This window comes from Lichtheimia ornata (assembly GCF_029851405.1).
Source record: "Lichtheimia ornata isolate CBS 291.66 chromosome Unknown scaffold00089, whole genome shotgun sequence".
In the NCBI taxonomy this organism is placed as follows: Eukaryota; Fungi; Mucoromycota; class Mucoromycetes; order Mucorales; family Lichtheimiaceae; genus Lichtheimia; species Lichtheimia ornata.
The window spans coordinates 1-69302 of NW_026695409.1; the positions used below are offsets into that span (position 1 = coordinate 1).

The 69302-nt window shown below is 43.9% G+C and overlaps 20 protein-coding genes across 20 annotated transcripts in view; 7 read left to right on the plus strand and 13 right to left on the minus strand.

The window, feature by feature from the left end:
- Positions 1-22: 22 nt before the first annotated feature.
- O0I10_011388 (uncharacterized protein) lies at positions 23-1620 on the minus strand (the record flags this gene model as incomplete). Its single annotated transcript, XM_058491356.1, has 10 exons — positions 23-114; positions 177-271; positions 327-516; positions 571-753; positions 815-843; positions 896-952; positions 1016-1189; positions 1255-1322; positions 1400-1499; positions 1564-1620. Coding segments are annotated over 10 exons (1045 nt in total), but the record flags the coding sequence as incomplete, so codon positions are not given.
- A 603-nt stretch (positions 1621-2223) lies between these two features.
- Positions 2224-5514, minus strand: O0I10_011389 (uncharacterized protein; the record flags this gene model as incomplete). The annotated part of the gene is made up of 7 exons (XM_058491357.1): positions 2224-3083; positions 3152-3618; positions 3675-4275; positions 4335-4535; positions 4595-4826; positions 4924-5270; positions 5343-5514. 7 exons carry the CDS (start codon positions 5512-5514, stop codon positions 2224-2226), a joined length of 2880 nt encoding a protein of 959 aa, XP_058337841.1.
- Positions 5515-7960: 2446 nt separating this feature from the next.
- O0I10_011390 (uncharacterized protein) lies at positions 7961-9385 on the minus strand (the record flags this gene model as incomplete). The annotated part of the gene is made up of 9 exons (XM_058491358.1): positions 7961-8083; positions 8152-8247; positions 8314-8432; positions 8503-8641; positions 8702-8832; positions 8895-8934; positions 9109-9132; positions 9191-9220; positions 9293-9385. The coding sequence occupies 9 exons, from the start codon at positions 9383-9385 to the stop codon at positions 7961-7963; spliced, it is 795 nt and encodes a 264-aa protein (XP_058337842.1).
- Positions 9386-10437: 1052 nt separating this feature from the next.
- On the plus strand, positions 10438-11011 carry O0I10_011391 (uncharacterized protein; the record flags this gene model as incomplete). The annotated part of the gene is made up of 4 exons (XM_058491359.1): positions 10438-10548; positions 10627-10758; positions 10821-10882; positions 10945-11011. 4 exons carry the CDS (start codon positions 10438-10440, stop codon positions 11009-11011), a joined length of 372 nt encoding a protein of 123 aa, XP_058337843.1.
- Positions 11012-11120: 109 nt separating this feature from the next.
- Positions 11121-13551, minus strand: O0I10_011392 (uncharacterized protein; the record flags this gene model as incomplete). The annotated part of the gene is made up of 10 exons (XM_058491360.1): positions 11121-11234; positions 11291-11842; positions 11896-12003; positions 12061-12197; positions 12252-12399; positions 12460-12609; positions 12665-12868; positions 12928-13070; positions 13133-13163; positions 13222-13551. The coding sequence occupies 10 exons, from the start codon at positions 13549-13551 to the stop codon at positions 11121-11123; spliced, it is 1917 nt and encodes a 638-aa protein (XP_058337844.1).
- Positions 13552-15410: 1859 nt separating this feature from the next.
- On the plus strand, positions 15411-16602 carry O0I10_011393 (uncharacterized protein; the record flags this gene model as incomplete). Its single annotated transcript, XM_058491361.1, has 4 exons — positions 15411-15762; positions 15821-16013; positions 16086-16233; positions 16297-16602. 4 exons carry the CDS (start codon positions 15411-15413, stop codon positions 16600-16602), a joined length of 999 nt encoding a protein of 332 aa, XP_058337845.1.
- Positions 16603-16752: 150 nt separating this feature from the next.
- On the minus strand, positions 16753-18449 carry O0I10_011394 (uncharacterized protein; the record flags this gene model as incomplete). Its single annotated transcript, XM_058491362.1, has 5 exons — positions 16753-17353; positions 17414-17655; positions 17716-17892; positions 17971-18111; positions 18174-18449. 5 exons carry the CDS (start codon positions 18447-18449, stop codon positions 16753-16755), a joined length of 1437 nt encoding a protein of 478 aa, XP_058337846.1.
- A 2067-nt stretch (positions 18450-20516) lies between these two features.
- Positions 20517-23234, plus strand: O0I10_011395 (uncharacterized protein; the record flags this gene model as incomplete). Its single annotated transcript, XM_058491363.1, has 4 exons — positions 20517-20988; positions 21077-22731; positions 22789-23012; positions 23066-23234. The coding sequence occupies 4 exons, from the start codon at positions 20517-20519 to the stop codon at positions 23232-23234; spliced, it is 2520 nt and encodes an 839-aa protein (XP_058337847.1).
- A 466-nt stretch (positions 23235-23700) lies between these two features.
- On the minus strand, positions 23701-27765 carry O0I10_011396 (valine-tRNA ligase; the record flags this gene model as incomplete). The annotated part of the gene is made up of 18 exons (XM_058491364.1): positions 23701-23961; positions 24040-24222; positions 24276-24404; positions 24464-24544; positions 24605-24955; positions 25011-25104; positions 25164-25303; positions 25374-25502; positions 25555-25644; positions 25703-25809; positions 25868-25960; positions 26025-26131; positions 26182-26330; positions 26394-26513; positions 26579-26683; positions 26740-26890; positions 26950-27008; positions 27064-27765. The coding sequence occupies 18 exons, from the start codon at positions 27763-27765 to the stop codon at positions 23701-23703; spliced, it is 3051 nt and encodes a 1016-aa protein (XP_058337848.1).
- Positions 27766-28213: 448 nt separating this feature from the next.
- On the minus strand, positions 28214-29988 carry O0I10_011397 (uncharacterized protein; the record flags this gene model as incomplete). The annotated part of the gene is made up of 3 exons (XM_058491365.1): positions 28214-28680; positions 28747-29587; positions 29848-29988. 3 exons carry the CDS (start codon positions 29986-29988, stop codon positions 28214-28216), a joined length of 1449 nt encoding a protein of 482 aa, XP_058337849.1.
- Positions 29989-38163: 8175 nt separating this feature from the next.
- Positions 38164-39245, plus strand: O0I10_011398 (uncharacterized protein; the record flags this gene model as incomplete). The annotated part of the gene is made up of 3 exons (XM_058491366.1): positions 38164-38378; positions 38445-38586; positions 38691-39245. The coding sequence occupies 3 exons, from the start codon at positions 38164-38166 to the stop codon at positions 39243-39245; spliced, it is 912 nt and encodes a 303-aa protein (XP_058337850.1).
- A 382-nt stretch (positions 39246-39627) lies between these two features.
- On the minus strand, positions 39628-40482 carry O0I10_011399 (uncharacterized protein; the record flags this gene model as incomplete). The annotated part of the gene is made up of 3 exons (XM_058491367.1): positions 39628-40213; positions 40286-40381; positions 40442-40482. 3 exons carry the CDS (start codon positions 40480-40482, stop codon positions 39628-39630), a joined length of 723 nt encoding a protein of 240 aa, XP_058337851.1.
- A 768-nt stretch (positions 40483-41250) lies between these two features.
- Positions 41251-44738, plus strand: O0I10_011400 (uncharacterized protein; the record flags this gene model as incomplete). The annotated part of the gene is made up of 5 exons (XM_058491368.1): positions 41251-41757; positions 41816-41857; positions 41923-42003; positions 42068-44413; positions 44481-44738. The coding sequence occupies 5 exons, from the start codon at positions 41251-41253 to the stop codon at positions 44736-44738; spliced, it is 3234 nt and encodes a 1077-aa protein (XP_058337852.1).
- Positions 44739-44946: 208 nt separating this feature from the next.
- Positions 44947-45936, minus strand: O0I10_011401 (uncharacterized protein; the record flags this gene model as incomplete). Its single annotated transcript, XM_058491369.1, has 4 exons — positions 44947-45267; positions 45334-45456; positions 45522-45686; positions 45763-45936. The coding sequence occupies 4 exons, from the start codon at positions 45934-45936 to the stop codon at positions 44947-44949; spliced, it is 783 nt and encodes a 260-aa protein (XP_058337853.1).
- Positions 45937-48117: 2181 nt separating this feature from the next.
- O0I10_011402 (uncharacterized protein) lies at positions 48118-49356 on the plus strand (the record flags this gene model as incomplete). Its single annotated transcript, XM_058491370.1, has 3 exons — positions 48118-48374; positions 48455-48477; positions 48575-49356. 3 exons carry the CDS (start codon positions 48118-48120, stop codon positions 49354-49356), a joined length of 1062 nt encoding a protein of 353 aa, XP_058337854.1.
- Positions 49357-49652: 296 nt separating this feature from the next.
- On the minus strand, positions 49653-51080 carry O0I10_011403 (uncharacterized protein; the record flags this gene model as incomplete). The annotated part of the gene is made up of 4 exons (XM_058491371.1): positions 49653-50353; positions 50420-50595; positions 50659-50732; positions 50781-51080. 4 exons carry the CDS (start codon positions 51078-51080, stop codon positions 49653-49655), a joined length of 1251 nt encoding a protein of 416 aa, XP_058337855.1.
- A 3686-nt stretch (positions 51081-54766) lies between these two features.
- O0I10_011404 (uncharacterized protein) lies at positions 54767-55426 on the minus strand (the record flags this gene model as incomplete). The annotated part of the gene is made up of 4 exons (XM_058491372.1): positions 54767-54880; positions 54953-55080; positions 55177-55239; positions 55312-55426. 4 exons carry the CDS (start codon positions 55424-55426, stop codon positions 54767-54769), a joined length of 420 nt encoding a protein of 139 aa, XP_058337856.1.
- Positions 55427-56840: 1414 nt separating this feature from the next.
- On the minus strand, positions 56841-63895 carry O0I10_011405 (uncharacterized protein; the record flags this gene model as incomplete). Its single annotated transcript, XM_058491373.1, has 19 exons — positions 56841-57226; positions 57296-57812; positions 57876-58001; positions 58056-58529; positions 58591-58970; positions 59038-59207; positions 59271-59639; positions 59703-60075; positions 60157-60288; positions 60345-60630; positions 60688-61614; positions 61674-61868; positions 61928-62167; positions 62224-62371; positions 62431-62579; positions 62639-63387; positions 63440-63587; positions 63645-63828; positions 63888-63895. The coding sequence occupies 19 exons, from the start codon at positions 63893-63895 to the stop codon at positions 56841-56843; spliced, it is 5961 nt and encodes a 1986-aa protein (XP_058337857.1).
- A 1903-nt stretch (positions 63896-65798) lies between these two features.
- On the minus strand, positions 65799-66566 carry O0I10_011406 (uncharacterized protein; the record flags this gene model as incomplete). Its single annotated transcript, XM_058491374.1, has 1 exon — positions 65799-66566. One exon carries the CDS (start codon positions 66564-66566, stop codon positions 65799-65801), a length of 768 nt encoding a protein of 255 aa, XP_058337858.1.
- Positions 66567-67922: 1356 nt separating this feature from the next.
- Positions 67923-69302, plus strand: part of O0I10_011407 (uncharacterized protein) — a gene marked incomplete at both ends in the record, with an annotated part of 2541 nt that continues 1161 nt past the window's right edge. The window contains one exon of the mRNA XM_058491375.1: positions 67923-69302. This exon is cut by the window's right edge and continues 1161 nt beyond it. Coding sequence (XP_058337859.1) covers positions 67923-69302 — 1380 coding nt within the window.

Sequence of the window (69302 nt, forward strand, 5' to 3'; positions counted from 1 at the left end):
GTGGGTGGGTGGGTGAACTTACTAGCAGGAACACCAGCTGCTCGTGCTTTCTCATAGTTTGCAGCACCCAAAATGGCACCAATTTGATTACCGGTAAGAAGTGTCCATTCGCCACTAATATTCATGGGTTAGGAATGTGAAAGTCGATGCATCCAATACCAAAGTTGAAGACTCACTTGACTTTTTCAGCAATTGCTAAGCGATCGGCATCGGGATCATTGGCCAAAATCAAATCTGCGTTGGCTTTGTCAGCTGTCTCAATAGCCAATTTCTGAAAAAGACATGGTTAGGATCGATGCCATCTCATCATCATCACTTTTACTTACCAAGGAACCTTTGCCTTCTTCAGGATTAGGGAATTCAACGGTAGAAAATTCAGGATCGGGGTGGATTTGCTCTGCAACAGGAACGAATTTTGGAAGGTGGAAGCAATCAAAGGCACGCTCTGCAAAGGGAGCACCAATACCATGCATGGCAGTGTATACGAACTTGAGAGATGTAGCTTCATTATCCGCTCTGTATGCATTGTAAGCTGTTTGAAAATAAGATCCTCATATCACGTTTACTTGCCTGTATTGTGACAAGGCTTCCACTTCCTCAAAGTAGCTGTCAATCACGCCAACAGGCTCTTGGCATAGATCACTGGTATCCACAAGCTTGTAATCCCAAACCCAAGGTTCCAAGTTTTCTTGAATGCTGTCAGCGATACCCTTGTCATGAGGAGGGATGATCTGGCATGCATTTTCCCAATACCTATGCATTGTATCAAATCAGCTTTGTCGTTCGAGAAGATGATGATCCACCACAATCTTACACTTTGTAGCCATTATCCTGCTTGGGGTTCTATAACCATTGTTAATGCATACTCCGATCCCAATTATCTTTGCACACTTACATGCGATGCTGTAATCATGACACCAGCTGCTGCATTCTTTTTCTTGACAGTGTAGGGCTACATCAAATGGCATGCATGATCAATTGAAATGTCAAGGAGAGTTTTGTAACCTATACATACCACCATGGGAGTATGAACGTAATCATGATAATACCAAACACGGATACCAAGAGAAATGAAAGCTGCAGCAGTCAATCGAGCAAAGTCCTCCGAGTGATGACGATGATCATGACCAACGACAACACCACGTGATTTGGCATCTTGAACGTTATTGAGCACGTACTTGGCGAGGCCCTGAAAAGACGATACTACTCAATGATCCCACTCATTGTATGATCCATGCTTCTTCATCTTTTTACCTGAGATGCTTGCAATACTGTCAAATCATTCATTCTTGAGAAGCCAGCTTCCATTTTGGCACGAAGACCTATATACAAACATACATCACGTCAAACGCTGCTGGTGTGTGTGTGTGTAGGTGTGGATTCTGATAGAGTTGCTTACCAGCAGTGCCAAACTCGATACGAGAGCCAAGTCGTTTCTGTAATTCGTCATAGTTGCCAGATTCATGAAGCGACGAGATTTCTTGACGGGTCTCTTCGTTCTACAGGGTAGTAAAGCGGATCAATGGCGGTGTCCCATGTTGGGTAATTGACCACACAAGGTACCTTGTCAAGACGAAGCCATTCTTGGACGAGGGTGTTAAGGTTGTTGTTGTCGGTCATATTTGCAGGACGAAAAGGAAGAAAATGGGAAAGAACAAAGACCAAGACATCCGACGTTTTTGTACCCTGCGATGCGTTGGGTCTGTGGGTGTTGTGTAACACAGCTTGAGTATGTGGATGTACTGTCTATTACCGCATGTCGCTGTTTCCACTGTACTCAGCCATGGAACCATTGTTTAGGAGCTTGTACTACTCTATACGCAGGATATAGATATGATATATACCATCACCCTTTATCTTTGATATGGATTAACGATCATATCGTGGGAATCAATCGATCTTGCATAGAAAGAAAGTACTTGGTGATGAGGCAATTGATAGTAACATTTCCTTGTTCAATACGTACTAAGAAAGGACGTCCTACTTCATCGTCTCAAAACACATGATTCTTCATCAAAGGCCTACACTATGTAGCATAATGATCCACGTGCATAAAGACATGGCCAAATTAGGGTAGTGTGTATCAACCAACTATCATCATTCCAATGGCCTCCATGTAGTAATTTGTGCAAATAAATAAGCAATCTTTGTTTACAAGTGTATGTGCTGAAGAGAATGTACATTTACAATAGCAAAAGAAACAAAGAAAAGACAACATCAAAATTAATCGGTAGTAGCAACCTTGGCCATCATAGAAGGAGAACAGAAAGAGGCGGCAGAGGAAGTGAGGGAAGGAGAAGAGGGAGCAGTAGAAGAAGCCGTCGATGAGGGACTTGTCGACAATGAAGGCTTTTCAACAGCAAATGGAGCAAGAGCATCCAATGCATGATAAAGACGCTTGGTGAGACGAGCTACACACTTGTCGGCAAGAATGATTTCCCAAGCAAATTCAACACCAAACATGAGCTTGATTGTGTAGGCAACGTGCTTGGCTTCCTTTTCACCCATGCCAATGTATTCATCCACAGGCGTCACTGGCATTCGCTCGTGATCATTACCAAGTACGTGTTGTATCAATTTGAGCAAGCATCGCTGTACAGCTTCCTTATCTTGTAACGCTGGTCGCTCGGGAGCAGTGATCTCAAAAGGCACTGATCGTGACATGACGCTGTGTTTGCCATCATGGTGATATCGGAACTCATAGGTGCCTGTTTGCCATGGCAACTTGCAACCCTTGAACACCACGGTGCCTTCAGTAACCACCTTGGGCTCTTCACCAGCAGGAGTAGCAGCCACCCAATCCCAAAGACCACGAGAACTAATATTGGTAATATGACGATCCTTGTTGGCTGTAATCTTGTATACACCAATCCAGTCACGTGCACTATGGTTCTCAGGGGCGGTCCATCGTACGGGAATAGCATCACCAAGCTTGAATGTCTTATCGGTATCAATAGTAACGCTGTAACGGCTGAGATCGAGTGTGTCAATGTCATTGGCAACGAGTGGATGAATCAAACGGGAACGGGAAGTCTCAAGCATGGACTTGGTTTCTGAAAGTACTTCTTGGAGTCTGGGGCGTGCTGTTTTAAAAAAAGACCACCGTTAATATACATACATGCCATTTACGCTTTTCAAGAATGGTACATACCAGCATCCATCATATCACCAACAGCATCAGCAGTCTCCTCAGCAGTCTTTTCAACCTTTTCAACCAATTCCTTAATAATGCGCTCGACATTCTTGGTGGTGTTGACAGCTGTTTGAAGTTCGGATGTTTCACGGATAAGCTTGGTAACTTCTTTTTGCAATTTGTCGGGGATAGCATGGGGCAAGGCGACTGCTGCTGATTTGAGGGTCTTGGTGAGACCTGCTTCCTTGCGAATTTGGTTGCCATAGAGTTTTCGCATATGAGGTGCTTCAACATGGTGCAAGAACATGAAGCTTGAAATATGAGAAAACAAGGCAAGACCAAAGATCGTCCAGCTGTTGGCCATCATTGTCATGCCCCAGAAAGCAGCATGGCCGACAATCTTTTCGGGGTTGTTGAGGAAGCGGTAGATGCCAGTGTACAAGAGTTGACCAGGATGCTCATCCAAGAAAAAGTCACCATAAAACCTTTTTCATCAATGTTAGCTTTACCTATAGCGCATAGGAAAAACACACACACTTACCATCCATAATCACCCAACACCTCGTAAATTGATACAGCAGTCCAAATGTGCAAAAAGATGAATCCAAAGCCAAGAGTGTGTCTCAATAGCGTGGTGCCATAGGTCCAATTGGTAGGCAAGGAATACATTTCCCAGCAGGCCACCGAAAAGGTAATGTAGGTCATAGAAAGTGACAAGTTGTAGATGCTCTTCCAATTCTGGAACGCTTGATCAACTCCGCCGCCCCATTTCACAAAGTGTCTTGTGAACCACTTGCTTTCGGATTGAGCATGAAGCAAAGCACCAAGACCATACGTGTGGAAGAGACGCCAAAAGATAGCCTGTGCAACAGCAAAGGCAGTTCCCATTTTGCCACCAATGATCAAAGGAGTGATAACCGAATAAATCATAAGGACTGCAGATGCCAAATCAGTCGAACGGCAAAGGTCAAAGTTCTTGAATACAATCAAATCACGGCGGAAGTAGGACGAATAAAAGTCGCGGGTAGCTTGTTGATCCAATGCGTTGCTGACAACGGGCACATCCATATCAGAGCTGACAGGCACGTTGGTTGAAGGTTGGCGCTTGGGGAGTGTGGGTGGATTGTACGTCTTTTCAATGTCTACAAACCATTGAGTGATGAGTAATCGTGATCCATGTATGTATATACAAATTACTTACGAGGCGTTTCAACATAGGCCAAGAACACAAATTGAAGAGCATGAGCTGCAATGCTGACAAAGAGCACGGCATAGCTTGCACTGATAAGCGACAAGCCATAGTAACCAATATAGCCAACCGAGTACATGGGATGGGGTGCCATCTCGAATACACCATCAAAAGTAAGGGATTGCTCGATCAAGAAGAAAAAGTCGCCCCAATCTAAGCACACAGCATGTGAGCTTATCATTGTAACCATGCGTTCCATTTCCATTACTTACACCATGCAAAGTCCTTGACCACACGTTGAGCATCGAGTTTGACCCAAATGTTGAATAAGATCATAAAGATACCTCCACACCAACGAAGCATATCACCCAAAAAGAAGCTTGATTCATGGGATGTGTTGAACCAAGCAATGACGACGCAAATGTAGGATGTAAAGTCGTTCATGAGGATGAGGTCCACCAATTGACGATACAAGAGCCAGGTGTTGTACTCAATGGGAGCGGTCTGTCAAGGTGTAACATGCATTAGGGAGTTACTCAAAAGATTCTTCCCATGTCTTGGATGATGATGATCGGCCTTTACCCAATCCGGAAACACTTACAGCAAAGTCATAATCGTCACCCATCTTCATGCTCAACTGGTTGTTTAGCCATCGATACACCTTGGGATTCGCTTCTTGGTCAAAGATCTTGTACTTTTTGGCGAGACGAACGAGACCACGGCTATCACTTTGGTACTTGAGCAAGGCACCCAATCCAGCATTGTATCCCAAGCGCCAAAAGAAAAAGACCATGATGAAGAACACTTGACTCGCCCATCGAGGCAACAAGAACAAGAGACTGATTTCAAATATCATTGTACCCAATGTCAAGAGGTCGAAAAAGGACTTTTTCTCTCGAGGATTGACGAGCCCTGTCACCATGTCACGCGTTGCAGGTACACGAAACACTATATGCACAACAACAACACGGTAAGCAACTTCCTTCTACCACTATTCCACACCTCCATGCGCTCATTTACCTTTGCCATCAGGTGTTTTGCCATAAGAAAAGTGGGACGTCTTGTTCATATCGACATTGCAGCCGTCAACGGTGGAAGTGTCAGACATGTCGGACAAGCGACGAGCCGCCTTATCACCGCCACCCGTGTTGTTGCGATGACGAAGCTCTGATGCTGCAGCTGAGTCTGTCATTGCAGTTGGTTTGTTGTTGAAGAGGAAGGGGAAGGGTGTGGGTGTGGGTGCGGGGGTATGAAGACAATACTGTGCCTGGTTGAACAGCAAAGAAAAAGAGATAAAAGGTGACCCGGGGCCCAACCCCTTTTCTTTTACCGCGATATCCTTTGTGGAATGCTGGGATTCACGTGAACGTACGTGAGCAGGGGAGATGGGGTTGGGTACACATTGGCCATCTAGCAAGTTCCACAGTCTCCCCTCCCCTTTCCCCCATCATCTCATCAGATTATTTTATCAAGCTTTGATCAAAGTTACCATCAATCAATCATCTACTCTATTGCTACTATACTAAACACATCTTTCTTTCTTGTTCTTGTTACCAAAATACACTTCTTGTTGTCGCATAATAATGATGACCTTTGTTACTTGGTTGGGGAACAATACTTCTTGAATAACATTCCACCGCCCCGGAACAAACAGCTTGTACAACATGTTTACTTACTGCATTTCTCCGATTCATCATGATCACTGTACTTTTGACAACATGACGTACCTTATACACTGATGATGGGGAACTCATTACTGCTATGCATACTCGTCTTCTATGCATACGCCCTTCTTGCAATTTGATGATGTGCATTCCTCGTTGACAAAAAAGGTACCGTGTACTACCATGATGCAGCATACTTGAGAAGAATAAGATAAATGTTCAACCACGATTGATTCTACCTGGCTCTTGGACTAGCCTTAGTATATCCAATTCGATAAGGTTACGATTTTGTTCAACACTATTTACAATAGCATTGCTTTTGGTTGCTGTAGGCAAGTAATAAAGAGTCAACCCCATGTACGACATGCAGGCTTGCAGCTTGGCAAATCATAAAGAATCATCGTTGTGTGTGTAGTATCCATTTCTTGGTTCTATGAAGCTCATCTATGCAATCACAGGCTTGCAAAACTTCGACCTATGCTAAGCAACTTTTACCGATTCCATGAACGTATTCAATCGCTACTTGCATGCACACTTGTTCTTATGAACACTGCTTACGCCAATATCCACTCTACTGAGCACATTTGGCAAACGTCCTTTAATTGCCCAGGCGCTTCCAATCCACCCTTATGGTAAAAAAACGTGACCTTAGACTTTACACTAGCAACCCTATTACTCACTAAGGTAATTCTACTTTCTGGGTACACGAGTTTACATTTGTCGGAAGAAGACTCAGATGAGGAAGCTCATGGTTACAAGAAGTGTTTAGCTTCTTGACTGCTATAGGACAACTCGCTAAAATCGCTCGGCAGAGCTGTTAATCCGAATGTTGCACCTCTTCTTTTTTACCACAGAAGGTTACTGTAGGCTGGTTCCTAAGACATCCATGTAATACAAATGATTTTAAAAAATGACCAATTTTCTGCCAAGTCGGCAAACGTTGGTTTGAGGATTGCTCAATGTGAGAGCGGCTCACTCTTTGATCGCCTTTGTTATGTATCTTGAGCTACAGCAATTCCCTGCAGGTAACAAAGTCGACTCGTGTAAATGAATGCTCGTGTTCAAAGTAACATCTGGATCCTTACCAGATGCAAAGCTGGCTGTATCACCTTGTTGTTGTTCCCAGATGTAGATGCATTGTGTTGATTACATCATGTAAGAATGTCAAAGAAGAAGACATGCCTACATACCATCATCGCATCAATAACCTGTATTACGGACCACAAGATGAACCACTAGGATAGCCTAGATGCAAGCTGCTTTACGAGAAAATGGGCATGTTGACATCATCAAAGGCCCAGAAGCTGTTTTATTAGCCGTTCTGGAACATGCGAGCTCAATTGCTTTTACAAAGTGGTTCTATATAATGTGAGTGTTCGATCATTAAGAAGCATGATACATGGGCATAGCATCTCATGTCCTAGGAGAATCGAGTCCCATAGTGTAAAACTACCCATTTCAACTCCCATATCTCGGTGCATTGATTTTAATCCACGTTTGGGAGGCTAAAAGTGAAGAGATGACCACTTGACAGGAGAATAGGATAAACGCTGACAACAAGTTTGGTCTATGTTAGCTATTAAAAGCTTCGTCTAGGCGATGCTCATCACACCGGAATGACCAGAAAGAAGAAATTTAATTCACTCGATCCTTGTTGCCCCTCAAAGTTGGCCCAAATCTTCCTCCCCATTATTACAACACTCGCCTGATCCAAGATTAGTACAGCTCATTGTTACCACAAAGTAAACAAACACTTCCAAAGAATGCTATCTTTTATCGACGCGTTCATCCATCCCTATGCTTTTATGCAAAATGAGTATACGACAGCTGTAATTGATGGTTCAATCTCCATGGCAACCAACTTGCTAATATCTCAGCTAAAGCGGAACACCAAAAGGGGTTTTATGGGTGATGGTATTAATGCATCGCGTTTCTTTGTCTTTGACTGTTACTATAATGCAATGATGGTATCCTCTATTGTTGTTCATATTCTCGAGAAAAGTAACTTGCTGCTGCTTGCTCAGCCCCCCGAACAATATCCACGAGCTGTTGCTGGGACACAGCACTGCTCCGATAATGGGATATAAGAAGCTTGGCCTAATGATGATATCGTTTTCCATTTAGCCGTGGTATAGCATAAAACCCTCTCTTCCTTTATCCCTCACCTCTTGAATCACCATGCCCTTTAACATGTCTCTTGCACCATCGGAATTGATAGGTTCACCTTTTTTCCTTTGCTCTACCACCAACAGCTTAAGGCCCTACATACATCATACTTCACCTTTTAATCATCCATGATACAGCAAATCAGGGCTCTTCACATTTACCTTAAATGCCGCAGCACCAGCCAAGGCTTGATCCGTCACCTCTTTTTGCTTTTCTAGGTATACCAAACGATAGTAATCACATAGCTGCTCGGGTGAAGGGAACTCGAAATGCTTCTTGGCTAAGAAAAAGAGGTGATGTGCATGATCAGCTTACTGCGTATGTATGTAGGGTTGTCATACACAACTCACATGGCGGTGGCCTAAGCAACTCCAAATCTTGGTTGGAACGATGATCTTCAAATGGCTCAATCACCCACTGCTGTGATGCACTGTTTGGGTTCTTGGTGTTTAAAAAAAGATGGCTTGATTCCTTGTAATCATCCCCGTTCTAAGTAATAAATGTAAGCATTGCATACAAAAAGTAACCATCATCACTATAGCCGGTTACCCGAATATCCAGTACTAAGTGCGGGGCAGCGGTCGGAAAAATGTAACCGTCTAAATACGACCAGCGTTGGTTGGTTGCAAGGCCTGCCTTGCGAGCATATTGGATGATGGCCTTGTCTTTTTTCATCTCGCCTAGAGAGGATTTAGTTTTGCGTCTTTCATGTGCTTCAAGTGATTGGCAATGCATTACATACCTCCCTTGATATCCAGCACTGGATAGCGACATATGATTAGCTATGTATGTACTTATCATGCATCCACGAGACATCTTTGCTATTCCCACGTACGTACCTAGGCCTGATTTTTTGTTAATTAGGAATCCATCCTCATGCATCCAAAGCTAAATAGATAGCCAAAAGAAAGATTCAATATACGACATCATGATGTTGGGATAAAGAAGAGCATTACTTGGTTGATGCTGTCAACCATTTTCTATATGTAAATCAAGCTTAGTGATACGTATGGACACTGGTAACTCTATTCCCTTTACCTGTTGCCAAATAATGATAGTTGCGTCGTTCTAAGGAAAATGATACGGATGTTTATGTCAGATCAAAATGCAACGTTGTCCACTGTAATAAGCTTTTTTTACCGTCATGCCACCACCATGGACATCCACTGCCATGGGTGCTTCTTTGCATCGTATAAAGAAAAAGCCTTCGGGGAAATTCTCGACAAAGGTCATGTTGTTAAGGAAAAGAGAAAGAAGAAAAAAGAGGAAAGGGAATCACGGTCATCCCACAGCCAAATTAAATAAGGGTGCCCCTTTTTAAACAGGCGTGGCACATTCAAATCCAGAATAACAGCAGATCTCTTCTCTTTCCCCCCCCCTCCTTGCATCACTTTTGAATGCCATTGACGACTCGTTACTTGACAGCAACCCCGCATGATGTCGTGCGGCAGATTCTCATTTGCCAAATCGCTGTTGCATTCATTACTTGCTTTCTCACTATTATCACCATCCATTCCAGCTTGTATCGCGTGGCATCATCATCATCATCATCAGCTTTGACAGCATCATCATCCCTTGTTGAACCTCCTCCTTGTGTCATTATCACAGCCACTGACAACCCTCTCATTTTGAAATCCTTCTTTTCTACAATGTCCATGGATATGCAGCAACGCCCTACTATCATCGCGTATACAACAGGCAATATCAGGAATGAGGATAAAGATGATTTGGGACATGTAATGAGAAAAGACGACGTGCTTGTGACACAAGACGACAAGCAGTACGTGGATCATTTCTCCCGCTTGATATACCAATGGATCACCACTAGCAACAACAACAACATAGTCGTGTGGATGGATCCTTCATCGAGCATTGTAAGCGGGTACCTGATACATCATCTTTCTAGTATCGTTCTTGAGCATCAAGGATTTTGGTCTATTTGTCCATCTGAAACAGTTTGCACTATTCTCGGTGTTGACACGCGTAACCAAACAATTCGCGGCATGATCCATGACATGACATTGTTATTGCCCTGAACGTCCATCATTCATCTTTATTGTCATATAGTTTATCATGATGATCGATATAAAAAAAGGTACATGTGAGATCTTTTTTTTTTCCTAGGCTAGTGATAGTGATTATCATGCAATCCATTTTGGGTGTGTTACCAGCATTGGCCGTGGCTTGTATCTCCTAACGGAGTGAGTGAGTGGGTTGGGGAGAGGAGGTTATCTGGGATCCGTGCCACAAGAGTAGGTTGCTGTGTTCTCTTCCGCGTGTTAACCATGTCAGCCAAGATTTATACTTACGAGGAAATTGCAAAGCACAACAAGCGTGAAGACTTGTGGATGGTCATCGATGCCAAGGTGTATGACATTACTCCCTTCGTTGATGAGGTAGGATGACGCGTGTTTGTGTGTTGTGTGTTGTGTGTGTGTTGGCATGGCAGCGTTGCTCATCCCCAAGTTATCCAGCACCCTGGTGGTGAAGAAGTCCTTATCGATGAAGGTGCAAAGGATGCCACTGGTCCTTTTGAAGATGTCGGTCACTCTCCTGATGCTCGTGACCTCTTGGAAAAGTACTATATTGGTGATGTCGATCCTGCCGTAAGTTGCAAAGCAAAAGCGGGGAGCAATCGGATGTAGCTAACGGATGATTTATTTCCTAGTCGGTTCCTGTGCAAACTACTTCTACTACTACAACTACCAGTGGTCAGGCTCCTCAGGGCAAGTAAGTATATGGGATCATCATTGAAACTATCACGTGGGATATCTGACATTGTGTATCCATAGTGCTTTACGTATCCTCCTCCCTCTTGTGGTGTTGCTCGCATGGGCCTATTACCGTTTCCTCGCCTAAAACACCTCCTATCATGCACAATAACACCCAGATAGACAATTTCATATACACTGCTTATATTAATGAAGGAAAACAAATGATACATATTGGAGAAAATGGTATATAAGAATCATGCTTCGTCAGCCGATAACTCGCTTAGCTCTGGCCCATCATCAAAGATATCGAAATCGAGAGCATCATCGTCGTCACTGAATAGTTTTGGGCTTGCTCGTTGCTTCAATTTCTAATATAAACATGCGGTGTTAACCATGGATCCCACTTTGTTGTTCCTTTTCTTACCTGATGAGAGGGCGTTGTCAAGTGTTCCGAGCCATTGTCAGAGGGAGCTGTATTTTCATCATTGGCCGCATTATCCGAAAAGAGACTACTATCGAATGTGTAATCACTGCTGCTTCCACTGGTTCGATCTTGTGCTGAGCGGCCTGCTTTGGCTATTGCTGCACGTCGTTTTCGAATGTTATGAGCGCGCACACGATGAAGGATGCTTGGTTCATCCGTAGATGACTTTTGTCGTTGTGGTGGATTGGGGCGGTTGATTTGAGCAAGACGTGCATTAAAGTCATATGTACGACGAGGTTGTGGTGTGCGGAAAATGCGACGTGCGCTTGGTGATTTGTAGCGAGGACTGGTGGCTGCTTTGCTGTAGCATATTTCCTCATCAATGTCATTTTGGATATGATGACGACGTGGTGTTCGGCTATTGCCCGTATCCGTTGGCCCATTGATGTTGCTATCCATGATCTCCTTAAGGTACGGCTTGCCATAGACACAGAATGGTTTGTCATGCGTCACTTCAAACTCAAGTAATGCTCCTTCAAGTTCATGCTTGACCTATGTCATCACTATTAGATCTTCTTCCTTAGCATCCCTTGCATCAAACTTGCCTTGGGTAACTCCCTAGCAATTCTCTTGCGGAAACGTTCTTCTCGTAACAATCGACCAGGATCACGTTGACCCCTACTAAACAACCGAGATGGATCATTGGTGATTTCCTATACATGTATCGTCAGCCATCTTCATCTCTCAAGCACAAGATTGATTTAGCTTACCTCAAACTCCTTGACTTCTTCTGTGAGCTTCGTATAACGCTCGATACGATCCAAGATGTACTTTCGGTCTTCAACAAGCAGCTGTAGTCGACTAATTTCCTTCTCATGGAGATCCAGCAAATGGTCGTTGTATTGGTCTATATCGCAATAATGAGTTTTTCTTTGTCCTTGAGCAACACCAAAAAGAGTACCTTCAAATGCTGGTTTGAATTGTTGTCGTTCTTCACGAGAAAGGTAAAGCTGATCCCATAAACGCACCAAATCCTCCCGTGCACCTTGTATAAAGTCATCCAATCGCTCTGACTTGAGTTTGCTGAGATCATTAACAAGCTTCTCGTACTATTATTGAATGTCCATAATGAGAATGATATCGACAGTGTATGATTGTTGTATGCTTGCCTCTTTGATATCCTGCTCTTTCAATCCATTATGCTTTTGTCGGAATGCATCACGTTCATTCTTTGGCACTTTGAGTCGATCCCATAGATGATTGAGCCGATGCACGATTTCTTGCTTTCGAAATTCACGTTCTTGCTGCAGTGTCTCCAGCTATTGATATGATACCTTGAGCACTTCATACGATCACCACGCATTTTAGTCATACCTCTTTGATCCTTTGTTCGATATCATGTATATTGTCATCGCTCACGAGTTTGTTGTATAATGCCAGTTTTTCAGGTGCTGTCACATCGGCGTCGTATAACTGATACAAGTCGCTATCACGATCATCCTGTGGTAGTAACCCAAGCACCATCCATAGGTCGACAATTTGTTTGACGCACTTGTCCAGGTACTGTGTCCGTGCGCGCTGAAACAAATAGATCCCTTAGTTACATGACATAAACAAAAAAGCTCCTCCATACTTACAAATTCATTTTGACAACGTTTGATTTCCTCCTCCATAGCAGCCACTGCAGGCGTAGAAACATCCGTATCTTGCTCGGTAATCAAATCACTGTTCACAAAGCTCTGGAGACATTCGCGGAATCGTATCAACTCTTGTTGCAAGACTAAAAGAGAAAGACGCGAGTGAACAACCAGCGTATCATGGATGATGTTGCTATGACGATACCTAGGACCCCTTCAAGTCGCTTTTCATATTGCTAATCAACGGCATACAATGATTAATACAAAGCAACCTTTATACAGTACTTGTCTAACCTTTTGTACGACTTGCTTCTCCATTTCCAAGTCCTGCAAAGTTGCCAAGAGAGTGTCTTTGCGTACAAAGCCATTGTCCGTAACAAATTCCCCCATGAGTCGCTTCAAGGTCAAAATGCGTGCGTGTGTGGCGTGGATGTTGTCTTCAAGGGCATTGCGCTCGTTAACGACCTGGTCGACATGCTGATCGGCTGCACGAATCATGGCTTCAAATAAAAGTTGTTTTTGCTGTTGTTGTTTGTTGGTTGACGTTCCAATTTCATTGTGAATGATATGCAATTGGGCAAGACGTTCGTTGAGTTGTGATACGAGATTGTCGGTGGTGGACATGGAGACGTTGTAAGGAAAAGGAGAGAGACCGATAAGCGCGCGCTTCCCACTCTGCCTATGTGAGAAATTTAGTCTGCGGTATATGACAATGAAATTGATCCATCACCTCACGTATTACCTATCCATCGTTTGCACCTTTGGTCATTTTTCGTACTTACCACTGCCAATACAGACTTTGAAACTGCATCTTTGTTCAATACCATAAAAAGAAAGAAACGCCAATTTGTGCATCTATAAACAACTTTCCCCTACATGATCATTTCATGATTGATTGGCATCTTACTTATGTGGAGAGGAGTAACAAAGACATCCATCTCATTTCTGGAAAGGGTTGCCGCTCACAAAACTATGCCATGGCCCATTATGTAGTCACCGCATCCGTTCTTTATTTCGTCTGCATGAAAGCAGCAGCGGCATTGGTAATGCTTGTCACGTCGTTTGCTATATTCTTAATGCAATTTGTTGCAGAAGACATCCTACCCTGCCATGATGCGTGTAATTTGGAGTGGGGACTCGATATCATTTCCGCATATACCACGCACCAACGTGTAGCGTTATGTACGCCTCACTCCCATGGCAAAATCGTTGCATAGCTGATAAACACCAATTGTCTCTTTTATCAAGAATCGCAATTAGTTAGCACTTACAATGTCATCTTGCCCATACTCTGAAATCGAATCATTCCCAATTATAAATCCAGCAACGAAGTCACTGGCTGAAAAGTAACTGAGATACGAGTCAATGCTGCATGTATGCGGGTTTTGCAAGAAGGGTGGTGGTTGATGCAATGTGTAAGGGGTAGCGTACATTAGTAGGCTAAACGTTGGCAATCGATTGCATTATGAAGGCTGGCTGCTGTATGAATACTTTATAAAGGAAGCAAATAGCTACGCACAGTATAAAAGAAGGCGTTTCCAGCAGCTGTCGACATCATAAGTTTTCTTGAATCATGAAATTGTCGTTGACTCTTCTTTCTGGTGTGTTTTTGTCCCTTGGTTGTTCATTCGTTCAAGCTCAGGAGGACATCGGTCCCGACCTCTATAAAGCTTTTAAACAATATGATGGCAAGGCTCCTCTCCCAGACAAAAAGCCAAAGCTCATCGACAGTGGTAGTATTGGTGTGGCCAATGCAGCTAGAAAATGCAAAGAGGAAAACCCGGACTATGCTATATACGTAATGACACCGTATCAGTTCCAGAGTACCACCAATGCGTATGCTTGCGTTGGACGATTGATAAAAAAGAATTTCAAGCTGCGTAATGGAATGTGCAACAAAGGGGCGAAAGACGCCAAGCAGAATGAAAAAGAGAAGCATTTATGGATCTACTGCTCTGATAATGGAAGATTCGGACTTCAAGTATGCGATGGCAGTGACAAACAGGTCAATTGTGAGGACGTCCCTTGGTATAGCACATCTTTTAAACCTGGAAATGCACCTAATGAGCATCAACCACATACAAGAGGGAGCTAAATGACCGATTCACCATCGTCTTTCCAATGCATATACACTAGTGAAGAAGAGGTGTTCTCAAAGTACTTGAATTCTCAATAAAAGGCACAAGCTGTGAGTATACAGATCAAAGAATGTGATGATCCATGTCCCATATGATCAAGCGATGGAACACACGTGACTACAATGTAGGGCTGTCATGTGCACGTAGCAAATGTGATTTCTAAATTAGGAGAAGATCAGGACACAGACAGCATGAAAGGGATCTTTGAGCACAAGAACAGCAGCGGACTTGTTGCTCCTTGAATGCCAAGGCCATATTAATTCACAGAAGGCTTCTCGAGTTTCTCTTTCTTTTTCTCTCTCTCTCTCTCTCTCTCTCTCAATCTTTATTCACGAATGAAGTGCAATGGAATTTGAAGAGGTCAACAATCTCATCAAGGTCGGCCATGTCCATCCTGGGTCGTTGCCAAGTTCATCGTTACCATGGCATCCTGCATTTGGCGCGGTACCCCACACAGCAACACCAGGTACTGCTGGAAACTATCATTATACCACAACAACAACGACCCGCTCCAACTCAGACGTCACCAACAATGGCAGCAGTAAAAGACCGCATCATCATTATCATTATCATCGACGACATGGGTCACGACGACAAAAACCCATCTTGGGAGTGACGCGACTGGTCAATAGCGTACGTCGATTCAAAAAACCAAAGGAGGAGGAGGAACCTTGGCATATTACCGTGTCACCAATGGGTAGGTTTTGCATCCCATCTCCAGCGAAACGAAGTATCTCACATAGCAACCGGGATAGGTACTCCATCGACAAGATCGATTAATAGCAGCACCAACAACAACAATGCAATCAGCACATCCTCATCTTTTCATCCTTTAACCAGCCTACAAGAGATCAAGTGCCAAATGCAAAACTTTGTTGTTCCCGCTGATTGGCATCATACATCTATCAACCATACAACTAATGATACAACGGGTTGTCAACCACTACTGTAAGTAATTTAAAAAGGAGAAGGAGGGAAAAGCAAATGGTAGGATGGCTAATAGAGAGGTATTTTTGAAAGGACTGGATCAGGGTTAATCAACCATCTCAAGAACAGCATTGCACGATTCGAATACCTTATACATATAGAACGACAGCGTATTACGACTTGCCAGGGTGATATCATCAACTACATTGATAAGCTCAAACAATTGGACAATGATACGCATGTAAGCAGCTGCCTTGACTATGGTCATCATCATCACCATCCCACTCACTTTTTATATGTAAAGCAAATTGATACCCGCATTACACTTGAACGATTAGAACGCACGAGTGCCATGTATGAAACCTTACGATCAGCCAACAATCGGATACCAAGGTTGGAACATTTACGAGATCGTCAAAAGAGGACCGCTTCCAAGGTAGAAGGTTACATCAGGAGTGGGAATCTGGATAAACGGCTACGTATGCTTGAGATGCAGACACGGACCACTCGCCTCGAAGCTATTTGGGCAAGATTACGACAATGGGGCCCTACCATGACCCTTATTTCCTTAGCCATGTTCATTATCCTCCTCATCCTCGTGTCTAGTTAGATCCTTTTCCTCCTTCTCCTCCTCATTCATATCATCATCATCATCATTTTCACATGCATTCCCCCTTCCAGTATATACCAAACATAAAAGGGCTTTGTTGATGCTTTTTTTTATATGTCACTTTTTCAAACAAACAAAAGGCATAGGTTTTTAAACACGTAACGCTTGTACAGTCCTTCCAAAACCGATTCCAATCCAATCAGGGACACCTTTACTCCATGCGAGAGAATTGATTTCCGATGCAGCAGAGTATGCTAGAATGGGATCTTGAATAGAACGAGTAGCATGGTGGTGATGATTGCTGTTGCTGTTGTTGTATCGATTTTGTTGTTGATAATATTGATGGCGGTGGCGTGGACTGGTCTGGTGATCGGTAGTGCTATTTGCGCCATTGTGAATGTCCCACACAAGCACTTGGCCATCATCGCCACCAGTGCACAGCTGACCTTCTTGGGTAGGTGACCAGCTGATACCATTGATACTTCCTTGATGACTCTTGACAAGCTCCACTGTGGGTGTGCTTGGGTAACGAATATCCAATACCAATACTGATGAAGAGTCCATGTGGAATGTGGCAAGCATGTTGGGATTCATCCTGTTGAATTGTAATCGTAACAATGGGTTTGTTCCTGCATTCACCATAGCCGCTGCCGAACTACTGCTTCCATTGTGTGCTCCTGCTGCTGATCGACCATTGTCCACAGTTGTACTTGGTGGTGCTTCATATAAGATGGTTGAATGTTCAAGTGATCTATGAAAGATGTAAAATAAGCAACGTGGTCCATGCGCCATGCTTTCTATATGTACATACCTGAGATCAAAGAGTCGCACCGATCCATCAGCACCAACACTGGCAAAGATATCCGCTGATCCATGCATAAAGGCGACATCATAAACATCACTATCATGTGCAATCAACTGTGTTTTGGCTTGATTGGTCTCCACGTTCCATACGGTGCATGTCGTATCAATGCTGGATGTCACAATCAGTGAAGGATCCGCTTCATTCCAATCAAATGATGTCAATGGTGCACAAAAGTCGGTTTGCTTTGTCTAATTCACGCTGATCAGTATCCATGGCAACCTTCCCTCTCTCTATTTGTAATAACTTACATTGGCCAACTCTGCTTTCTTGACGAGTTGTTGCATGTAATAAGGAGGGCTGTTGCGCCTACTAGAGCTGTTGATGGAATTGCTTGTGGAGCCATATCGTGGGTGATCAATCAATTCCCATATCCTGAGAATGTCGCCAGTGGTAGCCAACAAATCGGATCGCCATGATGAATCACTCTATTGTTGCTAACAACGTCAATCATCTCGCGCCTTTGTCCTCTCCCCCCCCCAACCTTCCAATCAACGCTACATTACCCTCCATGGTTCCCAAAGCACTTTGGTCGTTGGATAGTATACGTCTGCTTCTGCTACCACTGTAAAATCTGGCACTGCATGATTCATTCCACCATACATAGCACCTCCATCCAACGTATCGGTACGAGCAATCACTTGGAGCTAACGACAACATGTCCCTTGATGAGTAAATACATCATCATCTACTCTTGTAATAAACATACCTTATTATTGCTTTCTTCAATGATACTGCCAAGAGCCATTCGAAAACCCTTTCGTTCATGAGGTGTCTTGCACCAATCGAGAGCATAGATTGGCCAGGGTGCATCGTATTGGTATATTTCCTTGGAAGCTGCTGCTGCTGCTGCTGATGGAGGAGGTGGAGGTGCTGCAGCATTGGTTGTAGCAGTTGGACCCGTAGCTGAGGATGGAGGAGGTGGTTGATGACTAGTCTCTGGTTGACCGTATGGATAAGGATAACGTCGTGATTGGCTGTCCATTGAGATATGTATGTATGTGTGTCTGTGGGTGCGTATGAATGGGTGTGTGCGTGTGAGTGAATGCTATAATGTATTATCAAGAGAACGAGATTGACTCAAAAGGGAGTTGAGAAAGAAAGAAGAGAAAAGAGTTGTTGTTGTTGTCGACAAGGTGTATTTCGTTGTTCAAATAATAAGCTGCAATGCTGCAAGGTGTTCGAGAACAGGCCAAGCTGTTGTTGTTGTTGGTGTTATTGTGGGTGTGCGTGTGTAAAGTGCAAGAGTGTGAATAAAGGAAAAGCCAACGTCATGCCGCGGGCCGCGTCTTTGCTCTTCCTATTGCTTCTTTTGTGGAACATCCACCACCAACAAGCTCATCCCCCCGATGGGTCACGAGGGCCACACAACGCACATACCCCCTCTCCCTTCTCTTTTACACATCATATCCATATACAATGATCCTATCATACTCTATCACTCCTATTCAATTGCTGTAGTAGTGGTTCATTTATCGTTTGCATGTAGACAATCAAGCACTGTAATAAAGCATCCCAAATTAAACACAATGGGTGAATAAATTGATTATTGTCATCGGTTGCTCGGAAGTCCAAGAATGTGCCGAAAGAGAGAAAGAGAAAAAGAGAGAGGAGAGGAAAGTTAATTATCATTCATCAAGTTTGCTGTCAAAAACTGGCAATGGCTTCGCGTGATTACAAGTAGCTAAATCTAAAAGGCGCTTCAATCACATTGTGTCCCGTAAATTGCTTTGATATTGGTGCATGATCAACATCTACTATAATTACCTACCACTTTTATGCTAGAAATGGATCATCATTCGATCCTAATCAAAAGACAATGAGCCAATGTGATAAGTAAAAACTGTTCTATCAGGGTCAGTGTCACATTACAAGCTCATAAAACACCAATTGTAACAAACAATGGATGATTAGAGTTTCCTTTGCCGAGATGAGTATACGTACACACGTACCCTCGATCGTTTCAAATGAGAGTACTTGATGATGATGATGATGGTGATGGCAAGGTACCACACATGATGGACCCTGATAAATGTCCATGCGATCCGATTCGGGTGCAGAGGCGGCGGTGAAAAAGAGAAGCAGGGGTTTAGAATATAATAGTACGCGTATGTAGTATATGTGGGAGAATGCTTACTGTAAGCTAAAAGAGACCAAAGTCGCAGTCGGAAAGGAGTAACAGCAGCAGCAGATCGTTTTTGCAGGGATAGGATGTGGACTTGTACGGAGATGGATGCTGTATGTATGCGGCATTGACATTGACTCCTTATTCCAACCCCACCTTTTTTACATTGGTCTGCGTGGTGGATCCAAAACACAAACCCCTTTCTTTCGTTTTCCTTTTTCAAATGCATACCTGGGGGATGTTATGTATGCTACGTGTGATGTGGGGGTTGGGGGTAATGGTAACGTTGTTGTTGTTGTTGTTGACCATGGTAACATGAGTAACCGATCCGCCCCCTGTCAACAGCAGCTTACATAGCTGCTGCTACCAATATTGGCGGGCAGGTCTATATATATCATCATTACTATCATCATACCACTGCTGGTATGATGGATGATGGGTGTGGATATAAATGAGATGACCAATTACCAATTTGGGACAAAGCTAGCTAACATGCACACAGTTTCAAGGAGAGGGGGCGGCACTTTTTTTTCTGTGCGCATGGCTAGCTACTGAAGGGGGCATAAGCCGCTATCAAAAGCAACGTGTAAAGAAAAAAATCTCACATAGAGAATGTGCACCTTGAAGCAGTAAAAAGCCAAAGGGAACCAGCACTAATGCAGTTGGGATTGCTCTGTTATTGTCACTCTTTGGTTTTCTATATGCAGCCGAGAAGTAAATGAAAGGCGTGCAAAAAAGGTGCCCCACTTTTGAGGCATGATGCAATGTGCAAATACACAACAGACGTTTAAAAGTACAACGGCAACTGGGTTTTCCGCCCTTTTTCACTCTTTCCATCACTTTTTCCCCACATAACCTTCTTTTCGCTCTTTTCTCTTTTTTACCACAACTACCACCGTTTTTTACCCACCCCCTTTTATTCCCAACATGCCAACGGAAACTCTCGTAACCAAAACCACTAACAACATGGACCAGCGGCATACTCGCCTTTCTGGGTTTGCCAATAATCATCGTCGAAAATCCATGACGGTAGCTGAAGGTGCCAAGAGCCGATTTTCCAGCATGATGTTACGTCGTCCTTCACAATCCAGCAACCACAGTAGTAGTAGCAGCAGCAATGGTGGCGGTGGTGGTGAACCACCAGAGCCCAAACAATCCGTTAGTCGCCGGCAGTCATTAACTCGAATGACTGCATCAAGCCTTGCCAAAGTGGTCCCATCACTTAACAAAGGCAGCAATAATCAAGAAGGATCACCCTCTTTTATGGTACGCCGACGTAACAGTGTCATGTCCTTTTCATCACAAAACAACACAACCCCGCATCAACAGCCACCACCAGTTACCCCTCAACCGTCAGGATCCTTGGTTGTGAAGTCATCAACATCATCATCCAATATGGGTAAAATATATGCGCATTGTGGCATGCTCCTTATCGTACGCGTATAAAAAATGTCATTAACTGACATGCCACGCACACGTTTGTTTAGGAGGACACAAGTGGCCCAACTTTACCCGTTTGAGACGCCCATCATCCCCAACACCAACGCCATTGAAGCAGCAGCATGCTCGTCGTGCATCTATGCAAAAGGATCCTTCAAAACTTGCCACGCTTGCTTCTGCTCAACAACCATCACCACCCCAACCACAACAATTGATCCACCCCTATCATCAGCAACAACAACAACGACCATCATCACCACCATCACCTACGCCACCCTCAACACAACAACAACAACGAGCCACACTTTTGCCGCGATCTGTTTCAAATACCCAACGACCTTTAAAGGATGAATCAGGGGCTAGCAACAACAACAATGCACCTGTACGACGTCGCTCATCGGTACAAATTGACAATGACAGCACTATTAGCAACAACAGCAGCATTCGACGGCGATCATCTATGATGTTGGATAGTGACATTTCAGCTGAATCACGTCGTAGCAACGCATCTTCATGTCATCGTCATCATCGTTCTCAGCAACAAAATGAGCCGTATCAGCCGGTGTGGCTCCGTCGCCAAACCCAATGTGCTGCATGCAATCCCAATCCAGTGCGTAAGTCATTGTCTCGTTCTAGCAGCATGTACGACGTGGCTGGCGTTGCACAACAGCAACATCCACGTGCCATCCACACTGGTGCACAGCAACATCCAAATACCCATGCAACCACAGCTACATCATCATCATCCTCATCCTCACAAAACAACACAACACCACCTACAGCTGCAGCTACTGCTGCCGCTGCTATGGCTGCTGCCGCTGCTGTAGTAAGTGCAGCGGCTGCTACTGCAGCATGTGGTATATCAACTACCACACCTGCATTGGTGGATGAACAATGGGGATTGACACAATCTAATAACGATGACAAGTGGATGCGTCTCATTTCAAGCTGTATGGCACAATCAGGTCGACTCGAACGCTTGGCTCGTGATATGGTGGCCACCGAAAAGCAAGCCGCTTCCATGATCGAGTCCCAACAATCCATGGAGCAGCTCATGAAGCGTCGTGATGATCAACATCATAACAATATCCGCCACTGTGAATCTCTTGTTCGTGCTCAACGTGAAATGCTTAATGAGATGGAAAGCCTTTTGACCGAATACGGCATCAAAAAGAATAACCAACAACAAAAGCAGCCATCATCATCACCCACAACGGATCAACATGAGCAACAGCGTCAAGCTATGACCACACCACCCCCTTCTTCACCATCCGATTATTCAGCTTCATTACCATCAATGCCTCCTTCTCCCTCTTCTTCGAATCACAATAACGAGAATGAGGAGAATGAACAAGAAAATGCAACACCATCGGAAGATGTTAACACGAAGGAGCAAGAACAAGCACCATCATCATCATCACCACAAGATGATAAGGAGCAAGAGGCCGCTGATGATAGTGTTCAAGAACAGCATGATGATCAAAGCAGCAGCAGCAGCAGCAGCGATAAGGAGCAACCAAAGACTTTGGGTGATTTTGTGGAAGATAGCGTATCTCGTATACGGTGGACTGTGAGCCAATGGGTCGGTGGTAGCGTTGGTACAGGACAACTAGTCAAGTGTGAAATGGGCCCAGATGGCCAAACAAGCACCATCATTGTTGCAGGCACTGGTGTTACCACGGAACCTAAGCTCTTGCCCAAGGTAATCTTATATCCGAATGATCATCATCAACAATCAAAAGACTCATCTTTTGTATAGCACTTGATATGCCAAGACATGGAAACCAAGCCTGTATATTATCATCAATACATTCTCTACATTGAACGTGAAGATCGAGCCAACCGTTTTTGCTTGTTGCCTCCTAGTCATTGGGTTGCAGATGCACAAGCTCAACACTGCCAATTTGCCTACGCTGACGAATCGGGCCAAATCAAATGCCAATCCGAATTTGACTGGGCCGTGAGACGCCATCATTGCCGAAGGTATGTATTTTTGTGAGATGCTGTGTATGTATTGAATGCTCATCATGATGTAGATGTGGACACATTTTCTGTAACTCGCATAGTAGCAATCGTCTTCCTCTGTTTGATACAGTCAATGGAAAGGCTGAATGGTCGCGTGTTTGCGATACTTGCTTTTACGATTTGGCAGGTGCATCACTATTCCATCCCACCGAACAACAGCAACAATTGCAACAATCATAATCCCCCTATTGCACAATGCTCTATTCTTCATTCCACCACCATCATCACGATACATACACACACACACACACACACACACATTTTTCATCCAACGCACACACATGCGACCCCCTTTTTTTCTTTGTCGATATTATACTCACGCCCACCAACAACATTAATCTCGCTTTTTGTTCCTTTTGCTATGGATGCTGTACACAACTTTTCTTCTTTCTAAAATCACAACACGTATAAAAATACAATAATGAACGTTCTACTTTTGTAATGGGGTGGATGATACCATATCTAGCATGCGTAGGTCATTCTCAAGTGTTTCGAGCTGGAGCTGCAGCGACCTTGATCGTTGTCTACATAGTGTGTGTGCGTGGTTGGTTTAGTATTCTTTTGCCAATATGATGCACATCCCGCCACCTTTCGCATATCTGTGTACATCTTTCACATGCTCCAAAAAGTAAAAAAGAACCAATAGTCACCTGTTCTTCTCCTGGATTGCTTCCGGCACTGTTTCCGTATATCCTTCCTTGTTCATACGTGCATGTAGCTGTTCCATGTCGCGTTTCAACTTGCTCATTTTCTTTTCAGCTTTGGTTTGACGTTGCTTGACAAGGCTGGCAATGTCGACACCCGTAGTGGCCGCTTTTTCCAACTGCGCACGCATCACATCAGCTGTGGGAACAAGGATTTTAAGGTCGTCATCAATAGCGCGCACGGTCCATGTATTGGTGGCACTCTATATATGAAACAATAAGTACACACATGATGATGCGCCCGGCCCCCGCCCCACTCTTCCCACGCCCACTTTACTTACCTCATTGTCTACAAGTGTCAGATCCGATGCTCGCACAAACGTTTTAATTTCATTCATGTAGTTGCTGAGTGGTTCTCGCAATGCTGGGTTGCTGCAATAGATGCTGAATGGTAATTCTTGGCTCACACTAATTTGATGGCTTTGTCGCAGAGAACGTGATGCATGGATAATAGACAAGACAACCTACTCAATAAAACGTTATCACCGATTCAGGAAAAGGTGATGCCCCTACTTGCCTTGAAATGCTTTTCCACATCTTCGTCTTGTAATGGTGCAAGTTGTTGTGTGGTGGGATAGGATTCAATCATGAGAGATGGATTGGGACTACTGGAAGGCACCTTGCCTCGCAAATGCTGCCACAATTCCTATTGCAAGAGGATATGAGTTTCATAAAACCTTGTAGGTGCCACACCTATGCTCTTACTTCAGTGACATATGGCATAAATGGGTGAGCCAATCGCAGTGACACGTCCATGCATGCATGCAAGATATCCAACGTAGCATTCTATTATTAGTGTAAATGCGTGTCAACAGTGATTTCACATGGGATGATGCGCGTAATCACCTTTTCAGCGGCATGCACAGAAGGATTGTTCAAAGTTGCTTTGGAAAACTCGACATAAACATCGCACACATCCTCGACAATGAAACGACGTACGGCATCGGCGGCATCATGCAAACGATAATTCTCAAATCCGGTGTGTACTTTGTCCACAGTATCGGCCATACGTGATAGGATAAATCGGTTCACAAGAGACAGCTGCGAGGCATCCGATGATGAGATGGGCGCAATGTCACCTTTGGTATAGCCATCTTTTTCAAATCGACCAAAGCCAAACTTGAACAGGTTCCAGAGCTTGTTGCAAAAATGAGATGTTTGGACAACGTTGTTGATATCGAGATTGATCTGACGATTCTATTATCATGGGTTTAGTGAATATGCTCGCCTTCCATTAATAACATCATTGTACCTGTTGGGTATAAGCGATCAATGCATATCGTAAAGCATCAGTGCCACATGCTGGGATACCGGATGGGTACTCCTTTTCCAAGTTTTGGATGCTCCTAACAAAAGCACCCACATGTCAATCAATATCCCGCTGTTACATCCAATTCCTTCATACTTTTCAATTTCCTTGGGCGGCAAGTTGCTATTCTTCAGATTGGCCTTTAGAGTATCAAGGTCGACACCTTCAATGACGTGGAGTGGATCAATCACGTTGCCAAGTGACTTTGACATTTTGCGACCTTGAGCATCTCGGACCTAGAGACCCCGCCCCCATTCTCCTTGTCAGTTGGATATACACAATCAGCCCAGCCACAGTTGACTTTACCATTGCATGCAGGAATATGTTTTCAAAAGGAGGGCTCTTGGCAAAATGGTTGCAAAGCATAGCCATGCGTGCCACCCAAAAGAATAAAATGTCATAACCTGTTTCCATAACTTGAAGAGGATAACGATCCTGCAATATGCATGTTAAATAAAGCATTCTTGAGAATCTTGAAAAAGCTTACCGGTACAGGCTCATTAGGTTTACCAGTCCAACCCAAAGCTGACAAGGGAAGCAAACCCGATGAAAACCAAGTGTCCAAAACATCTTCATCCTGTTTTACACGGTACATCAGTTGCCATGTTATTGCATGCTCCCTCTCCTTTTTGTACCTTGACAAGCTTATAGTCGCTATCCTTTGGAATACCATTCTTCTCCAACAATGCCTTGGCTTCATTGTGTGCGGATGCTTCGTCGTCTGCCACAACCCAGAGATCATCTAAAATAAACATGTTAGTTGGTTTCACTAGTCGCTTGTTCACAACCCTTGTGCATACCTTTGTTTTCCTTGCCAGCTAGCTTTACTTGGTATGCAGGAATCTCGTGACCCCACCATAATTGACGAGAAATACACCAATCTTGAATGTTGTCTAATCCATGACATGTAAGTTTGCTTCCAAAGTTTGATTCTCCTCGATTGTCCTTTTCCCTTACCGAGCCAGCGATACCAATCCTGCGTATGTCCACTAGGATGGATTTGCATGGTGCCATCTTCAACTTGCTTACGGGATACTTGAGCAAGGTCACCACAACGTACATACCTATCATATCATATAAGCATCCCATCCCCAATCTCGCTTGTATTACCTACCATTGTGGTTGCAAGAGCGGCTCAATGACATCACCTGATCGAGAGCAAAGGGCAACACGCATGGCATGATTCTCATTCTTGCCTTCATAACATCCAAGTTCTTGAAGTTTGTCAATCACCATACCACGCAGATCAAAGCGATCCTTGCCCTAGAATAAAACAATGATCAGTTTTCCTAAAGGCTTTCTGCCCTTCTTCCCTCCTTAACTTACAATCCATTCTTCCACACCAGCGTTTGCATTGAGCTTTCCTAACTTGTCGAAAATGCTGACAATCGGCAGTCCATGTCGTCTAGCACAAGCATAGTCATTGGGATCATGAGCTGGAGTAATCTATAACATGTATCCATCGTCAGCTATGGAATACCATCCTAATCTCCTCTCCTTTCCCTTTTTACCTTGACAGCACCAGTACCCAACTCCATATCTACAAGCTGATCATCAAGCACAATGGGGAGCTTCGTCTTGTGGATTGGATGTATCACATATTTTCCATGCAAACTCTAAATAGGGATTAGCATCGCATCGTGTAAATTGGATCCATATATAAAACACCTACTTTGTAACGAGGATCATTTGGATGGATGGCCACAGCACAATCGCCCAACATGGTTTCAATACGCGTGGTGGATACGGTCAGCATTTGTACGCCGTTAGGATCAGGGTCTGCAACCGGATAGGAGAAATCGTGAAGCACACCAAATTCCACACTACGGGATCAAGCGTTAGCACATTGAGATACCCCTTCTTTATCTTTTTTCCTCCTTACCCTTCAGGTCGTCCAGGAACTGGGAGCAATGTCTTGCCTGGGATTTCCTTGTATTCCACCTATGCATACACATTAGGGTGCTGCTCTCCATATGGATCCATTTTGAAAACATACCTCGATATCAGAGATGACGGTTTCCAAAGCACAGCACCAATTGACAAGTCTCGTATCACGATAAATGAGGCCATCCTTGTACAAACGAATGAATGCTTCTTGTACAGCTGATGATCGTTGCTTATCCATGGTAAAGAACACGTGATCCCAATCCACCGATGCACCCATGCGACGCATTTGATGTAAAATCCTATCGCCATAGGTGTCTCTCCACTTCCAGATCTCATCCACAAACGCGCTTCGTCCAAGATCATGTCGTGTAATGCCATTCCTCTCTCGTGCGAGCATCTTTTCAACCACACTTTGGGTGCCAATACCAGCATGATCGGTACCTGGAATCCATTGCACTGCATAGCCTGCCATACGTCGATATCGTGCCATACAGTCCTCAACGCTCATTGTCAATGCGTGTCCAATGTGGAGTGAGCCGGTGACGTTGGGAGGAGGTGTGATCATGGTGAATGCAGGTTTGTTGTTGATTGGTTTGAAGAAGCCTTGTTGCTCCCACCATGAGTACCACCCTTGTTCAACAGCTTTGGCATCGTACGTCGAAAGGAACGGTTTATCAGGTCGTTGTCGTTGTTGTCCATGGGAGGTCGATTCGCGTCTCAACAATGCTCGTGCATGGGGCCATGAATGTCCCGTTGTGGTAGTTGTTGTTGTTGGACGTATACAAGTGCGTGCCAGCAGACGACTGGCCATGGTGGAGAATCAACAAGAAGAAAGCAAGAGTCGTCGCTCTTCAGTCACCCAAAGGATTCCCGATACATACAATAAATAGCGGCCTGTCAAAACAATTGAGTTTATGCAAGGAATATAAAAGCGCATCACACATTTACATAGCGATCTTTATTAACAAGAAGGGAATTGGATTGTGAGAGAGTGAAAAAAGAGAGAGAGAGAGAGAGAGGGATGTAGTAGTAGTAAAAGGAAAGAAAGAGAAGAGTTTTCTTTTTTTTATATGTGAAATGATTGTTGTTGTTCTCGACAAGTGTGATGAAGAAGGTGTTGTGGAGGGGGAGGTGGGGGAAAGAAGAATCAAGCAAAAACAAAGAGAGATAATTGGAATGAATTGTATGAGGTATTGTTGACGGTGATGGTGAACAAAAGGGAATGAATGGGTTGTTGTATAATATCGTGTGTGAATCTCTTACAGGAAAAAGTGGGTGTACTGACGGCTGTCAACATGGACATCCATATCAGTAAGCTTGTACTCGTTCAATTCCTGCTTGATTTTCATGGCCATCATGGGGGTCATCTTTTGGCAAGTAGCATTAGAGTCGCAACGACGGTCATATTCGGATGCAGCAAAGGTCTCGTGAACTTGAATGGTGGGACAAAACTGTAATCGGCGTCTTGGTTGTTCCGTGGATGAGGATGCATTGGTCATGGTGTTGAGGGAACTTGTAGATGACGATGCAGCAGGGCGTAAACGAGGTGATCCATGCAATGGCAAGCCATAATGCATTCCTACGGTGGGAGGGGGTGCCATATCATGGGGCTGTTGTTGTTGGGCATTGGATGAAGTAGATGATGTTGCAGATGGTGTGGGAGATGGCAATGCTTCCATCATACGGCTCTTGGGTCGATTGCTTGCAGCTGAATTTGGTGAATCACCTACGTATCATCTTTGGGTAAGCTACCTTCATTCATTATTATAGGCAAACGCATACACACACATACCTTTAAGCATACTCCTTCGGATGGCAGCATCCGTTGTATCCACTCGCAACACAGGTCGTTCATTGTTGTTGTTGTTGCTGTGCTCTTGGTTCTTTTGAAAGAGAGATGCAAAAGAACGTCGACGTGCGGGTCGAGGTGTTGATGTGTTTCCTGTTTCATGCACAGTGGCAAGTGACGTGTTGGATCCATTACGAGAGGGTATCATGCCAAGATTTGATGAGGAATTATTATCCTTGGATCGCAAATGACTCATGCTAAACACCTTGCGTAATCGCTTGGATAAGGATAACTTGGTATTGACCGACATTTCAGACCGAATCGAGAAGGTTCCCGAAGATACCGATGTGATGGATGAACGCCGGCCTGAATCGAGTGAGGGTGCTGGTGAAGGTACAGAGGATGCTGTCGATGATAAGGAAGGAGGTCGATCAGCAGGCACACCAGGATGATGTTGCTTTTGTCGTTCACGACGTCCAGCAGCATAATGTTGCTGTTGTTGTTGTTTAAGAAGCTGAGATGATCGATTGGCTCGATTGTTGTTGAATTGCCGGTTAGGTGTAGAGGTCGATTTTTGGATATGAATAGGGGCTGAATGAATACTACTCGTATCACTCGGAGTACGTGGTCGTGATGGACGAGACCGAGATGATGATGGTGGATGTGATGGTTGCTTATTATCATTATAGGCGTAAGGGGTAGCATTGCCGTAGTAGTAGTAAGCGTTGCTGGGAGTCGTTGTAGCAGCGGGAACGTAATGTGGCTGTTGATGAGGTGGTTGCTGTGCATGGGGATGCACCATGGCAACCATAGGTTGAGGATACACCCACGCGTCTTGCTGAGGCTGTAAAAGTTCAACCATACACAATTAGATCCAGATGATGATAAAGAAAAAAGGGGAATATGAGCAAGGCAGGTTGTTTGTCTTTGACAAGTTTTCTTTCTTTTGCAAAAAAGAAAAGAAAACAAATCAAAGAAAGGAGGTGGGTGGTATAGAAGATTGAAAGAAAGCGTGCGAGAAGAAAGGGCCGGGTTTAAAAATAACCCTGACTACCATATGGGGTAATTACACCTGCCCTGCTCAATTAGACATTGGGTACTTGCCTGCTGGTCAAGCCGCAGCTTGCTAGTAAGATACGTTGCCAACGCAGCGTCATCCGTCTTCTTAGCATGATGCTGTTCTTGATGTTGCTGTGTAGGTGCACGAAGGGCGACAGGTGTTTGTTGCTGTACCATCGCTGACATTTTTTTTATATTGCGTTTCTAATGAGATGTGTGCGACGAAAGGTGATGAAGCGAGTATAAGGGGGGAAGAGAAAGAGAAAGATAGCCGTTGGATGACAAGGAATTGATATAAAATTGGTCAGGTTGTTGTTTGTAAAAAGTGTGGGTGGTGCGAAAAGAGTGGAGTTGGTGTGTGGGTGGGTGGTATGATTGTACAAAGAGAGAGATAAGTGAAGAAAGACTGTATTATGTACAGGTAAGAGTATGGGTGGTAAAAAAAAGTCGATGAGTTGTTTGAAGCAAGCCGTTACTGTGTTTCAAGAACAAGAAAGAATCGGATGCATTCAATGTATCAAAGAGAAAGAACTCTTCAAAAGGTGTGTATTGACGAGGGGGAGAGGTGTGAAATAAAAAAAAAAGAGCTGATATCGACAAAAAGGCGTAGAGTCAAAAAAAAAGCAAGGATGTCGTGAGGTTGCACACACCAATAAAGCCTCACAACTTGTGCATAAGTGCTTGGCTCCGCTCCAAAGTCGTGTTCCCTTGCCAGATTTGCTCTTTACCAAAACAGGGCTACGCCAAACACAAAGCTAATATCGCTCTCATTTGCTGATGTTGCCCGGCAACCATACACGCTCGTTGTTGCATACAATGCAATTCACACACTCATATACACAAACATGTAAACATGTTCAATGCCTACCAAACCATATTTACGGCTTGCCGGTATACACACACCCCAAGCCATTGATTTGCTCTTCCTCTTTTCATGATGTTTTTATTTTCATTTTTCAACCAAACCGGAGTAACAGGAGAAGTATGATGGGAGACTGACATCGTAGAAATGCTTGCATGAAAACGTCGTGAGCTTGTTACTTTAATGAAAACTTTGTTGGTGTTAATTGGCATAGGCGGCCTAATCGACCATAAAGGTATAGCTGCGGACAACAACAACAACGATCTCTCATTAAAGCCATCAAGAGAGGAAATATCCGACAAACGCGTCATTATCTTGATCCATCAGACAATCAAAATCCTGTGGGAGACAAAGAGAAAAGAAAAGGATCGGCATGTGTATAGGTTATACAATATGCGCCCACCACAACAACAATCTTGATCACAGTACCCGATAGCAACAGCAATAATGAAAAGGAGCAACGAGGAGCCCAGCAATCTGTATACGCTTGTTTCACCAAATTGCACTTTTGGATATGTGGCAAGGGACAGTGATCTTGCCGTATTGCAATAGAGTGGATGGATTCGATGGGCAAGGAGCAAGAATATAAATACGTGGCTCATCAAGGAGGAGGATCATCCACTCATCCATCATACAAAACTGACGAAGTGATAGTGCCCTTGATGTTTGCCAAGCTTTTTATCCAGTTTACTTTGAACCATCTACTTTTTTTTTGGGTTGTGTTCATTGTCTGCTATTCCCGAAGGTAAAACCGAGCTAATTCAAGTGATCTCCCCCAAGCCAAAAACGTCATGGCGGGTTGCTGCAGCCAAGGAGACAGCCTTGTAGGACACGTGCCCATGCTAATGATGCACCACACATGTATATATACATAGACCAAAAAACCCTTGTGCATATCCCTGAATCGTTTACTGATCTGCAAATGCTGCAACACAGCATCTTGATTGATACACCAAAATTTCTTTATCATATACGAAGATGGTCGATAAGGATATCCGCAACCTTATTGCTATATACCTATAACATTCTTTTTCGGTCATGTCAGAGGATAAGGTATTTTCATGATCTAAAATGTGTCATCTTGTTGAGCAAAACAGGAAAACAAAGGTTGCAGAGAAGCTAAAGCCTGATGAGTTTCAAAGCTTTAGAGCCGTTGTGTGTGCAACCTTTTGTGACACAGCTGTTTGCATTGCATATTTTTGTCGCACACATTACATATTCGTAATAATGGGGAAAACGAAGACTTGGTTCATTGATCAATACTATACAAAAGACCATCCTCACCAGGAAGTGTGGTTACCATATCAACAAGGAGCGAATGCACTATAAAAAGGGATGGTCATATTGCTTTTAGGTAGGGTCGTCGTAAGGGTTCAAAAAGCTATCCTCCGTGACCTTGGAAAGCACCTGCCCTTGGCTCTCGTGAAAGGATTGTTATTATATTTAGGAGGTTGGATGCGCATGTGTACGTGTAGAGAGACCATGTGAGTAACGTTTGTGGATGACAACGACACCATTTGCTATTGTTAGCAAGCATTTTTGAACACGAGGATTGCGTTGCTGTCGATGTTGATCATCAGATGCGTGCACCATCAAGATGCTTACATGAGAATCTGCATGCTGTATGTATCACTGAGATCATCCATCTTCCCATGGTGCATGATTGTTTGTATAAATATCAAATAATGACATGTGAGAAGAGGGACAAGGATGACCCCATTTTGGATGAACTACTATAAAAAATGTATCTTTTTTTGATGAGCAGGTGAAAGATGTGGTGATGTTGCTATTGATGGATGGCGTTACGTACTCGTTTCGGAAACCGCTCGCGTCAAACGTGAGCGTATGTTGCAGCAAATTTACTTGTAAGAGGTTGGCTAAATTGCATGGCGTCATCGATAGATGCTTCATCGTGTTTGTGTTACATGTATCGTCCCCCGCGCGCTCATAAACAAAAAGATCATATGAGAAGCTACAGATGCAATAATGCAACTCCGCATCAGATACGACAATAAGCTTCTTCCATGTGTTCGGCGATGAGCCTTTCAGGTACCCTTGCTTGTGTAGCAGCCCATTGCTGCACGCTGTTAATGACTTACATGGGTATCCATTGCCATGGTAACCATGCTGATCCTTTCAAATATGCCATGCTCATCATGTAACACAGACATTAATGGCTGCATGCTGTTGCATTCAGCTGGATGGGACAACAAGGCGAATCATTGCTTTTTCCAGTTTGATGGCTCGTGCGCTCGTGACACGGCAAAACATTCTTCAGCATGTTATCAATAGACGTTGTTAAGATACATGAAGGTTTACTGTTATTATGGGGGAAAAAGAAACTATCGGTGGATGTAGGTAGAGATAATCTCGTAGTCTGAAACGCGTAAGGATGGTGCATCATCTTCTTCCACAACAAAGTAAACGAGATCCCGAGGCAAGTTCTAAGCAATAACACTGAAAGCAATGGGTAAAGATCTTGACGGATAAGGAAGGTTAGGAATCGACCAGGGCATGGCAACATTGCAATCCTGACAATGGACACCCGATTAGCAGCAGCATCTCCAACGCCTTTCACCACATCAGATAGCACATTGTGTATCTCAACAAGACCAACCTGGACTACATAATGTACCCGCCATTCAACGATGACTCGTACGGACAACTTGAGGAACCGGTTGTAGGTGGATATCAGTCAACAAAAGGAACCTCGTCGACTCGCATGGTGATGATGGCTGCCAAAGTGAATCTGCACTATGCAATGGTGGGATGAAGTATCAAACTTGCAAGCCACCTTCAGCCCGTATATCGGTAAGAGGAACTATGGTTCGTTATTTGGAAACCACGATGGCTGATATGCTTTATGTAGCATTGGCTTTTTTTGACTCGATGATGCAAAGCTACGTTGACGAATACTACATTGGATCGATCATGCGCTCGAACGTTATGCATTTGACGACGTTTTACCCGCGAGTTATTGAGATGCGGCATGGATGCAGCATTGCATGATATTGTTGGGAATACGGTTGGACGACTACTACAAGTTGCTATCCTCTTCATTCAATCGACGTACCGAGAACGCACACAAGCAAATCCAAAACCAAGATTACATTCACATTGGCAATGTACGCTATGCAACGAGCTATACGACAAGCAATATAGATCATCCCATGGTACATTGCAATCTCTCGAAGGGAAGTGGGAAACAAAACAAAGGCTCTTTTGGTGGTACATAATGCAACCTGTCATCAGCCATACTACTCGGTCTTTATCGCCATCATCAGCTACCGCACTTTATACCATGATTTGGATGATGACATCAACAAAGCCTAGTTATCATGAATCTCCGTCAGCTGTTATTTGTGTAAAGGACAGCGAATGCCATGTCATACTGGAATTAGGCGACTATCATCATTGACACCATCATCGCACCAAGCGGCGTTCTAGACTAAGGATAAGGAGGACGAGGAAGAGGAAGAGTAGAGCTATCAATCCACAGTACTCAATGCAATGGTGTTTGAAAATAAAGCTTGGCAGATCTAGTGTTGTGACATAGATGGTATATCCAAATGCTCTTATTCCTTATGTGCTATCAATAGAAAACTGTGCCTTGTATTCTCTCTTATGGGTCGAATAGCAGGGTCTCCTTTCCATTGATTCTTTTTACGTATATTCCTTTGGATGTTTACAAATAAACCTGTCATCAAAGTCCATTACCAACATGTCATTCGATCCCTTTCAAAGAAGCCCCATCTTTCAAGCTTTACATCAGCAGCCTTGACCCGTACATTCCATCACGATGCTGCTATGCATGTCTCCATACCTGAAATCATACAGCCATCCAATTCTACTATTACGTTCATTTTCCAGATGTATATCATCAACAGCGCTATCGTTGGCAGAGGTGCTGTGAGAGAGTATACACCACACGAAAGGGTGTCGTCATTGTGTTACATGACTCGTTTTCACACAGACATTTTGTGCCTCACCAATGAACTCCGAAGCGCCCCAAAATCAGTGTTTATGTAATTAACTCTTTTTCATTCGGCGATAGCGAGAATCTCAAGCAACATAGTCGATAAAACGTCTAATTCATCCATCAAAACTTCTTCAGACTCTTATCGTATGTAGTTTTATATCATCGTATCGACTTTTGATGATGCAGTGTCACTGTGAATCATGTGGTACAGGCATTGCATGCATTTCGCAGGACATGATAGGCGGGGTTGTACTTTGGGCTGGTGGCTCGTGCGCTCGTGACACGGCAAAACATCCTTGTACATCCAGGAACCCGGTCATCTATTAGTCAACCTATCCCCATTGCATTCCTTTGATTGTTTGTACTCATAGCTACAGGCACTTGATAATACCAAAGTACATGTTAATGAAAACTGGCTCCCGTTGAAAACCTTTTTCAAGAGTGCTCGTCACCGTCACCCATATCATTTGCCGTCGTTCCGATGCTTTTACCGATTATGCGTTGTTGGAGAGTGGTTCCTTTTTTAAATATGCTGACGTGGCTCACTTTATCGGCCGGGTGAATTATGGGTGCGGCAGCTGTCACAATGATTTGCGTGATCAAAAGGAGGAGCAAGCCGTATCGCTCGCTTTTGCCGAGACAACGGCTTATTGTATTGCCCATTACAAACCTATATCCCAGCATCACTGAAACATGTTTCTATTATGATCATCATCGCCATGTGACCCCATCCAAGATGCCATGCAGTGCTGTACGGCCATTATTAACCATTGTCAACACCTCAACGACCATCACCACAAAATAAATTAATGGTCGCCATGGCAACTAGTAGTAGGTGACACGTTTCCTAGGGAATGTTGCAATATAAACATGTTGCAACGTTTAGCTGTAAATGAATGTGGAACCAACATGTGTGAAACAGGATCAACAATGCTGCTGTGCTATAATGTGGTTTTACTGCTCTCAGCGGATGATGCCCATCACGACGACGACGACTCTAGGGACATTAGGAACAATGCTCTTTTGATTCACGAGATGCGATGATTACGATGCATTCTGCAAGGTAGCACATGGAATGTCAATAATGATAACATCCATAATAATGACCCATATCCACCACACACCACATGGTGCTGTTGACCCCGCGGTGCCACACAGTTTGCTTCTTTACCTGATCGAGCACCCTGTATTGTGTTGTGTCACATAACCTGGTACAAACAAGTCGTTTTATGGGTGTAGCAGCGTCGATTTTAAGAAAAATCTTTTCATCTATGATTCAATTTGAGCTGTAAGAGAAATTTTATGGGTTGTTACCCTATACATATATGCATGGGTAGGATTAGCAAACAACAACAACATCACCACCAACCCGCAGGGTGTTGTTGTTGTGCCGCCATCCATGTATGCAGCTGACCAGTGTTGCCAATCTTGTGAGATCATTCACGCACATAGGAGTGGGGGCGTGTGTATATATATATGCGGCTGAGTTATGAACCTTGTCTCCCGGGAATCGGATGACGACCACAGCGAAATGCAATATTGCCATCTGTAGCGGTTGAAGATCATATTCTTTTATATGATCTCATGTTGTCGTATTGCTTATCAACAACGGCCTTTTAGAGTTTACGAGTGAGAAAGGGGGTCGATACAAGTACACGCCATGTTGGCTGTGTGTGCACCACCACTACCACCCACATGCATGTGTGCCGAAAGCATAATCAAAACTCGCTTTGTCCCCGCCGCCACACATCAACGTAGTATTCTTTGATCGTTGGTTCTCCTTTTTGGTGCGCTCCTATGTATAGCGTATAGTAGTCATTATCCCTTATCTGATATGGTAGGTCTATTGGGGCTCATTATTAAAGCTATTATGGCAGCAGCAGAGTCAACAATATCATCGATTCAGCATTATCTCGTGCGTCGTTGTATTACAAAACCTTGCAATATTGGTGATGATGGGGTCATTTGGACGTGGTATGCTATAATGAATAATGGACCGGGTTTGATTATGCTCGTCATCTTCCACAAAGAATAGCCATTCCACCTTTTTTATTCTCCCACACAGAGCATCGTTTTCATTGTTGGATGCATGCATCTGCCATGTATCATTCTCCTTGTGCTATTGATGATGTTGCTACTTTTTCCATCTTGACCATCTTGGCTTTTGACTCCCATCATCTCCGTCGTTTTTCTCCTTGCTGCATATCACAAGGGTGTAAAGCCGATCTCGGAGGGGAAGATGAGTGTAATACAAATGATGATGTCGATATGAACAAATGATCATCCATAGATGATAGACATTGAGTGCATAGCATGTATGTTGGGCGTCATGCGTGCAATTTGAAACGCATTGCGATATGCATATGCTGCTGTGCTGCTGATCAACGGGATGAGTGTGAATGAAAGAGGGAACCAAAAGGAACGTTGTTACAATTCATCATCATCTTCTTGCATACATACATACATACAAACCCCCACTCACGGTGCAAAGAGAAAAAAAAAGATTGTCTCAGATCTTGATGCTGCTCTCTCTCACTCCTTTAGCAAAACTTGTCTGGACCCAACGTAAACCAGCCAATTTTGGCCATGAATGGCATTTTTTGGCTGAGAGTAATAGAATGGACCGATCCAATGTACGACCCTGAAAGCCTACATTGTGTGGGTATGATGATCAAAACGATGGAGGAGTTACAACACGCGTGGTCTTTGAATGGTGTATGTGTCAGAGTTCTTTTTTGTTCGAGATCTGATTTACTCTTGCTGTTTCTAAGCATGCATACCAATCCCCATATAAACGTTGGATTACGATGATGATGAGAGGAGAACACATCACAAAAGATAACATGCCTCGATGCAAAAAGATGTAGTTGTGGTGGTTGTAGTAGTCCCCCAAGGTGAAGGTTGGCTCCCATTTCCTGACACCGCATGTTGTACAGGAGAGCAACGTTTAGAAGTATAATGGCGGGCTTGTGTATCCTAAACTTGCTGCATCTCATTCGCAGCAAAAAACCATATCTTGGGGCAAAACAACAACCACACGCTAATGTGTTGTCCATCACACTCGCATACGCCAATTATAAAACGCCCATGAGTTTCATCCTTTTGCATGTACCTATTCATGGAGACATTACATAGCCCTAGAATGCGGCGAATGAGCCAGCTCTAAAAGACTTGTCAAGAAAGAATACCCTATCCAAATTTTCCGATTCTCATTGTATCACCTTACATGTCCCAGTTTAGACTAAAGTGGGGGGACGAGAAGGAGTTGGGGGGTTGATATGTGTGTGTATGTATGTGTTCCGTGCATGACGAGACATATACACATACACACACACATACACAGCCGACCACCCCAGAGGCTAAAATACGATGCAACACCAGCACCTTGTTCTCAGCTCGAATTACTCTTTTTCTTCTTTTCTTTCTTTTCTTCTCTAAACAACCCTTCACACTACAACATAGCCACACGCGTGTTCTCTTCCACCGGCTTTTTTCATCAAGCAACAATAACAATAACAACATGGTGCTAGTATCATCACTACGACCGCCTCAGGATTTACCTAGCTTGTGCACCATTGTTGTTTCCACCTTGTGGGTTCAATATTATCCTTCATCATCATCAACCAAAGCGGTACAGCAGCAGCTATGGGATGATGCACGCCGTTTGGAATTTCACACCTATTGCCAATCGATTCTTTCGTATCTCAACATCTCCCCTTCTGTCATTTACACGAGGTACATCATCGACAACATGTTGAAAAAGGAGCACAGAAGGAGGGGTCGATAACTAAATGATCACAGTTTAAAATACGTTCAGAACTACCTTTCGTCATTACCGACAAGCATTCGAACCACGCTGGCGTACGGCTCCGAAAGGGCCATCTTTGTCATTGCACTCCTCCTTGCATATAAATTTGTTGAGGACTGTGGATCGGTTGATACAGTAAGTTTGTGTTTGTGTGTGTGTGTAATACTCCTCCCCCTCCTTTACCGTATTCGTATGATGGGGCGAAAAAAGGCAAAAACTCATTGGGTTGTTTGATGTAGAACTATTGGTCGCAGGCGTCCATGATCCCTATTTCAGCATTAAGAAAGATGGAAATTGATTTTCTGTGTCAAGTGGATCACAAGCTCCACGTGGACAAACCCGCGTTCGTCGGATGGGTCACTCAGTGCAACGCAACTTTTGAGCAATCCTTGTACCTTTGTACCATGTCATCCAACAACAGCATTTACTCCTTCCAATTACCGGACAAACTTTATCATCCACCTTGCTATGATACAACAACAACATCACCACATACGACGACAATGATGATGATGATGCCTACCATGAGTGATTCGACAACGACGCTTTTACATCCAGCATCTACCACCTTTGTGTATCCTCCTCCTCCTTCTTGCTACTATTATAGCTGGCACGATCATCATCATCATCATCATCATGACGGCTCATGGCACAATCCACCACAACACTTGTTGTACCCTGATGATCACATTTCTTTTGCATCGTCACCACCCGATAGCTGCAACTTTATGGGTTACGGAACCTATCCCGAGATGGGGCCTTACTTTGCATTACCGCCCATGCCAATGCAGTAACAACAACATTTGCATACACATTGTTACACCACCACTACCACCAAGCACACTATATATTCCATATCTCGTTCCCTTCCTTTGCTTATCGCACCTCTTGTATATATCCCTTGCTCCTTAATTCTGTAACATAATCTTTTCTCCCTCTCCCTTCATACTTTAATAGAGACCCATATTGAATGAAAGCTCTTTTTTTTTGGCGCTGAATGATAAATGTGGGACGTGTATTTGAGTCTGTACAATTACAAATGGAATGGGATTGATCGAGCGTAGAATAGATGCGATAATATAAATGTGTGTGTGTGTGTGTGAGAAAATGGGGTAATGATGTTGGTGTGTGTGTGTGCATGTGTGTCTGTGTGTGTCTGTGTGCGTTGAATCGAACTTATTTCTTTGACTTTTTCTTCTTCTTGGATGGTTGTACTTCGGCATCGAACTTGCCCATGGAAGCAGTAGCCGACTTTGAAGCAGCAATGGCAGCCTTGAGTTCTTCCTTTTTGAAATCCTTGATTTGAGACTTGCCAGCCATCTTTGCAGCGAGGTTCTCGTCTTCGTTGCGACGTTGACGCTTCTTGTTCTTTTCCACACGTTCCTTCTTCTCCTCTCGCTTCTTTGCATACATGTCCTCCATAGGATCGGCATGTTGAGGTACTTCGATAAGCCAATCGTCCATCTTGTCCTTTTGGCCACCACCATAGCCCCAGCGAGGAACGTATTGTTCTTTCTCCTCGTCCCAAACGAATCTTTCTCTCTTGCGGTTCTGGATACCCTTGGCCTTGGCAAACTTTTCCCAGCGAGTAAGAGGCTTGTCCTTGGGCAATGGCTTCTCACGTGGTAACTGATAGGTGCGTGTTGGCAACTTTGCAAGGACACCAGCATCAGCTCCTTCCACTGGCAACTTGAAAATTTCATTCACAAGCAGTTGTGTGTTGTCTCGTGTCAGCTCCTTCACATACTCTTCTGGATCAGCTCTACACATTGTAAAGTAAGTCCATTGAATCAGATCCCCCTTGCCTACTATTACTACTATTACTACTACTTACTTGAGCTTCTTCTCGTCAAAGGCATTGGTATCAAAGGCAGTCAGCAAATTGACATCGAATTCAAGTGGAATGGCCTTCTCGACAGTGATCGGCTTACTATTATCAAAGCAGTGTAAGTTCTCTTGCACTCAATGCTGTCCTGTCAGATCCACTTACAATTGAGCCTTGTGGGCTTCCAAGATCTCGGTGACGTCCATGATCAAACAACTGAAGCAAGAAAAAAAGTTCCAAGCCTACATACAAAGCAGCTGTTAAATTTGCCATCCCGCACGGTCACGAATCCGACGATGGAGAATGGGCCTTAGCTGGGCTGGCCTGGCCTGCCTTGATGACAAGTTTCACCTATCAGCAACCCAAGGACATACATACAGTCATTCATTCGATATAAAAGGTATGCCCTCCTTGTCCTTGAAACGATCTAACATTACAGCTCTAACAAACACATGCCTTGTTTGTTTGTACTTCTCCCAGATATGGCTGTCATCATCATCATCATCATCAAGGGATCCTCCTTAATTACCTACTTGTTTTTGATACCGGTCCCAATCCAAGAGTGTGTGTAAGTATTCAAGCAAAAACAACATGTGGAAGGCAACAACGCTAACCTTCTTCTTTTTCATTCATAGTAGATCTTTGTCATTTCAATGCTTGTTGTACTTTGAATGTCTTGGTGGTTGCTATAAGAAGATGAAGAAGACAATGAGGATGGACGAGAGCATTGATACGTATCACGTTGGGGTGCATGATAAGTGATTGAAAAGGAAAGGCATTGTATGCAAGCATGTTGTCTTTTTGTTGGTGGCACACCCATTTTGGCTTGTTGTTGGTACCATCCTAATATGGCAGCTCATGAACCTCTTGTTGACACCACCACCACCACCTCCAGCAATGACTACAAAATCCCTTTATTTTCCCATCCATTTGTTTCCCTCTACCTTTCATTATCTTCTTCTTTTACATCCAACATGTACACTCCTCGTTCTGATTGGCGTCGCAATGATCCCAACATTCGCCCAAGTAGTGTTGCAACTTCCTACAACAGTAGCCCACCTTTGACAAAGAAGCCATCCAAGACTGCCCTTGAAATGGATCATTCGGATGATAAGATGCACAAGTTGGCAAGGCGACCTATCCCTGGAAAATCAGTAGCAGCACTACAACAGCAACATCAATACTTTATGCAACGATCCATGAGTCCATCGGGATCGGTGCGTAGCAATGCATCCTCCGAACGTGGAGTTCCTCAACAACAACAACGCCTCTCACCACTTTCCAACAACCATCATCATCAGCACCAACAACAACAACAACAAGAGGATTATCTTCAGCATCCACAAGAAGGTGTGGAAGATCGACCTGTGTCCCCATCAGCTACCATAAGATCGGAACAAAGCTCCCTTGCTGCAAGCACTGGTAGCTCTCAACAAACCATCATTCGTCGACTAAGCACAAGCAGCTCACAAGAATCAAAGGTAATACAAGCAATGAATGGGTTTATTACGTATGCTTACAAGTAACATACTTATATAGGTTGCTAGGGAAGGATGGATTTATCGTAAGAATAGCCTTATGGTATGTAGATCGCTCTCTTATCATCATCATCATTCTCAAATTGACATCTTTTTATTATTATCCAGCAATGGAAATCAGTTTATGCGGTGGCCAAACATGGCAATGCTGTCAAACCCGGTGGATTATATATCTATAAGGATGACAAGGTAAGCATGAAGGTGCATTGCTCTCCATCCATATACATAATTAACATACGTTCTTTATATCTAGTTCTCAAGTCATATCCATACCTATGATATGAGCCAAGTGGTGGAAGTGGAGCCACGATCACAAGAATACAAGCCTGGTGTCAAGTGGGAGTTTCGCATGTTGATCAAACGTGACGACGTCTTTTTCGCAGCGGATGACTTGCCTACACGTAAAGCATGGATTGACGCATTGACAGCCATTATGGGCAAGGTATCCATGGCCAGCCATAGCGAACTCCAATCACGTGTCGCTGATGCTGATCAAGTGAATCGTGAGCTGCAATCTCGTATGGCGGAGAGTGATCAAGCCAACCGTGAGCTTCAAATGACCGTCGACCACTTGCAAGCTGAAAACCAAGAACTCGAAGACCAAATCACTATTTTGCAAAAAGAGGCAGCAAAGATGCGACAAGAACACATGGCACGCCATAAGGATATGACAGCTGATATGGATGATTTACAACAAAGCATGGATACCCGATGCGAGTTGCTTGAACGTGAAGTATCCATTTGGCGTAACAAGTCAGCCGTGCTGGAAAAGGAGCTTCAGGAACAACAAAATCAGCACCAGCAAGAAACAGAACAACTCAAAAGCGAGATCCAGGAATGGCGTGAAAAGGCACAGCAACAGCAACAGCAATCATCGATGGCATTGGAGAATATCGAATCAAGCAGCAGCAACAGCAGCACCAATAACAGCCTAAGAGAAACCATTACCAGTGTCAAGTACAATTTACAAGCATTACGTGATCACATGCGATCCGACAATGGTCCTTTGGTGCAAAGCCATATCATCGATATCAAATCCGGTGTCAATCGACTTACTGATATCCTCGAAGATTCACGTCGTGGATGGGATGAATTACAAACCGAGGTGCGTGAATGCTTGATCAATAATAACAAGGAAGGCAGCAGCAACAACAACAATGGTGAGCAACCTACTGCTGTGGCTGATTTACGACGTGAAATACTCGGCGATGATGATGATGATGATGGCATCGACAACAATGGCAACAGCAAGAATATGTCCGTTTCAGCCAAACTCAATGTCATGATCCAGATGGTGGAGCTTTTACAGCTCTCTCAGACCAAGTTGATGGAGTCGTATATGGAACATGCAGATGAAGAAACCAAGGGCGTCCATATTGACAAGGCAAGAATGGAATCAGTACAAGCCATGTTTGAGGATATTCAAGCGAAGCTCAATGGATCTACTACAACCACTACCGCAACCAAAGGAGGCCATGATGACGATGATGAAGAAGAAGCGCTTGGTAGCAAACTTGCACAATGGATGGAAGAGATCAAGGCTGTGAATCGTGAAGCACATGACAAACATGGTGCACAATTACAAGAACTTGTGGAACACAACATTCAAGCGGATCAAGATCGAGAACAAACCATTGCACAGCTATTGGAGCAAATGCATGCCGAGCAAGAAAAGGCCACCGACAAGATCTTTGCCATGATTCAACAGCTGCAACGAGAGCAGCAACAACAATCAGACGTACCCAAAAAGAAGGAGACGTATCAAGATGGAAGCAAAGATTCTATTTCCAGTACTACAGCCGAGGAAGTACACCAGCTTGTGGAAGGCACTCAAGACTTTATTGAGCGTACATTGCTTGTATTGGATCGTTACAATCATTCTGGTGTTGAGGAAACAGTGCGTCGAGCTGTCAAGAGTGCATTCAACAGCCATCTTGGAGCCAATTGGCAAGAGAATACTGCTAAGGAGAATGAAGAAAAGCTCAAGCGCTATGAGGAGACTGCACGTACATACATTGATCGATCCATGACGGGCATGCAAGAACACATGGTGGAATATCTTGGTGAAATGTATGGCATGATTGAGGAACTCGTCAAAATGGCTGTCGCACGTCTTGAACAACAAATCGGTAGCCAACATGATGGTGGTGCACCCCTCGAGCATATGAAGAATGGTGGTAAACGTTTGGATGATGCTGCTGCAACAAGCGAATTGGTCGAGGTGTATCGTAAATTGTGTGGCACACGTGATGTTCTCGAAGCTGAGATTGAGCGATTCCATCAAGAACGATCCGAGCTTGTCAAAGAAATTGATGAGCTAAAGTCCACTTGTGCTGAAGTCCGTCGTGAATTGGAAGATAGCAAAATGGCCTTGCAATCCATCAAGATCGAATATGAAAAAGTGCAAGATGACATGCAACGAAAGCAACAAGAGCGGCTCGCTTGTGAACTAGAACCATTGATACAGCAAATCTCCAAGCTCAAGCAGTTGGCTTCTTATGGCAGCAGTGTCAGCGGTAGCAGTGATGAGGATGATAGCGTTTCTTCACCTTCAGGAGGCTATGTTGATCTTGGCCATCTTAGTCACCCACCACCTCAGGTATGTATTGTGTAGATTATGTATTACATGATGAAGTTGCAAACATTTATTACGTCCATTATAATAGTCGGCTGCCAATAATCGATCACGACCTTCTTCCCCTTTGCCAGGGGGAAACGCAGCTTTCACAACAAGCAATCGTCCAAATCTTCAAGCACCATCTGGTCCACGCGCCTTTGCTGAACGAAGAGGATCATTTGATGCATCATCAACACCCATTTACAGTGATACCAATTGGAAGACTTCGCATGATTCTAGGCCAACCATTGCAGGAGGACGAGAACGACCACCATCTCAATTTATTGGTTACAGAACACGTAAATAAATTTGCTTAGCAACATCATTACCCAGTTGGAAGTATGAATGTTAATAAAGACATCCATTCCGTGTATATAAGAAATCAAACGTCATCTTTGACATAAACCATATTTGCATCACTCGATTCAACGACCAAAGACAAGTGAATGTATATTAGCTGTAGATATAGGGAGGTAACAAGGGTTGTTCTAGAGCATCATCAAGGGGGAGGAAACTCATGAACCAAGGCGCTGACCACGACCCCAAGCATGACCACCAAAGAGATTGGTATTTTGGCGTGTTTGTTGTTGCTGTTGTTGTTGACGGCCTGGCCACATGCCACCACCTGTAGTGAATCCACCTTGCTGGACCGAAGGGGGAAACATGCGTTGCAAGAATGTTGGGGTTTGTAAATAACGGCGACCACCTTGACTTGGATAGGTCGTTGTCAAGTAATAGTAAATGTGTGATGCTCCAATACCAACCAAAGATGGGGTAGGCATAGCACCATTCACCAAGAAATCGTAGGCCACCAACACCCATGGCAAGTACTTTGCCTATGTACATACATACCCTCATCAGTCCTCTTTCCTTTCCTTGCCAATATAGATCCACCATCTTACCTTGAATTGGATGCCAAACATGAATGTCACAGGTACTTCACGATAATGCTGCGACCACAAGTAGGCCACTGACAAGAGAAATCCATCACTCAATACGAACAAGTTCAAAAAGCGCGCTGCAGCCTATATACACAATCAATCAATACACCATTCCTCAAGCTACCCACCCCTCCTTTTTGATATCATACCAGCTGTAACACGCCTGTAACCAAATGATAGTAAATGTAATCAGCCGTTCGACCACCAAAAACCTCTGTCTCCAATTGTGTAGAGTATCGATACATGAAAAACAAGTTCATAGCAAACGCCAGACCCAGCCTGTTGACAAAGAAACATGTCACCAGACGCCATAGCTACCCATGCAATCACATGAATGAGAAAGAGGAAGGGAGACAGAGAGAGAAGGGTCCATGGCAATGAGGTTCTTACCTGTAGTTTGGAGAGTGCATTCCAACTGAGAACGAGATAATACGGTTCAATCAAGCCAAGAGCAGGTGCGACAGTGGCTGCTACCGAGATAGTGAAGATGGCCTTGGTAATGGGAGGAATGGACTGGTACCATTCAACGATTTCGTTGCGTTGTGGTGGTGTTTGTGGTGGCATAATGGTGAGACACGTGGATGAAGTGCGTAGACTTTGCTGGAATTCTCTCCGCAAAAAGAAATGCAGCAGCACACAGCTGGATCAATCAACCAACCAACCAACCAACCTCCTCACTCCTCCCAAGTAACAAAATGATGAGAGGTCATCCATCCATTTTTGTTTTCTTTGTTGAATTGTATACAATGTCATCTCGGAACACTTCCTCCGTAACATGTGCTGATACCTATGTCATGATGATGATGATAGTTAGCTTATTATTATTCGACAACGCACAGACGCTAAAACATAAAATCATCACCTGCTATAATAAAAATCCATGTCGGCATTGAGATTAGGTAAAGACATGTGGTTTTCAATCCATGGGGGGAGGGAGGGAAGGAAGGAGATAATGTGTGTGTCTATCATCATGACTCAAAAGAAAGAATGCCGGGTACAGAGTACACATTGCAGTATCATTATGCATCACAACAACACCACATGGGTCGTTTTTCTTTATCTCTCTCTCTTTTACCTATATTGACCGGGCCACTTGTTTTTCTTCCCTTCAAACAAAATGATAACGATTTCGAGAAAGATTGGCGGCGATCTGCACTTATCCGCAGCTTTGATTTGTTTGTTTACTACCAAACTAGGCCACTGTCCTATCTCTTTTTTGCCATTGCCATGCATATGAAAATGCAAAAATGGCGGCGGAGAACAAGAGACACACAAAATATTATCACCTTATCTTTTCTTGACCCTTTTTCCTTTCGTCATTGCTGGTAGCACGCTAAGGGTGGTGGTTGGTGGTGATGCATGATAAGTGGTTCGATCCATCATAGGATAAATGACGAAATGAGCAGAAAAAAACAGGGACAGCGGGAAATGATGGGTCATTAAACTACCTGGTGCAACGGCGCCCCTCGTGCTTACTCATTGTCAACATGCAACCCACTTGACATCTGATTGCATATATTGATCATCGCCATCGTCCTTTAACAAAGAAATCTTGGACAATGGTCCATCGAATCCCACATGTATACTATGATTGGACGAGAGTAGATAAGCCGGATAAGCCCTTTCGCTGCGTGTTTATGATATCTTTCCAATGACAACCATAAAGGGTGTTTGTGTGTGGAGAGATCCGCCTTGGTTGTGTTGCACCTTCTCTGTGCATGTGTTACACTAAAATGGATTCACTCAGACGAGAGCTATTTTGGATGTGGTCCGAGTAATAATCGTGAAATGCACGTTGAAAAACCATCACAGAAAAAAAAATGAAAAAAGAGCTGCATGGCGGCCTATCTACATAGCCCTACTTTTGAACGCTTAGGGGTCAATATGGATGAACGTACCATAGAAACAACGACTCAACCCAACCCATTTTGTTGTTATCTATCATCTTTCAGCCATGGCCGTGTTGTTGATATGTATTCGGAATATGGAGCCCGAGTCTTGAAACGCTTTGCCAGATCCGGCTTGTTGATTGCAAGTAGCAAAAGAATCCCTCATCGGTATCACCATTTTCGTGACTTAAGAAAACCACGAGGTACGTGCGTGCCGCCTTTTGCCTATCTCCATCTCACTCTCACTCACTCACTCGCTCTCTAATCTTTGTGTGATGTTTGTTATTTGATGGAGGCGTGGGAGACAAGCCATTGCATTTTTGAGTTTACTCCCTCTTGGTTGTGTTGAAAAAGGAAGTTGTAATTGGGGTACTTATCAATGCAAGCAATAATGTTACAAACGACTCTTCTGGAACCTCTCTCATTTCTATTTTGTATTCATTCATTCATTCATCCCGTTAGCCCACTTTTCATGGTACCTCCGTGTGGAGCGGAACAGGATAAAGTAGGTGAGGATATCGTCGTGTAACACGGTCTGTGCTTGGGGGTCGCGACTTTTTCATAAAGTTAAACAGCAACACAAGATACACATTAAAAAAAAAGAGAGCGCACAGTGAGTGTGGGAAGCCATATCAATTCCATAACGAGTCTAGTGCTTGGGGGAACGGAAGGAAACTGAATTGGGCGATCATCAAAAGGTCAGGATGGCAGCAAGAAAAAAAAAGATCTTATAAATATCATGCAACGACGACATTCACACACAGCCCACATCTTTCTCTCTTCCTTTCTCCCCCTTTCACTCTGCACACAACAACACACACACGCACACACATACATACATACAAACGATCACGCAATGAAAGCCAGCATCCACGTCGATTATCTATCACACGATTGGTCACCCACCGATGTGATTCGAGCCCATATTCAGACTCGAAAACAAATACGATCCACCTTAGACAAGCTGCGTTCAGATCCATCTAATCGAGCGGTACGCCTTGAACATCAACGTTTGGTACGCTTCCAAAATGCTCTTTGGCGACAAATGTCAAGGACATGTACATGTCGTCTTGGAAGAGATAATGCATTAATTGACCCATCCACAGTAAACTGGTAAGCAACATCATCATTATCTCTTGGCTTTTGCTTTATTTGCATTATGCATGCTGACACATTTTCATGATTATGTATAGGCAAAAGGAATCGGATATCACATGTGAGTTGCTATAGGGGGGAGGAGGGAGGAACGATGCCCCCGCCATTTTTCTTTTGCAGGCGTGTTTTGTTGACTCAAGATGATTTTCTTGTTTTAGGGTTATACGGACCATTGTACACACCTGAAAATGAGCCACAACAACAAACTTTTCCTTGCCCAACATCATCATCATCAACATCAACATCCACACCCAACTACCACCCACCTCATGGTTTGAAGCCTGCCCTGAAAAAACAAAACACTGCAATTTATCTACGACGAGGGGCTGATGACCGGATACCTTCATTTTCATCCATATCATCTACAAGCAGCAGCCTCTTCCAATCCTCCTTACCGCCCACCCCACCTTCAGCATCTCAAAGCACAAGTGTACGCTTCAGCCCTGAATCTACCAAAGTACAATACTTTGAACCAGAATCACCTGTACAAGAATCCTTGGAATATGAGCATGGTGATGGTATGGTACCAAGTGGCTGGAATCCATATTGGCCCATCTATGATGAACAAGAAGACTGCCGGTCAAGGTACTACTACTATTACGCCGATAGCAACTACTACTACGATGAACAAGAGGATGATGATGCCTTATGGGAATCCATGGTTAGCGTTGTTGGGCATGTAAAGTCGTTTTTCTCAAGCTGGCTTCCTCCACGATTATGGAAATCATCATCATCCCCTTCACGAACAACACGTCAAAATGCATCGTTGGATCTCATGGTGACGCTCATGTCTGTAACAAAATCAGTTGCATCATTGGTGGCAACATGGCTCATGTACCAAGGCATGCTAAGGCTCGTTCGTAGGCCAAGCAGTATTCGACAAGCACCTACCAAACGAGAAAATACCATCACTTGGCAAACATTTGCATCATCATCATAATAATAAAAAGACAGCATCTATTTTGGATATCACCATACTGCATGAAAAAAGAAACTAGTGTTTCAAATCTTGATCACGTGCATGATGTTGACATGCTTTTACCGAGGCAAAGGCTAAATCCTAGTGTGACGAATTTACTTTTAAGAGCCGTGACCATATACTGTTTAATGATCCAAAGTAAATGGGTATCATGCTATCCTATGTGGCAAGGGGCAAAGCAACTACAATTACGTACAGCAATTGGAAATCAAGCATTGCCATTTATATGAAAAGTAGGATTTTATTCGACCAAATGATCATGAAGCTGTTTTCCTATGCGTGGACTTGAGCAATTCAACGAGTGCTGGAAGCAAGTGATCTTGTTGGTGACCCACTGAACACCGTAATACAAACGAGTGCGGGTTGTTGTTGGCGTACAATAGTGCCCAAAGCATCACCCTCCATCCTTGGCGGAATTGTTGCTGACAGCACAATATATACACGAGTTTGTGCATGTCGGACCGGAAATCGCTCCATGTGATAGCGAGATGAGCTTCATCCACCACCACAATCCTTGCAAGGCGCGATTCAATGAGCTTGAGCGCATTGAGGAAGGTCGTAGTAGCAGCTGTCTCCATCGAGACAAAGAGAATCGAGACATCTTGAGGGATCCCTATCTTGTACCACTGGCCATCCCATTGGAAAGACTTGAAGCCAGGAATGCCACGCTTGTTCAGGCGATGGATGTGATCATCCATAAGGGCTACCAAGGGTACAATCACAACAGTGAGCAGGCCCTTGGACCTCTCCAAAAAGGCGGGCACATGGAAAATTGCTGTCTTGCCTCCACCAGTAGGTAGCACACAGATCATGGGCTCGGTTGCCTTTATGGCTGTTTTCACAGCCAATGCTTGCTCTGGCGACTTAAACATGATGCCATCCTTCTGTTCGACAAGTCGGAGACCCTTGAGAGCTTGTATGCTTGCTTTCATGTCGTTTTCAAGGGGAACAATGGCATCTAATGATTAGGTATTAATGTTCAGTATCCCATTAAAAGTATCAAGTTGAGTGAGCTAATGATTACCTGTGTCGACACGATCCTTCTGGTTCTGCAGAGCTTGCATGATCATATCGCGCTCCCGGGCTTGTGCTCGAGCCTCCAGCGATGCCACTTCTTCTAGTAGTGCACGATTTACACCGATTGCCGTCTCTTTAGCTACGATAGGAGCTTCAGGGCCACCGTGTTCTGAAGATTTGAACCTTTACCATATATACAGCACGTGTAAGCATTGGTAACGGTATATGAGTAGATGATGCACTTACGGTTCAAATTTTGATACTTGAAGGCCCTTGATGAAATGTATCATTTGCCATTGCAACGCATTTGAAAACGCTGCCTAAGCCTTCCAATCCACACCGAATGGTCGATGTTGCTTCTTCCATACTCTTGTGCGCTGCAGCGATTCAATGTCCCGCTTGGTGGTCGAAAAAGCTGTCCTCCAAGTCTCAAGTACAATGTGCCACCGACCAAATGTCACCGTGCAATGTCGGTGGTCGATGAAGAATGGTACACTCGTAACACGCATGGCTGCTGTATCCAAAGATCCGCGTCGACATAACCATAAGGGATAAAACCGCCAAAGGGAATCGTAGGCATGCGATGTGTCGCCAATTTCCTTGTTTCCTCTCGATGACCACTTCTCTTGCAAATACCAATTCTTGAAGAACCAAGGCTGCATTTCCATAAGCTTTGAAACAGCTATGCTGGTGTAGAATGACAAAGATCCTTGATACAAGCTGGCAGTCGAACCCGAAGGGAGATGATGCCCAAAGCAGCACACCTTAGACCGAAAGAAACCGATGAATGGTACTAGATCACTATTCAATAGCAACATTATTAATACAACAAGCAGCAACTTTTCACTCCATCCCCGTTATCATACTTGCCTTCCCAAAAACACCATGTTCCTGAAACACGTGATCTGCATAAAGACCGGTCGTTGTAAGCTGAACCAACTTGCACGCACGCGTATTCTGAAGTAAGCTAAATGAGAAGTACCCAGAGTCAATGGAACAAGTTTTCTTGCAGCATTATGAATGTACCTGTCATCCGAAATGGGGATCGCCATTATAGGAAGAGTAGTAATAGAGCTTGGGGATACTGACACGGCTACCCTTTGCTCATGAGTATAAAGAACTATATTAATACCTCACAACCAACAAGAGCAATACCTTAATGAGATGCCGTGATTGGATTAGAAGAAGACGGGAGAAGAGAAGCGCGTTCCTGAAGACGTTGGCGCCAAAATAAACCAACCCCCACCAAAGCAGTAATGAGCTCAACCACCAGCGTTCACTCCCCGCCACCCACACCATCACTAATAAATCGGGTCATCCTCACGCATAGCAAAAGGGTGTCATTTTACATGATGTGATCCAACAACAACAAACATAGCCTTATTAACAGATCCCAAGCACCCTTTTTTCTACATAGTATGCTTGACATCTTTAACCAATAAAAGCCTCACTTGCAGACATACATATACCAATCACATCCCCACCAATAATAAGGATATCACTCGTACACTCTCGAAGATTGCACACGCAAACATGGTATGGTTGATGCATCCGAAGACGTTTATGTAATGGCACGAAGTCTCAGGCCTGGCACATGAGATACATCGATGTCCATTCTTCCCTGCTGCTGTCGTCAGCCGAAATGGAATCATCCTGGGCGACACAAGAACAAGCAATTCTACGTCTCGCACTTCATGCACTTTTAAACAAGATACTTTCGGATGCACTGGTCATTCTTGGTTTATTGGTCATAGTATGATAGTCACCAATATCAATTTTCAGCATACGCTATCATAAGCGCTCCTATCATCTTATGTACAACCTTATTTGTATGGCAAGGAACCTTGAAAACAAGCAACATCATTGCCACACTTGTCCTCTCACACGAGATACTCTCGAACGAATTGATCATTCTTGGTCTTTTAGCCATATGTACCATGGTTGGCTATAAAGAATTCAATACGAACTATCATAGCCGACCCTTACTATTCGGGAGTGAAGGATTCATTATTATGCAGACAATGGTACCTTCCAGTCCTTTCATCGCGCTCCAGAAACTTCCACACAGGATTCCTTGAGCCACGCTGAGCAACTTTGTTCTATTAAATTTTTGAGATATGAGCGTCTTTATGTTGTTTTCCATATGCTGTAAGCGTGATGCTATATGAAAAGTGGTCTTTGTTCATAGGCAAGGAACTAGATGCTGTTAGAGCCAAAGATGCAGAGGCGCGTGTTTGTGTAACTCAGCCTATTTGCATGATTGGAAATGATACTTTATGCATATCCAGCAACATTCATGTATTGCCAGCTATCAGCCATTTCCTCACAATCAGTGTTGTTGCAAAATCCCTTGCATGTGAAAGACTCTCCTGCTCCAGCCCATCATTTCCATCATTCAACTTTCTTGATCCGAGCCGATTTGACTGAGCTACGCCCAAGCTGCAAACATGAAAATAAATGAATCGCAGACCCTGCGAATGTCTCCGCCTTTCAAACTTTTGGACGCTCCCATTCCAAATTTTCAAATGAAGCGTGATGTTTTTATTAGAAAAAAGTTGTTCAGCATGCTCGGAGCACCCTTCTGACCCATTTTCAAGTTGGAAGTGGGCAACTTCGGGGCGGTGGGCCGTCCGCTCTTTTGTTCCCATCATCCACCATTGGGCCTCCCCGCATTTTAAATCTTTGTAATGAAGTCTGCTACTTTTAAATGAATGAAGTTGATCAGCATGTCCCAGCGAAGCTTCAGACCCAGTTTCACATTCGAAATGGGGAATCCCAATGTAATACATACTATTTCGATAAATCATGAATCGGCGCTGTCCTCCATTTCCGATTTACACAGTAAACCCACATTGTACCCTCCCATTCCAAATTTTCAAATGAAACATGAGGTCTTTTTTAGATCAACATGATCAGCATGACCAAGATCACCTTGTGTGAAAGTTTCAGGTTCGAAAGGGGAAATGACAATATCAAGGATTGATGTACAGTGTTCATGCATTTATACAGGAGGTGTCCGACCTATTCAATTTCCACTTCTTCCACTCCCACAACTTCTTCTCTCTTCCATTCAAGTATACAATTACCACCTGCGAACGATTGTCCTGCTTCAACCCATCATGTTGATCCTACGATTGTCTTGATCCGATTGTCTTTGACTCAATGGCAAGTCCATGGCGTGTACACCCTACTTCAACACACGAGTCTCTTGACACAGCACACTCTCTTGCATACTCCTCTGCTACAATCAAACGTAACAGCATTCAATCCAGCAGCTGCTATTGGCGATGTCTTTACTCCATTGTCCCAAACAGCCTCACAATCTTGTCACCCTACAACACGCTCTCTTGGACACTCCTCTGCCACAACCAAACGTAACAGCAGCATCCATTAGCAAGGTCTCTACTTCAATGTCTCCAACAGTGTTCTTTACTTGCAACAACTTGACCTTACAGTCCTTGTTACGTGGACAGCAGATAGCCATTGTATAGCAGCAGCTTTATTTACGTGTAGCAACATGTTTCAATACAATCGAATTTGGATATGGATATGGATCTGAATATTGCATTGGTTTGGTACATGAGAGGGAAGGAAGGGGTATATTGACTTGGGTTGGTTCCCTTGGTCCATTTTAGAACGTGATGGCTAGTTTGGATGACACCATATCGACCATCGATTACGCCACAATACAAGCAATCTTCAGCTGATTGATATGCGATAGAAAATGACCAACAAAGAGAGAGATCAAGGGCCGGATGGTAAAGGAAGCGTATCAGCAGCGATCACTGGGGCTTCTTTCTACCAACAAATTGGTTATGGTGGATGCATTCAATCAATGGAGTGGTAAGAATCGTGGCGACTACTTGTCACATCCTCAGCAAGATGGATGGATCATGTCATGTGGATACGGTTGGGGATGATGATGGATTGGGATGGCATTGACGAAAGGGGGCGTTTTACAGCGATGGATGGTATTGGAATACTGAAGTCAAATTGTGCAGCAACGGATTTGGAATCATGGATGAAGGATGTTTATGATGGCAGCAACCAAAGATACCTCTATCGTTTATGATACATTACGTTGATGGGGTGCTGTGAATGGGATAAAAGGAGAGGGAGAGCGCTGGTCCTCGTGTTTATATTTCCTGCTGAGCTCACTCACGTAGAAGTATTCTCCTTCCTTGCGTTTTGATTCTCTAGTATAAACCTGTGGTATGTAATGTTTCAGTGAATAAATATCGACGTATTATTACGTGCGCACACGGGCATTTAAGGGATCATGGAGTAGTAGTATCATGAGCAAGCTGATAGCAATGCCTATTTATTATTCTCTCTTCTTCTATGAAAACCTAATTTATGATTCAGTTTGCACAATGACAAGCAAGATGGTTAATGCAGCCAGTGTTACACCAAAGGTGGTCATAATGATACCTCTCGTTGCAGGAAAGTATCCTTTCGTCATGGCACTCTATGTTAAAGACTCGTATGAGTGGCTGTGACCCTGCCACATGGTGATTCATCGGACATCACAATTAATTACCTGTGCATGGAAAAAGCGAGTGCAGCCGAGTGCAAGGTATAGAGCGCCCATTAATATGAATCCTACGCCGAGGAGTTGACCGATTCGTTGAATGGCTGTTTCTTGCAATCGAAACAATTGCGTGATCCCTGTTGAGCAACAACAAACGACCAATAATAGCGGGCGGAGGCAATGGATTAGAGCTCATGCATGCTATATTATGTTGTGGTTCCACAAATACTTACCTACGCCCACTGAAATGGTAGAAAAGCTTGTCCGCATCCATGCAAGAAATGTACGTTCGTTGGCTATGAAAAGTTGTCTCCATGTTAAAAAACGTTCTTGTATGTGGCTGCTGCTTTGCTTATATAAGAACTTGCCCAAATGATCTCTTGCTACAGCTCCTGTGTTTTCCAGGTACAGGGACCCAAGTGTGATTGATTTTCGCTTTTGTACATCCTTATTCAATAAACTCGTTGACTCAGTGGCTGACATGGGATATGGGTAAAGTGGAAGGGGTATGGAAAAGAAAGAAATGAAAGAAAGAGACAGCTGCATCCTCTGGTGTTGCGTATTTTTGTGGTACCTACCCGATGTTTGGGTTTGCTTGTCACGGGGAGAACTAAAGTGGCGCTGCTATTGAGTAGTCAGCTATGCAGGTCTTTGTTGGAAGAGTGTACAATGTCCAACACAGTGACGCAAACAAGTACAGAAACAGCTTAAGCTTATTGTTTACAACTTTCATTATTATTTCCCACGTGTTCCTTAAAACAACGAATGTGATGCATGCATTAGGCTGCAGGACCAGAGTTCATAAATTAAGATGCAAGAATCAATACACCTTTCTGCATGTTTATTTCTAACAACAATGGAGATACATGCATGATAGATAGCTAAATAGGAGGTGGATATGGATAAAGATGGGCCCATATTATGTTTGAGATTGAGTTATCTGTACCTGGATCTTTTGGCTGATTCTGTAAAAATCTCCAAATTCAACCCAGATATGTGAAACGTCAGCAGCCCATGGATATCATCAGACGACCACCCATTTACAATGATAGACAGCTGAGAATGACGGATGACATCCGTAGCGTTCGGCTACTACGAAATACAGCTCTCGTAGTGGGACTTTTCCCAATAGCTGGCGCCGTGATCTTTTATAACCTTGGCGTATCATAGGTATCGCATTTGGCGCTGGGAAGATTTGTGGTTGTTTGGCCGAAAGTATAATGCATAGCATAATGTCAAATGAGTTGGGAGTAGTTCTGTAAACTCATAATCAGCAGACGGCATTACTTAAGTGGGAGCTGCAGCTCTGCAGAGGCATTTTGGTTGAGAAAGCTCAGCGTATCACGGTCACATTTATAATATAGTAGAGGGCATAGGCAGAATGCTACATAGATAAGGTGGCTATTATGGGGCCGTCATCTTCTATTTCTTTGGGTACTTCTTCTTTGAAAAGCGACAAGGAGAGGTTTCACGAGACAGGCAAGTTTTGAAGATGAGAATTCCTCGGTATATACTTGTCATGATACTGGTGGTTCAACTCTTCAATGACATCGGCCGTTTGCTGTAACCAAGGTAGCTAATGATAGTTGCTGATGCAAGGGGCACTCCCACATTCGCGTTGGTGTTTCCTATTAAGATCAATGTATCATGATGAATCTTTAGTGTATGCTCACAACCAACAAAATCGTGTATCAAATCATTCTGTTTATCCTGCATCATTGGAATCTCCGCTTTGTCAACTTCATGCATCAAGTAGATGCCTTATTGCACTTTCTAAGATGATATGATCAAGCGCTACTACAATCCGGATATGGAAACCCACGTGTATTGAACAAAAGCATACATGATTTATTACAACGTGATAATGGGACATGCATGCATGATGGTATAACATTGCTTAATAGGGGATACCATTGGTCAGCTTTTGGAAGTAATCGTAAAGCACTGTACGTTGGTTCTCGAAGGAGTCCTTGATACGCATCATGATAAAATCGGCTGCTGCACGTTCAGAGCGATCGAGTTGGAAACGTTGACGAAGACGCTTAATAGTCTCACCCTTGAAGCAAGGCAATCCTGAATCCAACATGAGAGACACCAGCTGACAAATCTGATCAGCATAAGGACGACTAGCAAGATAGGCCTTGACCACCAATTCAGAGAATTGTCGGAATGCTTGTTCATCAGAACCACCACCCATCACTTGGATCATTTCGGTTGTCAACTTGAAGGGCGAGCTTTCAAAAGTAATACCACCAGGAGCAATATCAAAGATGAAACCGAAATCTGTAATGATTGATGTATGACATTAGCATATCGCTTTCTTCTTTTCCCCGCTTTCCCTTTGATGCTTACCGATATGAATAATATGACCATTTTCATCAATCATAATGTTGCCATTGTGACGATCCTTGATAGCCAACAAGTACGAGATGACCGAATAAGCTGCCAAACTCTGCACAAAGTTGTTGCGGGCACGTTGGAAATGAATCGAATCGGGTCCACCATACTTGGCTGCAAAGTAATCGTACAAGCTGTTGACCTTTTCACGACCAAGTTGATCACGAGAAATGGAGCGTGGGATAACATCAATCACACCACGACCGGGTGCTGTGGCAACCACACGATAGGGATACACATACAAGTCCAATCCAACACCCGTAAAGATGTTTTTGAAGACCGAGATCAACTGCAATGCAAGCACATCCTGACGACAGTCGTCGCCCACCTTGAAAATGGCTCCTTGCCAGATTTGAACAGTGCGCTTCTTGGCAGCTTCAACTTCATCACCTTCACTTTCGATCAAGGCTTTGCCCATAAGATCAGCATCCTCAACTTCCTTTTCAATCTTGAAAGTAGCCATGAAAGGAGCCTATAGATGTACCTTATTAACATCCAGGATCATCATGATCATATTATTGTTGCTGATACATACCTTGGCGTGACTCTGCAAGGGACGACCCGATGTACGGTTGATGTCAATCACACGACCATCACTGTTGCTAGGCAAATAGACACCAACGTCAACCTTGATCTTGGCAAGTTCCTCGTCCAAGCGTTTCTACAACATGATACATCAACCGCCAATCCAGCACTATCATTTGTCGTAATTTACCTTTTGCAAAGGCTTCTTTTCGGTTTGACCATACTTGATGTATTCCTTTAGATAACCAGAAATGGCAGTGACATCGTTGAAGAACTTGAATTCTCGCTCATAAAACTCGCGATCTTCACCAGTGAACGATCCAACAAGGTTGTCAATGATACGCTCGAGAGTGGGCTTGAGAGCATCAGGCTTGATACACTCCTTGTCAGCATCGACATAAAAGTTGGCTTGCATGTTCCAGATGATTTGATGGGCAAACAATTGCGACACTTGACCAGCTTCCATGATATACTTTTCCACATAGCCAAGTTCATCATGACGTAGAGCCTGCACAATTTGAGGAATGTAAAAGAATACGGTATCCACAGGGTAGTACTCCAAGCTACGCATAGCATACTGCAAAATCAAGGGATGGTTGTTGTAGGCGGGCAAAAAGTAGTTTGCAGCAGTGATGGCAGGTACAGGAGCCCAGTATTGCAAGTGCTATCGTGAAGATCCATGTTAGCAAAGGTAAAATGCGAGAAGATAATGATGTCATGCATACCTTGAGATCAAGCTTAGCATTAGGAAGTAGACGGTCACCCAACAAAATGACAAGTGCTTCAGGCACATCGACGACATCCAAAGTATTGTTGGCGATCAAACGATGAAGCTCACGATGAACAATAGGCTGCACGAATCGCTCATTCATTTGCACTGCAAGACGTGGCGACAACTCCCATGCAAAGCGCACAATTTCCTTCCATGATTCATCCATCACCATCGACTTTTCGGTGCTGCCCGTGAAACAAGCAGGGTTGCCATGGCCCAAGGAGTTGAGAGGATTGCACCAAACCGAAAGACGAGTAAGCTCACTTTCCAAAAACAACATCAAAAGCTTCTTGGCAAGATGATGCTGACGGATCACATCATCCTTGGTCTTGTCTATATGCAGCAAAGCAAATAGGATGTGAATAAAAATGCATTGAATAACAAATACTCTGATGCTTACCATTGAGGAACATGTACAAGCCGGAAGCGATCTTAGAGTTGGAATTCTTGAGTGGAGAGCTGGTAACCAAGTAGCTGAGATTGGGAGTATCATTCACCACAGCATTATAAAAGTCGTTCAAGATCTTGTATTCCATCAATGCCAAGCTCTTACGAGAACCAAAGTGCCATCTACACAAGAGCTATTGGTTAATATCATAATCTCCATATGTCCATGGTCAAGTATTCACTTACCTAGGCTCAAGGGAGAACCAATTGAAAGCACAATCAAAAACAAGTGAACGGAATTTGTGCTCGGCAAGGGCTTCCATGCGAGTGGATTGAAGAACCTTGGTACCAAGGAGAAGCAATTGGAAACGCACAGAGCGAGCCAAAGCATGAGTACTCATCAAATGGGCATTTTGGAAAGATTCCTGCAACATGCGCACAAACATATTGACAAGGTGCTTGCTGCGATGGCGAATGGAATAGAAGCGGCTGCTCAAAAACTTGATCCATGCCATGTGGGGAGAGAACAAAAAGCTGGCAACACGATGGCTGCTGTCAACCATGGCTTTGTCGGATGGGTCATTGGTCATCTTGGCCACAAATGGATGTTTGGCACTATATGTATAGATAACCTTTGTTACTAGCTATCCTCTTTTTGACCCACGCTAAGATACTTACTTGAGCACAGGCGAGAACAAACCCTTGCGATGCTTCTGAGCCCAGTGCCACATGCTCAACATCTCCACCATAAGGCGTTTCTCGACATCAGCACGTTCCACAAGCATCCAATTCCACACTGTTGTACCGATATCAAGGGACTCGGGAGTAAACATGTATACGGGGATACGCACAAGATAGCGGATCAAATCAGGATGCACCTTAGGGAGGGCAATGGCATAAGCTGCAGCACGATGCAAAGTACGATGAACACGTTCCACAGAGACAGCAGCATGCTTTTGCTTGATATCCGTCAAAAGAGCTTCCAAATTCTCAAGGACAAAGGAGACTTGCTCTAGCAAACCGCTACCAGTTCGGCTATCAGGCAATTTTTCTAAATGACAAAAGGGGGGAGGCGGTTAGATCACTCATTGTGAAATAAGCAAGCACACACACACACGCACACAACTCATACCTGATTGATCATGGAGCCCATAGAGATACTCGATACCACTGATCTCACCAATGTAAAAGCGACGAGAAGTAAATCCATTGACAAAATCGGATGATTCATCAGGAAGCACACGTGGTACCTTGGGAACAAACTCTGCAATTTGCATGAATAACGCTGTTTCACAATGGATAAGACGAAGAAAAACATACCAACTGAAAGCTGATTTCTGGATGCTGCTTTTCCAATTTCAAGAGCAAGAGAACGACCCATATGAACAGCATCAATAGGCTGGCCAGGAACAAAGCGATCAAATTCGGATAGGTAATCCTGAAGCAAGCCATTGATTTCAAGAGGTGCACGATCCATGGAAATACGCAACCACTTTTTGGCGCTTTCGTACAAACGAGTACAGATTTCACGGCGATAAGCGTAAGAGTCACCAAGCTCCAAGGTCACATTGACACGTGTGGAAGTAAAATGGAATGTGGGGGAATACTTTAATAAAGCAAGCATTAGTATTCTTTGCAAGAAATATGGTGAATAATATCTTACCTCGTCACGATATTCAGATTCGCAACTGAGCCATAGCAATTGGACAAGTTCAAGCAGCAAAGTGATAAGGGACTTATCAGCAAACACTTGAGGGAAGGCCGCCACAATACGTTCAGCCGTTTTGATTGCCAAATCATGCACCTTTTGTAGTCGATGACCCGTCAACTTGAGGATGCTGGCCATTTGGTTGTTGAGTTCGACCGAGATGCCTTGAACAGCAGCCTTGCTAGCAGCATCCTTGATAAATGCACCCACAACACGATCAGCAATCATTTCAAGGCAATTGGCGAGCGAGCTATTGTTGAGACCCTCGTTCATGAAATAACGCAAAACGTAGCTGCAATCGCCCATACGACTACGCATCATTTCAATGTGATAAAAGCTGAGAGCGAACACCACTTGAGCAAAGGAAAAGTACTTGATCTCGGATGCAAGAGAAGGCAAAAAGCTTGTCAACTTTTGACGCATGGAAGATACATTCTGTTCGGACATGTTGCCACCACGTAATACAGAATTGTATTCCAAATCGCTTTCCACATACTTGGTTGCACTCTCGGTCACCAATACGGGTGTCTTTTTCGCAATGACGAGCATCGAATCGTGCCACTCGCGGATCCACATTGATTCAGTAACAAAGCCGAAAATGACACAATGGAACCACGCGTTGCGGAAAAGAGAAACACATTCCTCCGTAGGCTCCAAATGAGGATTGAAATCATCATGTCCCAACAATGTACGAAGCACTGGAAGAAGCATACCAAGCTTGGATGCCAATGGGTATTCGGTCTCCTTTTTGTTCTTGGTCATGGTGCGTTGGATTGTGTTGCCATTCTCCACAAAGAGACTCAAAAGGCTGATGAGATAAGTATCATAGAGCTCAGGACGTGCTGACAATCGCTTGGCGAGGCTCATTTGCGCATTGACAATCTACCGAATCATGCATGCATGAATTTCCTTATCTCCGCTCCTGTTTGAAAATGCCTTACCGCTGTTGTAAGTTGTTTGTTGTCAATAGTCAATGCCTCACGACTCAATGTAGAGAACAAGTTGAGGATATCCTTGAATACGCCAACGGGGCTGACAAGTGCAAGATCCACCAAACGTGATGTGAGCGAGGCAGTGGCCGAAATAGAAAGTGATTTGCGACGCATGGTAAGCATCGAAAGTGCCTGGGCCATAATCTTTTGGGGGGGAGAGAAATAAGGAACATGTCCATACAAAGTATAGCAAAGATACTTACTGCTTCATCCTTCAAGTAAACAGCAACACCAACAATAGCTGACAAGGCATTCGCACACACTTGCTGCTTTTGCTTCTCACTCAATTGGTTGGCATCGGGTGCACCAGAGATGGCATTCTTGGTAAGCATACTATATCGGTCGACTGTAGCGCCATCCTCGTCACTGTAGCGGGTAATCTCATTGAGCAATGCATACAAAGTTGAAATAGCAGCTTGAGAAATCTGCATGGATGGCTTGGTCTAAAGACAATTCTTGTTACAAACGATTCCTTCCTGATACTCAATACCCAACCTACCTGAACACATTGAGCAAGTCTAACAATGGCAAATTGTTGAACACTGAGTGGTTCTTGACCTGCTTCAGCGAGCAATTCAAATACTGGTGATGGTGTAGCAAGGAATCGGCAAATGGTGTTGGTCATGTCAGCATTCAAATGAGGGAAGCTATGGAGTAAAAAGTGATTTAGAATAACATGAACATCAATTCACTTAGACCAACTTACTTGATAGCCAAAAGAACGGCTGCATCCAGAGCTGCAACATGCACCCAAGCATCTCCACCATGAGGAGCCACGAAGAGGCATTCGGTGATATGATCAATGAGGACATCATCCACTTCGTGTAGATAAACAGAAGACAATGCAGCCACGTGCTATATATATATAATCCAGCATTAATCAAAAGAAGCAAGGAGCAAAGACAATGACTTACCAAGCTAGTACCCATAATCTCTTGCATATAAGCATCAGGTGCCCATTTCTCGCCTTCGTTGGCATATTTCTTGATATCCTCATAGTATCCCAAGCTTGTGACGTAGATGGTACGCATATTCTTGTTGAGCAATTCATCTTTTTCAGCATCGCTTGCGGCTGTGGGTCTCACACCAGAGGCAGTCTTCTTCATAAGCTCGGACCAGGCATGTTCAACGTCACGTGTCAAATGCAATTTCTTGCTACCACCCGTCGTAGATAGAGTTGTTGTGGTGGATTGATCAGGATGGCTGTCAGCAATGACACGAGTGGTTACGTTGCGTAAAATGACGAGCAAATCATATACAACACGGTTGCTGCTCAAAGGAGTACCATCTTCCCAGTACTTGTTAAGGACACGTCGGCTGTAACTTGTGGCATCGTGCTCCTTGAGGCATGTAGTGATGGCTGTACGAATGTTGTCCAATGTTTCATCCTGGATCAAGAACTGCGTATTATGGCACAGGGCAAGAAGCTGGTTGGCTCGGAACAAGAATGGCGATAGCTGCAATGCACGTGACAAGCCGGCCAAGGATGGCAAGATGAATGAAACGGTAAGCTCCACATCGCCTTGTTTCATGAGCTTGATAATCGATTCGCCATAGCTCCAAAGGACTTCAGTGATATGATGGTATACATCAGGCACCTTGAATCCAATCTCCAACAAGCCGGCCACAAGGCTGTATGTAATAGCATCGGCAGGTGGAAGTCCTATTATTGGTAATGAGTATACCTTTCTTATCCACATCTTGTATATATGTACCTCTTCCAAGCACAACTTCCTTCCATTCATAGGCAGGTAAATGGCGTACGTAAGAGAGCAAACGAGGCAACAACTCCAACTGACGGTCTTCCTTTGCATTGACGGCGTACTTGACAAGTGCAGCAACACTTTGTTGACTACGTTGGGTCTGCAACAATCCAAGGTTAGCATACAAGACCGGCAGTGTAGCGTTTAAGGTACCAACCATCACACCCAAGTCAGGCTTATCTTGTCGCGTGAAGATAGTCTTTTCCTTGTCATCAAGAATAGGAACGATGGGACATTTGGAAACGAGTTTGTCGACTTCAGATGCTGTTGCCTTCGATCGAGAGTCGGCGAGCACCTCAGCCAAACCCATGAGGATTTGGGAATGTAGGTCAAAGTCAGTGCTACAACACGCATTAGCAACATGTCAATGCAGCCCACTTGCATGTCGATTCGTATTTACCCAAGCATGACAGAGGTAGTGTGAATAAAGGAAAGGAATAAAGGTAGGAGGGGGAAGGGGAAGAAGTGAGAGTAGTGAACAGTAAAGCGAGTGCTGAAACCCAAATAGGCTCGGTTTTTGCTGACGGCCATTGACCCCTTTTGGCATAGATACCACCTGCAGGATTACCATGTCCAAGGCACTAGTTAGTTGTCATCTTCCCCACAAACATATGCTTCTCAAACATACCTTGATCATTTTCCTTTATTCCTTCGCCCTTCACCCACATGTCACTTTTTTGTATGCTATAGTAGCTTGTTCCCCATAGATTAACACTATACATATACATAAATGATAAGACCTTGTGTCATGGTACATAAGGATGGTTGATGTTGATGGAAGGGCAGCGGCATTGGGGAAGAAGAGAATATAAATTAACAGCATGTGAAAGGAAAATGGTAGCACAAGGTGAGTATTGGCACGAGCCATGTGTAAGGTAGCACAGGCACAAGAAACAAAGGCAGAAGGTGATCAACCAAAAGGTGTTGCCAATCCACCATTGCCATTGCTACCATTTCCTCTTTTACATCAAAGTTGTACATGAAACGCCATATGCATTGACAGCTTTCTTACACATTACCACCTAGGCGGTCGTTCGTATCATTTTGCTGTGGGAAAAGATAAACCTTGACTCCGAAAGAAGGAACCAAGGTGTATGAAAACATAGCATGCAATGCCCCAACTTGCATTCAAGAGAGTGGGTATGCATTAACAAGCTGAAGGCTACATCAACCATGCTTATAGAAAATTGTGTATAGATATTGACTTGGATGACAAAGGTAAGAGTTTAGGATGGGACTCATTGATGGTAGTAGACAATGATTGAATGTTGCTTGTGATGGCCCATATTGACAACATTCACAAGTAACCATGTACCTTTACTAGTGTGAAAATGATTCATATCGGATCATGGATAATCGATATCGCCGTTATAAAGAGATCCTTGATATTATAGTGGTGCCATTGTATAGCTATTATTCTGGAAATGGTCATTATTATAAGGTAGGAGAGATAGCATGCAGGTGCAGGATCACCTTAATTATTGTTTAAGCCGATGCTGCTTAGGCTGCAGTCATGATTCAGATTACCATGATGTACGCATGATCAAGTGTGCATGTACTTGTACACTTTGCAACCAAACGAGAATGGTATCATTGGCGTACCCTCGACAAGGTCTGGGTAACTGATGACGTTGACGTATGGGCGTATGGCGACATGTTACGCCAGCAAAAGAGTGATAGTCTATGGACGGCAATACAGGGCGGGAAAGCTTAACTATCCCATATTACGCGCACCACATATCATACACCAGCTTCTCGGAAGACGGGATCCGGATAAACGCGGTATGCTGCATAAAGTTTTGTTTATTTGTAACCTCACACACAGACAATACCATATGCACATCCTTTCAGGCATTATTATTCCCCCAACGTAAGTACATACGTCAGGTCGCTTATGTATGCCCTTGCATTTTTAAATGTCAGAGAAACGCGCGGCACAGCTTCATGCAGCAAGAATGCCCCAAAACCAAGATAAGGTTCCATGGGAACACAAACGAGTTGTTGTACACATACAAGAGTGGCACCCCATGCGAGCGCTGATGATGATGATATACATAATGATGGCTTTAATGAGATGGCAATACAACAACATATATAGGTGGGTATGAATCAAACGACCAAAAGAGAGAAAAAATGGGGTGAGAAGAAGAGGAAATGATTGAAGATAATGGTTTGTTACTTTTTATGTATAGGACACGCAACAACAATGGTTGCAGGACTACTGGTGAGTGGGTGGGGGGTATAAATGGTATACAAGTGTATGGGTGTGGGAGAACAAAGAGATGGTATGTATCCACCCACAACAACAAGTTTATGCAAAAGGATAAGCATCATCATCCTCAAGATCCAAATCAAGGTCATCGTCCAATTCATCTTCATCCTCTTGTAATCGTTTAGAGACGGCCTGAAAAGCAGAGGAGGAAGATGTTGGGGTAATGTCTTTTCGTTGTTGTTGATGATGATGACGCCCGATCCATTGTCGTAACATTTTCTTTGCCACCATCTTGCTCCGCAATTTATCGTTATCCGTTCTTAGACGCTCGTTTTCCATTTGCAGCTCCTGCACCTTACGGCTCAGCACAGCTGTTTGCTCTTTGAGATTACAAATCATTTGTCGCATCTCATTTTGTTGCTGGTTCTTCTTTTGGCGATACTTGGCTGAAGCAGCCTTGTTACGCAGGCGGCGTTCTTGCAACGTCAGTGGTACCAAATCGCTATGGTGCGGATAAGGCGATGAAGGTGGCGAGTTGAAATCATTGTCTTCAGGTGATGTGGGTGGCGATCCCAAAAGTGGAGGTTGGTATGCTGTTGTTGTTGTCACAGGTTGCTGCTGATATGAATGATGATGATGGTATTGGTGTTGCATTGTTGGGGTGGTAGTAGTAGTAGGTGTTGCAGTAGTACTAGTGGCAACTTGTTGTGATGGTCGATCGTAAGGTTTTTGATGATGATGATGATAGTAACGAGAACGACCAGCTGAAGGGGGTGGTGAAGGGGGAAAGATGGATGCAGTAGAATTACTTGTGATGGCTGAAATGGACATGGCAGTGGAAACGGTAGGTACTGCAGAAGAAGACATTTTTCGCGTGGTGTACACGATGCTATAGTGAATCAAGAAAGAGAGGGAGAGAGAAAGAGAAAGGCTGTATGTGCGCGTATGTGTGTGTGTGTGTATGTCGGGTCGCACGGTATTTATAAAGGATGTCAGGGAGGACGTGTATGTGTTGCTTTGTTTACATGCTGTTGGGGGGCCACTGGACGAATATGGCCAAATTAAAATAAAAGTGTTCCATGACAGCCCTGCTGCTGTTGCCTCATTCTTGCTGCATGCGCGCCAATAGAGATACATTGTAATACCTGACACACCTTTGTTCATATGACGACGATGATATGATGATTTCCCTTAAACACAGATCACACCTTGGCAAGGAAACCTTCTTTTAAAAATACTGCATACATACAAAGGGCACTGATTGACGGCACCACCATAACAACAGCAAAGATGCATGCATACTGGAGGGGTGCATTAATGAACAGCTGCGACAAAGAAACACACACACCCAGTCCTTTCCACGTCCCACCCCCCCCCAAAAAAGTACCCTTTTTATATAATGATGTTTAGCCACATACAAGCATATGGCGTGTTATCAAGTACTTAAGTGATGTGTGAAAGTAAATGATCCCATGAGCAACATTCCTATTCTCCGTCTTAACTTGGCATACTTATTGAAAAAGAGAGGGAGAGCGAGAGAGAAAACGAGGCTCGTCATCTAGGATCAGCCGTATCCCGTGAAACGTTGTGTTGTCATCACATGGAACACGATAGCCCGTCAGTTCGCGTGTTTTTGTTTCAGGTTTTCACTTCCCGTGATTCCAAAACACTCATTTAACCTCATTTTTTCATCCATTGATCTTGTTCCTTTCCACTTTTGCATATATTATTGTATGGTGGCCCCCCCTTTACACATGATCTAATCATGATTCCCGCCATCATTTCTTCTTTCTTTCGAAAATTATACTCGCACGGTCATTCATTTTGTTGTCATCATCCAAGACATAGCAACAACCTTTTATAATATGATGGGTGGGTGGTGAGTAACGATGATGACGATGATGATGTGGCATGAGTGGGAGAATAAAAAAAAGAGAGTTAATGAGCACATAATAGTGCCACTGAGATATGTGTGTGACCAAGCACAGCCAATGTGATATCGGTTTCAAGACGAGAGGGTTATTCGGGACAAGATGAAAAGAGCACAAGCAGACGACATTGGTTAATGGGATGGGAGTACAAGAAAGGGAGACCCTGAATTAGCTCAACAGGGTGCGATGTTAGCTAATCCGCGATATCCGCGATAAAAAGTGGGGTAAAGAAGGGCTCATCCCATTCCCGCGGTTTGTTTCCTTCCCTCTTTCTTTCCCTATTACAAACACAATGACAATCACAGACTCGCGTAAAGACATTGGGCAATTGTTCATGTGTGGCTTCCACGGCTTGGAACCCACAGCCGGCATCATTGACCTCATTGAGAACCACAATCTCGGCTCTGTCATCCTCTTCTCTCGCAACATTGAGTCTCCCGAACAAGTTCGTCGTTTGACACGCTCACTTCAAGACATTGCTCGTAAAGCAGGACACAAGCGACCTCTCTTTATTGCTGTGGATCAAGAAAATGGCGTTGTGCGACGCTTGGGGCAGAGCGGGACCTATTTGCCTGGGAATATGGGATTGGGTGCTCTTGGATCAGCGACGGCAGCTAAACAAGTGGCCAAAGCAACATCAAAAGAGCTACTTGCATTGGGTATCAATTGGAACCTTGCACCCGTGGTTGACGTCAACAACAATGCGCTGAACCCTGTCATTGGAGTACGATCTTATGGCGAAGATCCCAACGAGGTGGCAAGATTGGGTCGTGCTCAAGTGGAAGGATATCAGGAAGGCAACGTGGCAACAAGCATTAAGCATTTCCCTGGTCATGGTGATACAGCTACAGATTCACATTTGGGCGTCCCAGTGATTGATAAGACACGCGAAGAATTGGAACAAGTGGAATTGGTGCCTTTTCGTCAATTGATGTCGACAGCTACTTCAATCATGGTTGCTCATATGCAATTGCCACGTCTTGGTGCTTCTACACATGTATCAAGCTTGTCGCCTGCTATTGTGCGTGATATGTTGCGAAAGGATATGGGTTACCAAGGAGTGATCATTACCGATTGCCTGGAGATGGACGCTGTCAAGGAAACGGTGGGTGTTCCCAATGGCTCATTGTTAGCACTACAAGCAGGCAATGATATTGTGATGATATCACACACATACGAGTTTCAACGTGATGCATTTGCCAAGGTGGAACAAGAGATCGAGACCGTGGATGAAATTGAAGCTCGTTTGGAACGTGTTGCCAAGCTCAAGGATCGGTTCCTATCATGGGACAATGTGTTTGAGGATATGCAACCACAACGTGAACAAGGTGCCGCTCTCAGCAAGATGCTTTATGATCGTATCCCTACCATTGTACGCAATCGTTCCAACGTCTTGCCTATGAAGCCCAAGTCATCAGATCGCATTTTATTCTTGGCAGCACATGTACCCACCACGCTTGCTATTGATTCAGAAAAGGAGCCTTTCAACTCTTTTTATGGTGCTCTTCAGCAACATCACGCCAATGTCGAGTATATTATTTATGATGAAAGTTCCCCCGACATGTCCGACACAATTAGCCAAGCTGAGTGGATCATTGTCGGCACAGCCAACGCCAACTTGCATCCATTCCAAGCTCGCATGGTACAACTTGCTCACAACATTGCCAAGGAT